This window comes from Arachis ipaensis, chromosome B5 (assembly GCF_059453495.1).
Source record: "Arachis ipaensis isolate K30076 ecotype BB chromosome B5, ASM5945349v1, whole genome shotgun sequence".
In the NCBI taxonomy this organism is placed as follows: Eukaryota; Viridiplantae; Streptophyta; class Magnoliopsida; order Fabales; family Fabaceae; genus Arachis; species Arachis ipaensis.
In genome coordinates this window covers 2,360,245-2,422,140 of record NC_142440.1, presented here as the reverse complement: position 1 = coordinate 2,422,140, position 61,896 = coordinate 2,360,245, and the positions used below count along the sequence as shown (strand labels likewise).

General features: G+C 32.0%; 8 protein-coding genes and 2 pseudogenes across 11 annotated transcripts; 2 read left to right on the top strand and 8 right to left on the bottom strand.

Moving 5' to 3' along the window:
• Nucleotides 1-5,374: 5,374 nt before the first annotated feature.
• On the bottom strand, nt 5,375-6,076 carry LOC148563206 (secreted RxLR effector protein 161 pseudogene; annotated as a pseudogene).
• A 5,153-nt stretch (nt 6,077-11,229) lies between these two features.
• On the top strand, nt 11,230-16,407 carry LOC107642434 (protein NUCLEAR FUSION DEFECTIVE 4). Its single transcript, XM_016345787.3, has 3 exons — nt 11,230-11,660; nt 14,306-15,234; nt 15,695-16,407. Exons 1-3 carry the CDS (start codon nt 11,352-11,354, stop codon nt 16,173-16,175), a joined length of 1,719 nt encoding a protein of 572 aa, XP_016201273.1. The 5' UTR covers nt 11,230-11,351; the 3' UTR covers nt 16,176-16,407.
• A 240-nt stretch (nt 16,408-16,647) lies between these two features.
• On the bottom strand, nt 16,648-18,500 carry LOC107642435 (UDP-Glycosyltransferase superfamily protein). Its single transcript, XM_016345788.3, has one exon. The coding sequence runs from the start codon at nt 18,352-18,354 to the stop codon at nt 16,894-16,896; it is 1,461 nt and encodes a 486-aa protein (XP_016201274.1). The 5' UTR covers nt 18,355-18,500; the 3' UTR covers nt 16,648-16,893.
• Nucleotides 18,501-20,517: 2,017 nt separating this feature from the next.
• On the bottom strand, nt 20,518-26,369 carry LOC107642433 (Protein kinase superfamily protein). Its single transcript, XM_016345786.3, has 5 exons — nt 25,842-26,369; nt 22,029-22,164; nt 21,805-21,938; nt 21,589-21,712; nt 20,518-21,137 (listed from the first exon to the last, which is right to left on the bottom strand). Exons 1-5 carry the CDS (start codon nt 26,253-26,255, stop codon nt 20,686-20,688), a joined length of 1,260 nt encoding a protein of 419 aa, XP_016201272.1. The 5' UTR covers nt 26,256-26,369; the 3' UTR covers nt 20,518-20,685.
• Nucleotides 26,370-32,982: 6,613 nt separating this feature from the next.
• On the bottom strand, nt 32,983-33,490 carry LOC148563205 (uncharacterized). Its single transcript, XM_088488108.1, has one exon. The coding sequence runs from the start codon at nt 33,393-33,395 to the stop codon at nt 33,105-33,107; it is 291 nt and encodes a 96-aa protein (XP_088344234.1). The 5' UTR covers nt 33,396-33,490; the 3' UTR covers nt 32,983-33,104.
• Nucleotides 33,491-34,205: 715 nt separating this feature from the next.
• On the top strand, nt 34,206-35,441 carry LOC107642432 (vitellogenin-2 protein). Its single transcript, XM_016345785.2, has one exon. The coding sequence runs from the start codon at nt 34,301-34,303 to the stop codon at nt 35,165-35,167; it is 867 nt and encodes a 288-aa protein (XP_016201271.1). The 5' UTR covers nt 34,206-34,300; the 3' UTR covers nt 35,168-35,441.
• LOC107642431 (SH3 domain-containing protein) lies at nt 34,978-40,230 on the bottom strand. Of its 2 annotated transcripts, XM_088488627.1 has the most exons (11): nt 39,827-40,208; nt 39,420-39,533; nt 39,164-39,233; nt 38,923-39,071; nt 38,608-38,709; nt 38,329-38,529; nt 37,683-37,745; nt 37,424-37,567; nt 37,189-37,263; nt 36,501-36,652; nt 34,978-35,114 (listed from the first exon to the last, which is right to left on the bottom strand). In XM_088488627.1, exons 1-10 carry the CDS (start codon nt 39,884-39,886, stop codon nt 36,536-36,538), a joined length of 1,095 nt encoding a protein of 364 aa, XP_088344753.1. In that variant the 5' UTR covers nt 39,887-40,208; the 3' UTR covers nt 34,978-35,114; nt 36,501-36,535. The 2 variants fall into 2 exon arrangements, with proteins under 2 accessions (XP_088344753.1, XP_016201269.2); XM_016345783.2 differs by lacking the exon at nt 34,978-35,114 and having other exon boundaries at nt 36,198-36,652; nt 39,827-40,230.
• A 7,621-nt stretch (nt 40,231-47,851) lies between these two features.
• LOC107639945 (uncharacterized) lies at nt 47,852-50,057 on the bottom strand. The gene is made up of 2 exons (XM_088486098.1): nt 49,959-50,057; nt 47,852-48,538 (listed from the first exon to the last, which is right to left on the bottom strand). Exons 1-2 carry the CDS (start codon nt 50,055-50,057, stop codon nt 47,852-47,854), a joined length of 786 nt encoding a protein of 261 aa, XP_088342224.1.
• Nucleotides 49,773-58,678, bottom strand: LOC107642429 (LRR receptor-like serine/threonine-protein kinase FEI 2). Of its 3 annotated transcripts, none has more exons than XM_016345780.3 (14): nt 58,398-58,678; nt 57,502-57,731; nt 57,121-57,256; nt 56,487-56,558; nt 56,329-56,400; nt 55,824-55,895; nt 55,524-55,595; nt 55,281-55,352; nt 54,529-54,623; nt 52,980-53,147; nt 52,542-52,874; nt 51,712-51,957; nt 51,260-51,393; nt 49,773-50,379 (listed from the first exon to the last, which is right to left on the bottom strand). In XM_016345780.3, the coding sequence occupies exons 2-14, from the start codon at nt 57,611-57,613 to the stop codon at nt 50,167-50,169; spliced, it is 1,797 nt and encodes a 598-aa protein (XP_016201266.1). In that variant the 5' UTR covers nt 57,614-57,731; nt 58,398-58,678; the 3' UTR covers nt 49,773-50,166. The 3 variants fall into 3 exon arrangements, with proteins under 3 accessions (XP_016201266.1, XP_016201267.1, XP_020978460.1); XM_016345781.3 differs by having other exon boundaries at nt 55,545-55,595; nt 58,398-58,634; XM_021122801.2 differs by lacking the exon at nt 51,260-51,393 and having other exon boundaries at nt 58,398-58,659.
• Nucleotides 58,679-59,571: 893 nt separating this feature from the next.
• On the bottom strand, nt 59,572-61,086 carry LOC107639944 (cytochrome P450 89A2 pseudogene; annotated as a pseudogene).
• Nucleotides 61,087-61,896: the final 810 nt, after the last annotated feature.

The window sequence follows — 61,896 nt, the reverse complement described above, 5'->3', positions numbered from 1 at the left end:
ATTTATTTCATTTGTAAATTAATTTTTAGTTTGAAATAAATAATAAATCGAAAGTCATTAGGCTTGTAAATTCAATAGATTTATTTTATGAATAATATCAGATTCTCTTTTTTTTTTTAGAGGATTTCAACAAAATAAAACATTTTGTATTCTAAAAGTGAAAAAAGTCAATTTTATTATAAAGGGAATATTAGCGGTGGAGGATTATATAATATTATTAGAGAATGAAAGATAAATTTATTCCAAACACAATATTTAATTTATAATTTAATTAATTCCCAATGCATTTATCCTATATAAGGACAAAAGTATTAAATTGGTCCCCTACGTTTGAACGTAATTATATTTTGGTCTTTAAAGTTTAAAGTGTCTTGTTTAAATTTAAAAAAGTTTCATTTAGTTTTAATGTAGCCCTATAGTGATGTCAAAGTTAAATAATTAACGGAATATCCTACATGACAGTATAAAAACAATATCGATAATATGAAAAACAAGTACAAGCTCCAGAGATACAAAATCAACAGTAAATACATTAATACATTTATTTATCATTCTTCTTACAATTTAAATGAAATATTTTCTATAGAACTAAATAGAAATATAAATAAATATATTGATGCATCTACGGTTGATTTTGTGTCTCTAGAGCTTACTTGTTTTTCAGATTATCGATCTTATTCTTATATTCTTGTTATGTAGGACATTTCATTAATAATTTAATTTTGACCTCAGGATGAAACTACATTAAAATTAAATGAAACTTTTTTAAATTCGAATAAGATACTTTAAACTTTAAAAACCAAAATAGGATTACATCCAAACGTAAGAGACTAATTTAGTACTTTCCTCTTCTATACAATATATAAGAGATTATGGTAATTTTATTTTTTCCATCCGAGTTTTTATTTTTAATGGAAGTATGAATCAAACATGCGACTTCAAGCTCCATGATATGATGAGGATTGAGGATAACTATTAGAATTCAGCTCAATTGCTATTATGCTAATTTATTTATAATCCATAATTGAAAAATTAAAATCTAATAGAAATCACATTTGATTTGATGGTTTTTGATGCATCACATGTAAAATAAGTACAACAAGCATTTCTCCAATGTCATTAAGCTCTAACTCTCTATATATGCTATATCAAAAAGTTTTGAAATTTGGAGGATCCAACAAACAGAATCTGAATAAATGAAAATTTAAGTACAGTTAACTTCATGTAAAGTTAATAGTTAAGAATTGTTAGATAATAATTTAGTCAAATATATTATTAAATCATCTTCTCAACTATCAATCTCATATAAAGTAACATGAGTTTTCATCTTTAGGGGTTCTTATAACATGACTTATTGGACTTGTATATAGTATGAGGTGCGTATTAAAATTGAAACTTCTTGTAACTTCTTTCCTTATTTATCTCCATTATAACTTGTGGTTTTATATATTGAGGAAAATACTCTAATTTTGAACACAATAAAAGAGGGTGAATTAGTATTGTTTGCAATTTGGTAGAAAATATGATCAACAAATAACTCTATTTACCACACACGTACCATCCCAAATCAATACAAATTTGTATACTGGTCCCAAATCTGGCCAGTATGCACATCCAATGAAATTAGAAGAGAATAATGTGATAGATGATGGTGATGTGTATTATATTTTCAAATAACCAGAATAAATAATTAAAAGAGAATGTGAAAAAAAATATTTTAATACACGAAATTCCATTGATATTGTAAAGTATGAGTTTAATCGGATAATAATAATGGGATAAATTTCCTCATGACTCAAATAATCGTACTTACAAATAATCTTATAATTAATATATATCATTATAACTTGCCGTTACACATTTATTTTCTTTTTGAAAAGAACAGTCCTCTCGATTTCAATAACAACATATATATAATAATAAATTAAACCGACATGGCAATATGGAGAGGTAGTGATGATGATTCTGATCTTAATTGGGATGATCAGTTGTGTCCAATGTTGGATTTTTGTGATATATATGTTATTGTTGTCTTTTAATTAATTTGTTGTGTGTTGATGATGTATGTTTGGCTACTCTTATAGGCAGTGGTATGTCTTTGCTTGCGTGCTTGCTTCCATGTGTTTCTAGTTTTGGTGTTTTATCTCACTGATGATGATGATGATGATGATGATGATGATGATGATGATGATGATGATGATGGCTACTCTTAAGGCATTGCTGTGGTTCCATAATCCATACACAATATCTTGTGTTTTAGGCGATATTTTGTTGTGATATGGGATATCATGATTTTTTTTTATATCATGATTGGAAATTCTTAATTATTAGCTTGTACTAAATAATAACGTTATTGCAATAAATATAGTATGGATAAGACATGAGTAGCTAGCAACCACAATTAAGGTGGAAACTTAGGTGCAGTTGACTTTACGTAAAGTTGATATTTAAGAGCTGTTAGATAAAAATTTAGTCAAATAAATTAAATTATCTAATGACTCTCATTTATAAACTTCACATGAAGTCAACTGCACCTGAGTTTTCACCCACAATTAATTAACAAGTGAAAATTTGGTATGCAAGAAGAAGTTGCATGCAGTATAGTCCATCCTATACTACTTGTCTTGCTGCAGCTTCTATCAATTGCTTCTTGATATTTTGCTACTTTTCTTGTTTTTTCTTTCCCTTGCTGTCCTTGTTAAGGAAGCTGCTCCACCGTTTGCTACTTTTCCATTGCTCTTAAGTATATAATATAAGTATATAAATAAGGTAAATAATATCATCATTTTTTATATAATACTATTTCACATGATTATAGATATAATTTTCTTGCATTATGTATATATTTATATGAATTTATAAAAAATAATATTATGAAAATAAAAATAAAGAAATTATAAAATCTAGCAATTTTTAGTATTTTTTGTCATTATTTAACCGATACAAATATTAAATTATTTTTAACAAATAATTTTTTTAAATTTATATGTGCAATTTCTACGTTAGAAACAAGAGACTAAACTGAAGGAATGATTTGTGTATTATTGAGTGTAATCAAGTTGTCTATCCAAATTGTCTTAGAATGATACAATATGAAAAGGTATTTATAGGTACTAAGAGAATCATAATAGTAAAGATGTAATATCATATAATAAATATTCAGATATACTAAATAATACTAATTGATCATATTTGATCCTAATTATATTCTAACATTCTAAAAAATAAGAATATAAATTGTATTAATTTATGTGTGTAAATTCTGAAAATATATAAATACAAATTATATGTTTTTTATATATAAAATTTCTATAAATATAAATAAAAATTATTATTGATCAAATACTAATAAAAACAATAATATCTACTAATCATATAACATTGTTCATAAAATAACAATATTTATCTTTTATAATATAGTGTTGCCTAGTAATATATAAGTAGTAGTTGATATCGGTGCAGCCACTGATTTTCAAGCATTAACTAAATTAAATGAACTGAAAATTGGAAAATACAGTAAAATTAAGAGTTTAATCACATTGATAAAAATATTTTACAAAATCGTATCATCTTGAATAATTATTTATACAATCAAAATAAAATACAATAAAACTAAGTATATATTAAAATTAAAATCAAAATCAACCAATAATGTAAAATATATTTTATAATAAAAAATATAATAAATAATTTTTAGTATTTATTTATATCCTGATCCATTATAAGAATCAAGACCTAAAATAATTAAAAAACTTAATCAACATTATTCTACAGGTGACCTATCCGACCTATGTACTGACCCGACTTAGCAGGATGAGCTTAACTCACCTTGTTTAAATAAAGAACTAAAAGTCCTCCTAATAATTAATCTAAAAAAACATCTTAACAAATTTTTTTAACTAAAAAGGTTTATTATCTATCATTAAAGGTGGACCATTTTATAAATAATTTCTAGTTTACCACTTACAAACTATAAATATCTTGGCAAGTATTTTTTAAATAGAAAAATGACAAATCGATCTTAACTTTTTGGTCCGCATATTTATATTTATAAGAATTTAAAAATATATTTAAGGCTTTTACTTTTTCAAAATTTGGACATTAATTCTTAAATCTAATTTGTCTAATTTTAAAAATTTTTTCATGTATATATCTGTATCAACCAAATTATGAAGGATTGATATGTCTAAATTTTAAAAAAATCAAAGACTTAAATATATTTTAAATCCTCAAAAACTGAAATGCTAGAGCTATTTGTCTTTTTCTCTTTTTAAATTTCAATCTACTTAAGCATTAGAATATTTTTTAGATATCTCCATCATTCTCATTCTAAGAAGAGATCAAGGAACATTTCATTTGAAAAGTGTTGGGTATATTAATATGAGAAGAGGACAAAATCTTATATTTGTATAGTAGTTTCAAGATACGATTAGATCGCTTTTTTTAGAGAGATATTTGTCTCCACACTTAGTTGCTATAGGGTTGATGATAATACTCTCCCAAGATACAATGAAACCTAAGAATTTCTTAATTAGCAATAGTAAGAAATTCTCAACTCTCTTATTGAACAAAAAAATCTCTTAATAGTTGATTAAAATGTACACTTAGTACTTGTATTTCTGAAATAGTAGATAAGGACTTATTTATACATATTGCACGTAGCAATTATATGATTAGTTACGTATACAAAATGGTTGTGTCTTTTCTATTGCCAATAGATACAATATTTTGAACATACACAATTCTTAAAGAGTTGTGTCCCTTTAGCCAATAGACACAATATTTTGAACATACACAATCCTTAAAAGGTTGTGTCCCTCCAACCAAATAGTACTAAATGGTTAGTAACCGTTTATTAATAATATTAATTAATCAAATTTGTAAATACCCTTCAATCCTCCACTATTTACAAAATTTAAATGTCATACAAGTATATGCATAAAGAATGTGTCACTAAGATTAAACATTCTTTTAGTGTAAATTTTAAAGTTCTAACGAAATAATAGGTATCTAATCGATTAAACCTATACTCCATATGCTAGTATCAAAAATCACACACATTACTTATACCCTCTAAGTTCAAGAGTTTACAATTTTAAGCACTTATATGGCCTTGTGCTCATCCTGGTTTCATGAATATTTATGAGAATAAAATCTCTAAAATTCTTGATTAGAGCGGCACCACTCTTATATTCATATAGGTAGAATCTTTTGATAGATAATATTATCATTCTATTAAGAGTTTAAACTCGCCCTCCTAATTTACTGTAAATAGCACTAAATCCTATACCTTAGTGCTCCAATTGCTAAATAACTTGTTATTACCCATTAAACCTTGAAACTAGTGGTCTACTAGAATAAGGTTGGGTTCCCATCATTTAGCAATAATAGGTTTTAATCCCATTTTAGCAGTAGTCTCTTTGATTTTATCCATTGACAAATCTTTAGTCAAAGGATCTGCTAAATTTCTTTGAGATCTTACATAAGTGATGGTAATTACACCATCATCTATTAGTTGCCTCACAAACTCATGTCTCAAACTTATATGTCTAGACTTTCCATTATAAACCTTATTATATGCTCGAGACATGGTTGATTCACTATCACAGAAGATTGAAATGGCTATCGTCTGTTGTGGCCACACCTTTATATCATATAACAAATTTCTTAACCATTCCGCTTCTTTACCTGTGGCTGATAAAGCTACAAATTCAGCCTCCATAGTAAAATGTGTAATACATGTTTGTTTCTTTGAGGCCCAACTTATTGCTCCACCACCTATGGTGAAAATCCATTCTAAAGTGGATTTGTTGTCACTAAGATTTGTAATCCAACTTACGTTGGAATAACCTTCTAAAACTGCGGGATAATCACTATAATGTAATCCCAAGTTTATGGTTTTCTTGAGATAACCAAGAATTCTTGTTATAGCTTTCCAATGTTGATTGCTAGGCTTTCCTGTAAACCTTGATAATTTGCACACAGCAAATGCTATATCAGGTCTAGTACAATGCATTGCATACATTAAACTTTCTATAACACTAGCATATTCTAATTGTGCTATAAGTCTTCCCATGTTTCATTCTAATTTAAGATTAGGATCATTCGGCGTATTGGATTCTTTAATTGTGAGATAATCAAACTTTTTCAATATCTTTTTGATATAATGAGATTGACTTAAAGTAAAGCCAACTTCATTCTTATGCACCTTTATGCCTAATATTGTATCAACTTTATTCAAATCCTTCATCTTGAATTTAGAAGTTAGATACTTCTTCGTTACACGAATTCCTTTTAAATTTGTTCCGATGATTAACATATCATCAACATATAAACAAATAATTATTCCATAATCTTTAGTAAATTTTGAGTAACATTTATCCGCACTATTATGTGAGAAGTCATTTGATAACACCACTGAATCAAACTTCTCATGCCATTGTTTAGGCGCTTGTTTTAACCCATACAAAGACTTAATTAATTTGTAAACTTTTTTTTTTATTTTCGGGTAGCACATAGCCTTCCGGTTGCTCCATATAAATTTTTTCATTAAGATCTCCATTTAAAAAAGTCATTTTAACATCTATTTGATATATATAAAGCTTATGTATGGATGCTAATGCTATAAGTAGGGATGAAAACAGGTCAGGTCAGGCCAGGCTTTGCTCTTAACAGGCCTGGCCTATCATGTAGTTGATTAGCTTGAGCCTGGCCTGCAGCTTGTTATAAGCTTTTTTTTTCAAAGTACTAAACCTGGCCTGTTATTCAGTCTGGCCTGGCCTGAAGCCTGTTAAAAGGTCTGCTAATTTTTTTTTTACAAAAATAAAAATATTATTTAAGAAAATATTTTTTAATAAACATATTTATATATAAAATGTCATATTTAATATTTATAAGAATTTTTAAACTTTAAAGTATTTAAAATATATAAAATTATTTATAGTTAAATATAGTAAATTTAAAATATCTCATTATTTTGTTAATAATAAAAAAATTATTTATATATATAATTATATATTAAAAGACCCAAACAGGTCTGACAGGCAGGCCAGGCTAATTAGTAAGCATGAGCCTGGCTTATTAACATAATAAGGCTTTTATAACAGCCTGAGACTGTGCCTATTTTATAACAGGCCAGGTCAGGCCAGGCCAAACACAGGCCAGGCTGCAGGCCCCTGGCAGGCCGCCTGCCTTTTTTTCACCCCTAGCTATAAGAGCCCTAATAGAAGTCATTTTTTTCACAGGTGCGTAGGTAACAAAATAGTCTAGACCTTCTTGTTGTCTAAACCCCTTGGCTACTAACCTTGCTTTAAAGGTTTGTAATGAATCATTAGTGTTATACTTTCTTCTAAATACCCACTTACATCCTATAGGCTTTGATCCTGGAAGCAAATCAACTAAGACCCAAGTATTATTAGATAATATTGAGTCCATTTCATCATTTATTGCTTCTTTCCAAAAAGCAGAATTCCTTAAAGCCATAGCCTCTTTGAATGTTTGAGGATCACCCTCTATGTTCATAACAATAGGAATCTTGTTTGTTACAGAATTTCTAGTTCCTTCTACCAAAAAGATGATAGCCTGAGAAGAAATAAAATTTGGACCCAAGTCCTTTTCTTTTCTTACTCTCAAGCTCTTTCTTAGTTCAATAAACTCTTTGTCACTTAGACGTTTATTATTTTGATTATTTATTTCTTGTGAAATATTAGTATCATTTTGGGGATACTCTGAATTAGAAGTTGAATCATTGATAAATTTATTTTCAATAAATTATACTTCTCTTGATTCAACAACTACATTAGACACTAAATCTAATATTCTATATGCTTTAGAATTTTGAGCATATCCTATTAAAGTCCCTTTTATGGCTCTTGGTCCCAATTTGGTTCTCTTTTGATCAGGAACTCGATAAAATGCTAAACACCCCCACACTTTAAGATAATTTAAATTAGGTTTTCTTTCTTTCCAAATTTCATAAGGAGAAACCTTTCTATGTCTTGATGGTATCCTATTATGATATGACATGATGTCAATAGTGCTTCATCCCACAAATTGTAAGGCAATTTTGCATTTAGTAAAATTAAATTAACCATATCCACTAAGGCACTGTTTTTCCTTTCTGCCAAACCATTTTGTTGCGGAGTATATGGAGCGGAAGATTCATGCACAATACCATGTAATTCACAAAAGTGATCAAATTCATTAGAAAATATTCTCCACCTCGATTACTACGAAGAACTTTTATTTTCTTATTATGCATATTTTCTACTTCCATTTTATATTTCTTAAACATTTCAAAAGCTTCATCTTTATTTCTAAGCAAATACACATAAGTAAATCTAGAACAATCATCAATAAAAGTTATAAAATATCTTTTTTCCTCCTCTAGTAATATTGCCATTTAGTTCACAAATATCACTATGAATCAACTCCAATAAATGTGTATTTCTTTCAACTTTAGGAAAAGGTTTCTTAGTAATTTTGGATTGTATGCAAATATTACATTTCTTATTAAAATCCTTGTTACTAAGATCAATAGAGTTATTCTTTTGCATATATTCAATTGATTTGTAATTTAAGTATGCTAATCTACTATGCCATAAATCACAAGAATCAACAACATACAATGAAACATTCACTTTATTAATACTAAGTTTAAACATGCCTTCAGTACAATATTCTTTTCCTACGAATACATCATTCTTAAGTAAGATCATTTTATCGGATTCCATTATAACTTTGAATCCTTTTTTACACAAGAGACTAATAGAAACTAATTTTTTTCTCAAATCTGGAACATGAAGTACATTTATTAAACTTAATTTTTTTCCAGATGTAAAATTCAATTCTACAGTTCCTTGACCACAAACTTTGGCTGAGTTGTCATTTTCTATTAAGACCTCTTTATTGTTCACTTCTTCATATGTTTTGAATTGGTTGTAATCATTGCAAACGTGAACAGTAGCCCCTGAATCTAACTACCATTCAGGTGATTTTCCTTGTGTTGCTATGTTAACTTCTGTAACCATGCCAATATGCATATTTTGTATTTTTTCTGCAACCATAGCAATTAGATCCTTCTCTTCCACTAAGTTGGTCTTTGGTGCTTCCTTTTTTGGAAGTTTACATTCTTTGATATAATGTTCTTTCTTGTGACAATGATAACACTCTCTTTGTCTCTTTTTATCTTGCTTTGAATCTTTAGAGAACTTTCTTTTCTTCTTATTGGTGTTGTTTTCACCAATATGATTCACTTTAGAACTTTGAGAAAGATACACAGTATCACGTTTTCGAGTTTCCTCCTCTATACGTATATGCCTTAGTAATTTCTCAATTGTGAAGTCCTCACCAAGATGTAAAAGTTTCTTCCTATGACCATTCCAAGATGAAGGCAATTTTAAAATAATTGCTCCAACTTGTAATGATTCAGGGATCACCACTTGTAGATCACGAAGTCTACTTACAAGGATTTGTAATTCATGAATTTGATCCATGACAGGTATAGTATCATTTATAATAAATTCAAAATATTTCATCATAATAAACTTATCTGTTCCTTGTTGTTCGGTATTGTACTTTTTTTCCAAAGATTTTCAAATCTCTAATGGTGATTGAATTGACATGTAGAGATCATAGAGTCGGTCGGATAAAGTATTGAGAACATGACCTCGACATGCAAAAGTATCTTTATCACGTTTCTTCTTCAATTGAACAATCTTTTCTTTCTCTTCCGGTGTGGAATTTTCAGCGGCATCGGCAATTGGTGTAATCTTTGGGTCAATTACATATGCAAGATTGAGAACTGGAAGAAGAAACATCATCTCGTCTTTTCAACGGTTGAAGTTCGTTCCATCAGAACGATCTAATTTGACGAACTCTTGATTCATGACCTTAAACGTAGTGTTTTGATCTTGTGTCATCTTCAAAAAATATTTCTCTAAAATTGTTGGGTATATTAGTATGAGAAGATGACAAAATCCTATATTTGTGTAGTGGTTTCAAGGCACAATTAGATCGCTTTCTTTAGAGAGATATTTGTCCTCACACTTAGTTGCTATAGTGTTGATGACAATACTCTCCCAGGATACAATGAAACCTAAGAATTTATTAATTAGCAATAATAAGAAATTCTCAACTCTCTTGAACAAAAAATCTCTTAAGAGTTGATTAAAATGTACACTTAGGTAGCGTTTGGTAGAGAGACAGTGACTGAAAGATTGAGATTGAGAGACAGAGACTAAGAGACAGAAACCAAAATAAATTTCAGTATTTTGTTTGGCGTAAAGTGAGAGACAGAAATTGAAACAAGAATAAAACTCTAATTTAATTTGCACAAAAGATAAAATTGGAATTAATTAATTGAAATGAGGGTATTTTAAGTATAAAATGTTATTAAAATTTCAGTCTCCATCTCTAAAAATTTCAGTCCCTTGTGTCCCTACTTTTTGGAGGTACTGAAATACTGAAATTTTAGGGACAGAGACAGAAATTTTAGTATCAGTCTCTGAACTAACAAACATGATACTGTGTCTCAGTCTCTCAGTCTCTGTCTCAGTATCTCAAAACAAACGCTACCTTAATACTTGTGTTTCTGAAACAGTGGACAATGACTTATTTATACATATTGCACGTAGCAATTATGATTAGTTACGTATACAAATAGTTGTATATTTTCTATTGCCAATAGATACAATATTTTGACTTTTAAACATATACAATTCTTAAAGAGTTGTGTCCCTTTAGCTTATAGACACAATATTTTGAACATACACAATTCTTAAAAAATTATGTCCCTTCAACCAAATGATACTAAACAGTTAGTAACCGTTTATTAATATTAATAATAATATCAATAATATTAATAATATTAATTAATCAAATTTATAAATACTATTCGAAAAGAGTAGTATTTTTAGATAAAATATAAATGTTTTTATTAAGATAAAATTATATAATTAAATACATATATAACTGTCTTAAAATTTAAAATTAATTGGAAAAAAACGATGAGGTATACATGATTTGGATGTCCCGTCATGCAATTATGTAATTAATCCTATTATGTGGGAATGGGTTGAGGAAAAAAGGGACAAAGGGGGGGTGGAAAATCAATATTTTTCAAAAAAGAACAAATTCTTAATTTTGTTGTTCAAAAATGATCAAATTCTTAATTTGTTTGTTAAAAAATGATCAAATATATGTGACTATGTGAGGGGAGAGTGGAGAGAGAAAAAGATAGCAGGGTGAAAAAGACGTGATTGAATTGCGGCAGCTGGGCCTTCAACCTTCACATATAAAAAGAAGCCACGTAGAGACTCTCCCATTCGTACATTAACAGAAAATAAAGATTCATGGCGGGGCAGTCGAGGAAATGGATGATAGTGGTGGCCACGATCTGGATTCAGGCCTTCACCGGAACCAACTTCGACTTCTCCGAGTACTCCAGCGCCATGAAATCCGCACTCAACATATCACAGGTGCAGCTCAACTACCTGGCAACCGCCAATGACATGGGCAAACTCTTTGGCTGGTCATCGGGGCTTGCTCTCATGTACCTTCCTCTCTCCCTCGTCATGTTCATCGCCGCCTTCATCGGCTTCGTCGGTTATGGCCTCCAGTGGCTTCTTCTCAACAATCTCATCGCTCTCCCTTATTTTCTGGTACATTTCTTATCAACAACTTCATCAGCTTTTTTACGCTCTCACAAGTAATTTTGTCCACACGAAATTCGCATTTAGGTTTTTTTTTCCTCCAAAATTAGTAGTGAGATTTGAGTTTGCGATCTTTAGGTGAGTATAAAGAGATTAGATTATATCATTTAAATTATAATTTGTTAGCAAAATTTGCATTTAGTTGTTGATATTTAAAAATTGATAAATAATTTAATAAAGGGTAAAATATATATATATTTTTTTTACTAAAGATAAGAGACTCGAACCCACAACTTCTTAATTAAGTATGGGGAGATTATGTTATTTGAGCTATATACCTTAAGTTTGACAAAAATTTTAAAAAGATCTTAAGTTTTATTTTGTTTCAATTTTGTCCCAAAAGTTTTGGATTTGCATCAAATATATCTCTACCGGCTAAAAGTAAGACCAATTTAACAATAATGCATGAAAATTATGCTTAATTTACTTGTGTCGATGGTTGTTCTTATGAAATTATTGTTGAATTGGTCTTAATTTTTTTGAAAAATTAGTACTTGATGCAAATCTAAAATTTTGGGATAAAATTAAAACAAAATACAACTTAGGAGTATTTTTAAAACTTTTGTCAAATTTCAAAGATAAAAAATATACTTTACCCTTTAATAAATTTAGTTAAATTATTATTCATGGATTCTTAATTATTAGCATTTGTCACAATATAGTATTTATAATTTTAATTTAATTTTTAAATTTTTTTTGTATTACAATTTTAAATAAATTTATAATTTAAATTTTATTATTTTTTTAATTTATTTTTTATTTTATATGAAATATTAATTTTTCTACTTTATTTGTGGATGTCTTTAGCAAACTAAAGGGTTTTTAATAGATTTTCTCAAAATTTTTATTAGTTATTATAAAATTTGATATTTAATTATGTAATATTTTTATGGGTTTAATTTTAATATACAGACTATTATTAATATAAAATATGATTATTTTTGTTAACCTGAGATTATATAATTTGATCTGTTAAAAAATACATTGAAATTAAATTTTATTTTTATTTATATATTTTTTATTTTACTAAAAAATTATACTTTACAGTATAAATAAAAATTAGGAGGGTTGGTAAAAGTAAAAGTAAAATTATTTTTATTTTATTTTTGAAAGAAGTAAAAGTGTTAGTTATTCACAATATTCTGAATTCAAATTTTGTCACAATGTTTTGGAGTAACTACATTCAATTTTCGCCTTCTGCACCTAAACTTCATTAATAAAAAAGTTGACCTTTTATTCTGAAATTTTCTTTTTCTACCAATCTTCCAATTCTTTTCTTCTCTCTTTTTTTGGGAGTCAGCCAATTTTCCATTTTTGCCACCATTTAATTTACATGCGTGTCATGTCAGATGTATATGGGCCAGTGTACCAATAATATCTGAAAATAAAATAATATGGGCCATGAGAGATTGAGAGGAAAAGGAAGTGTCCAACGTTCTTACGTATTCATTGTTGACCACACCCCCAAGAGATGGAAGTCTTTTTTCTTGCTAGTTTAATTTAAGTTTTTAACTATGACTTTCATTGTGAGGTGATTACTCTCTTAATTTCCTCTTATGATGTTATATCTTCTTATCTTGGGTTATGTGGTCTAGTTTTTGGTGTAAATCACTAAATCCCTTCCGAGTGTAACCAACCATTTCAACTGTCATACTCATTTTTGTACTTTCCGGTGGTTACACCGTTAGTTACACGTCTCAACTACCACTGATGCTTCCTGAACCGAGCTAAGGTGTCCCTTTCCTAGAACCTGCTAGATCACCACATCACCATATTTATTTAGAGAAGACTATTGAGTATTGACTATTCACATGACATAACGTTTTATTTGTTTACTATATGTGAGACACAAATATAAATATACAGTTTATTAGTTACTAACATACTAACAAGGAGACATAAATATATTTATCATTGAATTATAATAAAAATCTGTGCTTTTGTATTTCAATTTTCTGGCTAAAGACTAAATATATATATTTTTTGTGTATATATATAGCAACCAGCAAATAATGGACATATGATTATAGCAACCAGCAAGCACAATCTAAATGATAGCAACGTTGGCCTAAGCTAAAATATCATGTGTATTACCTCATTCGATTTAATAAGAAAACTCTAATTTAGATTTGGAGATAAAGTATATTTTGTTTTTAATATTTGTAAATTTTAAAAAATATATTTTTAATATTTTTAATATTTTTAATTTTATTCTAAATATTTTTTATTTGTGTCAAAACTATTTTTAATCGTTAACTCTATCTAAAATGTTGAAAATGTTAATAATAAAATTGAATAAATAAAAAACGTTAAAAGTAAAATTGAATGAGATTAAAGATATCTTTAAAAAAATTTGCAAATATTAGAAGAAAAAAAAGTATACTTTACCCTAAATTTGGCTATTATAGTATGTGATATTTGAACATAACACAACTCATGCCAATATGACTGTTAAGTTTAATTTGAGATTTCACTGTTATGATTATCTCTAAGATGCAAATATGCAATGCAATATTGATAAAGAATTGCTTATAGGTTTGCTTGAAGTAGTAAACTAGCTCCTAAGACTTAACTCTTGCTTTTGCATGTGGTAGGTGTTTTTCCTGAGCTTCTTAGGTGGGTGCAGCATATGCTGGTTCAACACAGTTTGCTTTGTCCTATGCATAAGGAACTTCCAAATCAACAGGCCCCTTGCACTTTCCTTAACTGTCAGCTACAATGGTGTGAGTGCAGCACTCTACACTCTTGCTGCAACCTCAATAAACCCTTCATCAGATTCAATATACCTTCTTCTCAATGCCATTGTTCCCCTCCTCATTTCCTTTGCAGCACTTGTCCCAATCCTTCGCCAACCCATTGTTGATCCTCTTCCCCCAGATGGGGTCAGAAGAAACTCAGTCATATTCTTCATACTCAACATCTTAGCAATCTTCACTGGCATCTACCTTCTCCTCTTTGGTTCATCAACTTCTGATGTAACCACTGCAAGGTTTTACCTTGGTGGAGCCCTTATACTTCTTGTATCTCCACTATGCATCCCCGGAATCATATATGCCAGAGACTGGTTTCGCCGTACCATTCATTCCACCATTAGAATTGATGGTTCTGGCTTCATTCTTGTCCATGTTAATGATCTTGAGCTCCATAAAGAACTCCTTGCTCGCCAAAACAGCACTCTCAGCAATGGAGATGGTTATACCTTGATGAATGAGAATGGATCCATGTATAGAACTCAAAGTGCTAAAAGTAGTGATGTGTGTTGTGAGCGAGTGTTTGGGCAGGATCAGTTGGCAATGCTGGGTGAAGAGCACCCAGCTGGAGTTCTTGTTAGAAGGTTGGATTTTTGGCTTTACTATGTTGCATACTTCTGTGGAGGTACAATTGGTCTTGTCTACAGCAACAATCTTGGACAGATAGCACAATCTTTAGGCATGAGCTCAACTACTTCAACACTTGTTACACTATACTCATCTTTCTCCTTTTTTGGCCGTTTGCTTTCAGCAGCACCAGACTATATTAGAAAGTAAGTACTTCCTCATCTTTTTATACTCTATACTATATCAGTGCTTTTGGGGACTAATGCAGGGGAAGGGAATTTGTTCTTGGAGCTATACTTTAGTCTCCAAAAAAGATTTGTTTTACTTAGTCTCTAAAGATTAGTCACATAAAACTTTAGTCTCTTAAGATAATTTTGTTTTAAAACAATCTCTGAACAATTATTATTTTATAATATTTTAGTTCTTAAAAAAATTAAATTTCTTGAGGACTAAAATATATGTACCATAATCTTCTAAGAACTAAAGTAGCTAAACTAAAATGTTTCAAGGATTAAACGGTAATTGATTAATAAGGACTAAAGTGTATATGTTTGAAGTCTATACTGTGGTGTATGAATTTTTCAGGAACCATTGCACTTGTGAGTCTTTCTTTTAAAACTGAATCTTGTAACATGTTATGATGGTACTATCGTTTACGTGTGGCAGTAAGTTCTACTTTGCAAGGACTGGATGGCTAACCATTGCACTTATGCCAACCCCAATCGCGTTCATCTTGCTTGCTTCATCAGACAGTGCTGCAGCACTTCATGCAGGCACTGCAATAATTGGCTTGAGCTCTGGATTCATATTTGCAGCCGCCGTGTCAGTTACATCAGAACTCTTTGGACCTAACAGTGTGAGCGTTAATCACAACATCCTCATAACAAACATCCCAATTGGGTCACTTCTCTATGGTTTTCTTGCTGCTCTGGTGTATGATTCCAATGCTTACTCAATACCAGGGAACTCATTGTCTGAAACATTGGTATGCATGGGAAGGAAATGCTATTTCTGGACATTTGTATTGTGGGGATGCTTATCTGTTGTGGGACTAGTTTCTAGTCTGCTCTTGTTCTTGAGAACCAAACATGCTTATGATCATTTTGAGAGACACCGAATTTCAACACAAACATCAATTGTTTCTTAACTCTTAGCATTTGTATTGAAATGATCACCATAGGATTGTATATAGCAATCATAGCAGAAACTTGACATATCTTATATAGGCTATGATATGAGATATTTAGATCTATTTACAAAGTCAGATGATAAGTAGAAACCAATTTTGTAATTTTTAGGGCCTATTGTTTCTTGGTAAGAGCAAAAAGACAAGCTTCATTGATTTTATGACTTTAACCAAGACCTTTTGGCTTTTACTATTTCAAGTCCTTTTGCTATTACCTCAAATTCTGGTTAATCACCTGTTGTTAGTTGCTAAGGTCGCAGCAGAAACCAGAATCATCATGACTGTCTTAGAATCCTTAGAAGCCTTATGAAGAAGTACCTCTGGCATGCGTCTTTCGCAGCAAAATGTGAAAAAAGAAAGAAAATAAAAGTTTCATTGAGTTTAATGTATCAGTGAAGGTGCCACTGTTAATGTGTATGAACTGCCAGTTCTCTTTTTGATTGCTGAAACTATTGTTGCTTCTTTTTTATTGGCTGCAAAATAATCATCATACAGAAGTTATGCATTCCAAGATGGAAGCCATAGTGTGATACAAGATGTTACAGTTATGAGAACTATATATGAATTGATACATTTTTGAATTTGTACTGTGATCATGTAATACTGAATGAAAGAAGCATTAAGAAAAAAAACAACAAAAGTAAACAAAAAAGAATAGTATCTATCAAATCTAAGTTGGTCAAGGATAGGAACAAAATGTATCCTTTTTAATGCATAGGAATAGCCTCTCATATGCTAATGCCATCTTTCTAGCTGTGAACATAGAATTTGCATATTCACGGCATGCCTTTCCCCTTCTTGCAAGCCTTTCTTTCCCTTCATTCACCACTGCCTCAAGTGCCTCTAATAGGGACTCAACATTGGGGGAAAACATAAAGCCAAATTCATCATCAACCACAATAGTACCTTTGATGCTTGGAAACCTTGATGCCAAAAGTGGCTTCCCACTCATCATTGCCTCCATTAGAGTAAGATCAAGCCCTTGGGGCCTTAATGTAGGATTAACAAATATGTCAATAGCATTGTAAAATGCTCTTAACATGGATGGATCCATAGATCCTAGAACAAGAACTTGCCTCCCTAAATCCTTGTAGCGATTCGCCCATGGTCCAGAGCCGGCGACTATCAAGTACACATTAGGGTGCTTACGAATTAGCCTTGAGTATGCTTCATAAAGCAGAGGATGGCCTTTGTCCTTAACCAATCTTCCAGCCACACCAAGAACCAAGCTCGCATTGTTTGGAATCCCAATTTGGGTTCTAAACTCTTTTCCCAGTTCCAAATCTTCTCTGAAATCATCCTCATCTACACCATTGACAATTACATGCACTCTTCTGCTTGGAATCTGGTAAACATCCCTTAGCATCTCGCCGCAACTATCACTAATAGCAACATGATGAGCATAGTTTCTGAAGAATCTTATCTCATTCAAAACCTTAGGAATAACCCCTTGAACACTGTAGTTGAAATCAGGGGACATAGGCTCATTATGCCTAAGAGCCAAATCTTGGAATATGCTTGATTGCAAGCTCTCCAATGCTATGCCATGCCAAGACACGGCAAGGTTCTGAAGGTTTCTTGCTATCCAATGAGGAAGCGCCACGCTTTCTGAGTGGACAACATCGAATGGTTCGCGCTGATTCTCTTCAAGAAACTGCTCCCATGCTTTGTTGTAGCGCCACCTGCCCGGCTCCCCTTCATGGCAATGAATGTGAGGTGAGGAAGGTGCATCTGCTTGGTGATTGTTATCATCAGATGTGACTGGAGTTCCTTCAGGAGAGGTGAACACATGAACTTGGTGGCCTCGGCGCGCTAGAGCTGTGTGAAGTGTGTGAGCATGGCGCTCCATGCCACCTGGGGTGGTGCTAATAGGCCATTTTCTAGAGAACACTGCAATCTTGAGAGATATAGGAGGTTGCTTGTGGTTCAAGAAATCCAGCTTGTTCCACGAAAACTCGGCCAAGCGAAGATCGCCGGACCAGGCCTTAGATTTAGAAAAGGTGGTGCATATGGAGGTGTTTGTTGGGGTGTGGAGGAGGAAAAGTGCTGGCAAAGTGAAGAGAACAACAAAGAAAAGGGTGATACAGAGGTTGAAGTTAAAAGGGGAATTGAGTTTTCTTTGTTTGTTGTTTAAGGCCATGTTTAAACACAAGATGGGTTCTGATGAGATGTTTTGTTAGGAACTTGAATGTTTTGTGAAGTGATGAAGAATCTATGGAGATTGGAAAGTATAGCTAGGAAGGTAAGGGTGCACTGAAACGTGTATTGGGTAGGAATTTTCTTCTTTTCAGTGCGTTTCTCACGCCCCTTTGATGGGAAAGAAAAAGTGGAGTCATGTGCCATAGCTTTCGTAAGGTTTTGAGTTTGATATTGTTTCTATTATTTATCATGCCATTATGGACTATTATTTTAATGTCCTGAATTCATGCCTAACTTGTCTTTTTTCATGCTATACACAAACTTTTTAACTTCTTCTTCTTCTTCATCTAGAGTCAAAAGTGGCTAGCCTAAGTTATTTGCTACATAAGCATATTAGCATTGAAATATGGGATCACAAGTATTCTGCTCTTCTATAAAATTTCAGTGTATATATATATATTTTTTTTAGCAAAGATAGGAGACTCGAACACGCAACCTCTTAATTGAGTATGGGGAGACTATATTTGAGCTATAACTCATTGACAAATTTCAGTGTATATTATTGGTATTGTTATGGTGTATATGGATGAAAATTTGTCATTTTTATTTTAAAATTAAAAAATAAACCCTAAATCATTAATTATACATCTCGAAAGTATATATATCCTTTCTACAAAGAAGGATGAATTTAACTTTGATACTATAAGTTTCCAATGCATCTATGTCACATAAAAATATCTATTTTTATATTTATTATTGAATAATTATCTAAAAAAACTGATATTAATAGATAATTATATTAAATATTATATTTTAGGGCTGTTATTTATTATATTCACTAATATAAAAACTATATGAAAAAGGTAAGATAAGGAATTTTTCCCCCTAACATGGCCCAAATTTAATATCCAGCTACTTTGTTACATTAAAATTTAATAAACCACCTTTTTTATTATAATAGAAGTCAACGGTTTGACTCGGAGAACGGGTATTGCAATTTGCGTACATGGTTTGAAAGCCTAAAGATTTGGTATCTCACCACTTTTGGAGTATATATAAACCATAGTCAAAACCATATGACATTGTATAAAACTGAGTACATAGCGTTTGCATGAGAATACAATTGCTCTTATAATTTGCCAATCACATGGAAAAGGATTAAACTTGAAGCAATGAGCGTCACCATACTAAAGTTAACTAAAATTAATTATTAATATCAAATATATATTAAAATATAAAATATACATTAAAAATAAATTAAATTATATATATTTTATATTAAAATAATAATAATTAATTTTTATGTATATTTAACATTTTGTTTTTCAAAATGTATCTATATTCTATTTTATTGTATAATTACTTTAAATTTAAATGGTCATTTTTGTTATGATTATATTATGTATACACTAAAATTAGTCATAAAAATTAGTTACCAGTATAAAATATATATTAAAATATAAATATAAATTAAGTCACATATGTATTTATACAAAAATATATTAGTGGCTAATTTTAGTAACTGATTTTAGTGTATGATAATATTTTTGTTTTCGTTATTAGCCTGATCTACATAAGATTGAAACTAAATAAAACCATAATACTTGATAATTATAAAAAAATACTTAAGTAAAAATATTATATTCTAGTAAATAAATGTGATTTTTAAATTAATAATAAATGCTCGATCGAATAATAAAAAGAAGAAGTATAGGGAGTCAATACATGTTCCTTACAATACATACAATAAAGGTTAATTTTAAATTAAAATTAAAGTATCGGATGTTTATTTAAAAGTGATTCAGTAGGATATTATCCCTAGTATCCGGATGGTTATTTTGGATAATATGGATGTATTGAGGTTATTCTAGATAATATGGATGTATTGTGTTTGATAAATTAGTAGTATTTTACCCTAGATATTCGAACCTGTATGACAACGGATGGTTACTTCTTCTTATTGGGTCAAAGAATTAATCCATTATACACATTGTATACTTATTTCATTAGCTCCCTAGTGGATTCTAATAAGAAAGAGGCATAAACTATACATGCAAATTTTTAATACAATATATATATATTTTGCTCTTGATATACAAAAAAATAATGTATATAACATAACTAATTTAATACATAAACCAAGGAAAAATATTTTTTATAAAGCAAGATTTATTATACACTCAATAGTTTATCTATATTGCATACACATATTTTATACATTTACATAAGTATATATAGGGTGGCCAACAATCATAATGTAGCCATACCACATGTGGTACCTTACACTTTACCTTAAAAACCACTTTTCTAATTGTAATTGATAGTGTACAAATCAAGTCTTTTTGGTTGGGACTATAGGAGAGGGTTTCTTTTGGTTAGCACCACCTCTGCCCTTCACATTCTTGGAAGCTCCATTATTACTATTTCTAGTGGACTTACTCGCCGCCGGCCAGTGTCCGCTAGTAACCGCCATGTCCTTGAACTGTTGTAGGCCCTCAAGAGTGTCAACAACTGTTGCCATTCTTGGCCTGTCTTTAGGATTCATGCTTACACAATGCAATGCCAAAACAGCCATTTCCTTTGCACCCTTCACAGAGTATTGCCCTAAAAGCCTTGGATCCATTATGTACCTCAACCTTCTACTGCTCCTTAAGTACGGCTTTGACCAATCCACAAGGTTTTGCTCTGTCTTTGGTCTTGTCTTCTCCATTGCTCTCCTTCCTGTAAGGAGTTCTAGCAAGACTACTCCGAAACTGTACACATCACTTTTTGTGGTCAAATGCCCTGCAAGAATTAAGATATTTTATTTTTTATAGATTTTTTCGTGTGAAAATTTTATATAAGAGAAAAGGATAAATAGGTCCTAACCTTTTGTTTCGCGGACATTTTCGTCCTTGACTATTGAAAAATACTTTTAAGTCTCTCACTTTCACAAAATTTGGACGGATCAGTTCCTGACGGAGACATTTGGAAGGAGGGACTGATCTGTCCAAATTTTGTGAAGATCAGGACTTAAAAGTATTTTTCAATGGTTAGGAACAAAAATGTCTGCAGCATAAAAGGTCAGGGACCTATTTATCCTTTTCTCTTTATATAATATATAACAACAGCAACAAAGTTTTATCCTACTAGGTGAGTCAACTATATGAATCAAATCATATTATTAAACTCTATCATGTGTCATTTGACGCATAATTTTGTATTGATGACAAAGAAAGGACAATTAGGTAATTACCTGTTGAGATGTATTCCGGGGCAGCATATCCATAGGTACCCATAACTCTGGTGGAAACATGAGTGTTTGATCCCTCTGGTCCCATTTTGGCTAATCCAAAGTCTGAGAGTTTTGCTGTGAAATCCTAATATGATTCATAATAAATAATACTTTAGAACTCAATGAAAATAGTAATGAAATAATTAAGAAGACATAATGAATGAGTTAAATACGCACGGAATCAAGCAAGACATTGGAAGTCTTAAAATCCCTGTAAATGACAGGTTTGTCAGCTCCATGCAAGAAAGAAAGACCTTTAGCAGCACCTATGGCAATTTTTAATCTTGTTCCCCATGGAAGTGATGTTAGCCCTGAATGAAATCACATTATATAAGTATAAGTAGGTTCTAAATATGAGAAATTCTTATATATAATGTGATGCATATATATTATATATATACTTCTGAACAAGTGATTCTCCAAGCTTCCACGTGGCATGAATTCGTAGACGAGTAAGCGGTCTTCATCCTCGCAACAGTAACCAATCAACTTAACCAAATTGGGGTGCCTTAGCTGCCCAAGGAATATCACTTCTGCCTGCAAACCCAATGTTAACACATTCACAATTACATTTTTTATTAACACTCATTGGATAAAGAAGGATTATGCTACGTGTACACCAAAATTAATCATTAAAATCAGTTACCAGTATAAAATATATATTAAAATATAAATACATATTAAAAATAAATTAAACTACACATATATTTATATATAAACATATTAATAGCTGATTTTAATAACTAAAAACAAATAATATTTTCTGATAAAGAATGAGAACTTTGACTTTGACCAAAAAATATGAAGTAATTTTCTATTGCATGTATCATAAATATTTTGTATCAAAATAAGTTATGAACCTCCTCAATTATTTAGGCAAATTGTTAATCACAAATTTTCCAATACGTATGACATTTTTTATTGATTGTATAAATTAATATTTGTCTTAAGTAGATCATTGGATCTCTTACATTCAAATGGAAAATAGATAGACATTTGATATTAATATTTAAGAAAAAAAAAAACTATACAAAGTGTAACTTCTTATTGATTTATTTTTTCGTTCATTATATGATCAGTAGTTGTGTTATTTATATTGATTTTTGTGTATACCTTCTATCAGTGACCGAACCAAAAATTATATAAGGGAGTCCAAAAATTAAATATAAAATAAACTAAAATATAATATAATAAAAACTAACAAAAATAATTTTAAAAAATTTAGATATTTTTAAAATATTAGTATTTTAGTTATTTTAACTGTTGATTTCAATTATAAAAAAATATATAATTAAAATTAATAGTTAAAATTACTGATTTAAAAATATTTAAAAAGTTTCCTACAATTTATAATATATATGTCAAATTAATAATTACATTATATAAAAGTTAACATTCACAACATATACCTTAAAATTTTAATATTTTTAGATCTCTTTAAAGTAAATTTTGAAACAATTGTCTTTTCAATATACATAATCATATAATTTGATAAAAAAAAATTATCTTTCATCTCATTTTCAAATCTTATTTTAACAATATTTATAGTTTAAAAAGTTCATTCAATTATTATTATTGTTACAAAAAATTAAAAATTTTAAATCTTTCTTTACGAAAAGTACATGGTAAAACATGAAAGAAATTTTATTCAAATATTATAATTTTATTTTATTTAGATCAAGTTAATTTTTAAATGAGATAGCTTATTATTTTTATGTTAACCTATATTTATTATAAATTTATCACATATTTATATATAATATATTTATACTCCTTTTTATTATTATTATTATTATTATTATTATTATTATTATTATTATTATTATTATTATTATTATTATTAACACTACTTTCTATTGATATATTGTAATACACATTATACATATTGAATTGTTTATATGTAACTTTTTATTTCTAATATATTAACATATAATGAATTAATAATATAATATTACATATACTAATAGTACTGCTAAATTTTTTGAAAAAAATTGGAGAGGCCATGGCCAAAGACTTCCTTGAATCTGCCACTGCCTTCTATTTTAAGATATAAAAGTAAAAATTTAGTTAAAGAGTGTCTTAAAAGACATTAGTTAAAAGAATAAAAGTGGAAGATTTTGGTTTTTAAATGATTTAATGTAGAAAAATTAAAAGAATTACATTTAACTTATTTTTCTATATAAATTTTAAATTATAATATTTTTAATCCTAAAATTAAATATAATGAAAAGATTTAAAAACATATACTTTAAGATATATTAAAAAATAGCAAGATGTCATTTTTTATTATTAAACATCTTTTAACTTTTTATACATGGACCAACACATGTGTCTTTTTTATATATGAAAGTGTGCCAATATTATTAAAGTCTCATAAGATACTCAATTCCTTGACTTTTTTTTTTCTCTAAGACAATGCCAATTGCCGGAGGATGATTGGGGCTGGGGGCTCTAATTAGGCACTGAATGTGAATGTACATGTGAAGACTCATCTCTTCCTTTCAACATCTTGAATTCTTGATCATCATAGTATTATAAAATTGTGATTTGTGAATGTACAACCCTAACTACTACATACAGGGAAAAACAATGGTGAAGACTTCACAATTATATATGACAAAAGTAATGTGAGTTTGACTAATGAATTCAAAACCTACTTCGGTACCGATGAACTCGCTAGTGGTGGATGCCTTTTCTAATCAAGAAGAATGGTACGGCGATTAAAATTTATTATTTTTTTTTGTCATCAGTTAGAATAGTTATTAATGTTTAAAATTAAAATATATGATAAAATATATGGTTAGATTACTAAATTAAATTAAAAAAATGAGTTAATTACTAAATAATAATAAAAAATAATAAATTCTAATTGTTTTTTAGTTGTTTACTGTATCTTTCAATCCGATAAACTAAAGAGTCGTAGATCTGAGCTACAGATTGAACTGACCACTCGATGAACCCAAATTTGTTATATTAAGTTACTAACTCATCACCGAATGTATTACATATATAATTCATTTTTTCCATGTTCATTTATTTGACCTGTATTTATTGATAAATTAATTTTTATGTATTAATCATAGAAACATATTTTACACTAGTGACTAGCCGTTAATAAAAAATTATTTTTTAAAAAATAGAAAAACAATGGTGTGTACGTAGTTATTTACAATAATACCTATAGCCAGTCATCTATATTAATTTACATAAAAAAATGTTACGAGATTAACATTTTAGGTGGAAAAAAAAAAGCGAATTACCTAATCTTAGCTGCTCAAATGGCAAAACAAATATTTTGTATCTGACACTTTTCTTCAATTTTATTGGCTACTATTAATTCCTTCAACCTTATACCAAGCATTAGAAAATGAGTGATATAATAACTATGTTGTCTAGTCCAATTTATAATTTTCATCAAAATTCTAAATTTTGTTCTTATAATTAAAACTACAACTATATAAATATCAAGGTGTTAAAAAAAAGGAGCATATGCCATATATATATACTTAATTATTACTACTAATCAAAGAATTAAATTTTTAGTTTTTAGTGAATTTTTTATTTAAATAATATTTTTAAATTAATTTAAATATTATTTTTATAAAAAATTATTTATTTTGTAGTTTCTTTCTCTTCTATACACTGAATTATAATGCACGGACACTGACACGAACACAGGACAATACGACACGAGACAACACGACACGAGACACACGGACACACGAATTTTAAAATCTTATAAGATACGGGAGCACGGCATATATATAGAATATAAAGTATTTTTTAGATAAATTACAATGAACTTTTGATATTTTATTGCTGTTAAAATATAAAATAAATTTTTAACTGTTTTTAATGTCTATTTTAACTATATAAAAGTATCTACAATATTTTTTGTTTTAATAAATAATAATATATATTATTTCTAAACACATTTCAACGATATATGTTAAGAATAAGGTTGGATACGCACACAGTTATGGTATTTAGGTGTGTCCAAATATGTTCGAAGAAAATTTTTTTATTTTTTATTAAGATACGGTTGGACACGGCAGACATGCGTGTCGGACGAGTGTGACGAGTGTCGTGTCCAAAATGTGTTCGAACACGGCAACTCAACAAAGTGTCGTACTTTGTAGACACTGAATAATGAATAATTTTAAAAAAATACCTAATTTGCACTGCTAATAAAAAATAATCTAGGTAACACTTACAAGCCATTCACGGTGTCCTTGTAATCCTTCAATGTCAAGAAGCTTAACAGCAACAGGTTGAGCCTTCAAACCCTGCCTCAAATTATCATCAACATACCCTTTATGCACGGTTCCGAATCCACCCTCACCAAGCAAGAAATTGCTCGAGAAATTTTGAGTTATGGCGCGCAATTCACTCAGCTCAAAATCATACAAATCCGGACCAAACGACAGCGAAAGCTCCTCATTGATCCTTATGGACGATGAACGGCTAAGCTCCGAGAATGATAACCTCCTAAAAGACGGTAACGGCGCCACGTCCTTCGATAAATCGGAGCGTGACGGCTTGCATTTGCTGAACCCTGTGAATATGGTTTGGTCCTCTGTTGAGCAACAATTTGTTGTGAATGGCCTCCATGATGATGGTTGCTTCATGTTTTTTGAAAATGTGTTATGTGTGAGGTGCTACCATAGATCATATAATATAAGATTGCATAAGGTTTCATTTTCATTTTCATTTTCATGTGTGATGGAGACATACCAAAAGTGGAGGTGGCATGAGATTCTTTCTTCAACTGCTCTAACCACTCCTAGTCATGTATATTGTCTTCTTTATTTTAAAGATTTATTAAATCCTACGTTAATTATTAACTGTTAATTAATAAAAGGTGAAAATTTAGGTACAGTTGACTTGACGTGAAGTTGAAGTTAAAAACTGAAAGTTATATGAAAATTTAGTCAATTCAGTCAAATCATGTAACGACTTTCAACTATTAATTTCATGTGAAGTCCTGCGTACATAATTATATATTTGGTATTTTATTAATTTTTTGTGTTATTATTTTGATTATATTATTTTGACATATTTAATTATTTTCGTGACTAATTATTTAAGTAAAAAAATTATGTAAATACATAATGATAAATATAGTGGCTAATTTTTTATACCCTCAATATTTTGTTTTAAATAATACTACTTAACAATATACATTGTATATAATTGAATTTCATAATTTCTCATGCATTTTTCTGAATTTGTATGGACTAATAGTGCATGTATGTAAAACTATTTTACATTATTGGTGCATAAAAAATACTTTCTTATTTTAACACTTTAATCACATACTATATATTTTTGGTTCTTGATTAAAATAGTGCCTTCATGCGGAAGAGAAGATTAGAAGAACACACTATATTTATATTTTACTTTAAGTGTTGACCGTCCGATCCATTGCAAGTGGAGAGAGTAATTAAACATAAACAAATTCTATGATGCCTAATATATAAATGCTTAATTTATCTAAAAATTCAGAGGAGCAAAGGTGAATCCTACTTTTATTTTTGTATCAAATAGTTAAAAAAATTAGGTATCATATAATACATCTTAAACATATATAAGAGAATTATCTAGAAAATGAATGTACTATATATTTGATATAGTTTCCATTTCTAATTTGTATGATTAATTATTTGTACTTTAATAAAAATTAAATAAAATTTTTTGTTCTTATAAAATATTTGTTTTTTAGTTTTATTTTCTATAAAAAATTTTTAAAGCCAACGAGCTATACTTCAAATTGTATAATATTTCCATACTCATCTAAATATCGCGAGTTCGAATCTCATTCTTAACTTTAGAAAAAAAAATTTCTTAAAAAATTTTAGTTCAATACAATTTAAGGAAATGAGCATTCTAGAAATAACATTACAAAATTATGTATATAAACAAACTTTGATGAGAAGCTATCTACTAGTTCCAATTGCTTGGAAGATAATTACAATATTGTCTAGATATATAGTAGTATATCTTATTTATGCCAGCTCGCCTAATATAATGATACGATTAATTAATTTAAATTTTTAAACTCTTAGCTTTGTGGTTGTTTAGAAGTTAGAACCTTATTATCTGATCCATGATACGAATGTTGCCAATTATATATATTTATTTTAAACTTAACTTCCACTCATATTGTATAATTGATTACATATATGCCAATAAGAAAACTTAATTAATCTTATCTCTCTCACATTTCACAATGAATATTAAGTATAAAAAGAAAAAATTGTCTGCTAATATATACTTTAATTCAGTACCTAATTAAGTACCGTATAAGCCACAGGTTGTGACGAAGGGAATGAGTGCATCAATTTCTGTCTCTATTCAGAAATACAAATACTGACGAGTAACAAATGGTCCCAACCAAAAGAGGAGCAGTTACAAACTTGGAGTGCTTCATCAGGTTATATTTGTAATTGCCTTAACTTTGTGAAAATTATAATTAAGTTAAAAAGAATAAATATTAGAAATCAAATTTTAATTAATTAATATTAATTATTTTTTATTATAAAATTATTTTTTATTCTTATATTTTTGGAGATTCAGAGTCTAGAGTTAAGTTTTAGATTTTAGGGATTAAAATTTAAAATAAAAATAATTTTGAAAAGTTGAGTAATATTAAATAAAAAAATTAACGTTGAACTCTAAATTAAATAATTTTGAAAAGTTTGTATTCGTGATTGTCCAAAAGCTCAGCTTGTATGGTATAGGTTGGATATTTCTTGTCATCCTTTGTATTTGAAGAACTTCTTGTATCATAGCAGAGAGCATCCGTTCAAGTTCTTTTCCGGACTTTGGTGGATATGGCGGGTAAGGAATAATGACATCTTTAATCCTTATGAAACTTGCCTCCGAAAAAAGTGATTTATCTGGTATTAACTTCAGAAAAGGAGTTTAGGAATATTTTTGAATTACAACGTATGTCCCTTCCTTCTACTCTAAATGGTTTTTAGAATCCCCCATCCATAGGTACTTTCAAGATTAATTGTGATGTTAGTTATCTTGGTTCGGGTGATAGTGTTAGTTTTACTTGTGTTATTAGAGATTGTAATGGGAGTTGGCAAAGGGGGTGTTGGGAGAGTAATAGTATTCTTCAAGGGAAATTGTTTGCTATTTAGAGAGGATATCTCTTAGATTGGGATGTGGGTCAACGAGATATTATTTGTGAGACGGATTGTGTGGAAGCTTTTAATCTTATTACTAATCACCAAGATGGTTTTGGGTTTATTTATCCACTAGTGCTCAAAATAAGAGATATCATACATTGAAATTGGCGTGTTGACTTTCGTTTGATTATGAGAGATGCAAACACAGTGGCAAATACTATGGCAAAGATGGCGATGAAGTTACAACTTTCTCATATGGAGCTTCCTTTACCTTGGGAGAAGTTTAAGAGTAGTCTTAAACAGATCTGTCCCTCTATTTAAACAAATCCTTTATTTTGTTTATTTTGTTTGTTTTATTTTTCTTTATTTAATTTATTTCGGTCAAAAAAATTCTTTACCAAAAGTAGTTTACAGACAGAGAGCAAGTTAAAATGAGTTTGATCATTAGGAATTTAAATTAAACATGGTTAACTCGTTAGAATTATTTTACTGAGCTTTTATTGATTGTTGGCTTTTTTTTTTTTAAATGAAAATAATTGAATGTTTAAGTCTGAAATTTTCATTAAGTCTATAAAGTAATTGAACGATTCATTTTTGGTTTTTGATGTCATATGTATTATTGGGCCTTGAAGACTAATAATTCGTGCACATAACAAGATAAAATAAAATAATAATAATATAGAACTCTTTGTAATCTACGTTTTTAATAGTTAAGACTTGATTTGGTTATTATATATACATATACACTTTTATTTAATTTTTTTACTTATAACAGATTCATCACGTGTCATTTCTAAAGAGATTAGATAAAATATATGTTCTTCAATACTAAACTCTCTAAAAATATTATCTTCCAACACTTAGCTCATGCGATAATAATGAACTCTAAAAAGGTATATATATATATATATATATATATTATTTGTTATTCTAACTCTTGATATAAATTGAACAAAATCTAACATAATTGCTCCATCTTTTTTATTTTATTCTCGATTTAATAGAGTTATTTTACTGAAGCGCCAAAATGTAACACAATTAACGAAGAACAAAGTGCTAGAAGTAAGAAAGAAGTGTAAGCAACAAATGTGTAAATTAAACTACTTTTCTGGCTCCAATTTCAACTACAAAATAGAAAGCATCCATCAATTTGCTTAGAAAATGCTGATCATGTGACCATATCATTTTTGTTAGTCAACCCTAGTGTAATGTTGTTCATTCGACCTTTGACTAATTTTCTTCCAAAATCTCAACCATGTGATCTTTGACGACATTTAATTTCTGCTTTTGTGAAAAGAGCTAGCACTATATCATCAAATAGAAATTTAATTACTTTCATGTAAAATCTTCAACATCAAAAGTCAAAACCAAAATACTCTGGACCAATAGTATATATAGGACAAAAAATGTATGTAAATAATTTATCTTAAATCAAGCCTACTACGTATATATAAAAGGGGAGTAGTGGTGGGTTTGTTAGTATTACTTATCATCCTTCTTATAATAAAATTTGGTAATAAACTAGAACCATTTGCTTTTGCTTGTAAATGCAGTACTGTTGTATTAAATTAGGTAATTAAAGTTCTTTTTATATTTAGATTTGAATTAATATTAATCCAACTCTTTACTCTTTTTTTTTAATTAAAAGTATTAGTTTCTTAGTATTCTCCTAATTATCTACTTAATTACTCGTACTTTTTAGCAACTATATGTTTTTCTCTTATTTTAATTGAAACACAACCATTATTTACATTTTTCATCTATAAACATATTTAGATTAATTTATATTTTTAGCATATATGCTCTGCTATGCAATGAATGCATAATTAGTAAATCACTTGATTAAGAATTTATGCAACAAAAAAATTACCCTACGTAAATAGGTGCATTAGAATAATACCAACGTTGTTATATATATAAAAATATATTTTTTTTCTGAAAAACTCTTTTGGATAAGTAATTTTTAATATTTTTTGTTATTATTTAATTAGTATAAATATTAAATTATATTTAACAAATAAATTTTACTGATTAATGTGTGTCAATTCTAAAAAAATGTGAATGCAAATTGTATTAATTTATTTATGTAAAATTCTGATAAATATATGTATAAATTATATGTTTTTTGTGTGTAAAATTTTTGTAGATATAGGTGCAAATTATTGCTGGTCAAGTGCTAGTAAAATATAATAATATTTGTTGTTCATATAATATTTTTTTTTTTTTTACAGTATCTCCTATTCTGACAAGCTAAATACTAATCTATCGTAAATTAAAGTTTTATTTAAAAATTTGTCATTAGCCAATAAATTATTAGCGAATTCTAACTTCAAACACCTGTTTAAGGTGCATTATAGATATATGACTCCGCTTATAATAGGTTTACTTTAAGAGATATTTTTTGTTTTTAATTATTTATTTAGTTAGGTGGGAATGATATAATAAAACTCGAGCTACACTTTTATTTTTTAACATAAAAAATATTCTATAACAAATCATCATTTATTCCAAAATGAATAGTTAGAATTTAGAAATAAAGAAATTAATTATTGTATCTGATAATAATAAATATTCTGAGTAAGAAAATGCTCAAACTCACCCACTCAAATAGTCAAACTACTACCACCTGAACTCAATTTTATCTTTTTTATTGTGGTTGAATTTCTGGATTTTTATTTGTGTTGAAGTAGTTGATTGTTTATCTCATAATAACTTTTAGTTTTCTTTCTATAATTCTAAGATTTTCACAGGATTTATCCTTCTTCTCTATCAATAAATACATTAATTAATAATTAAAAGCAAGGCATGTTAAAAGAGTTTCAGTTCTTTCATTTTTTTTCCGAAAGAAGTTGCTGTAATCCTTCTCATTGTACAATCTTTTTCTAATTTCTTAATCCACTGTGATTTTGTGTCAAGCAAAGAAGTGTTGAAAGAGATTAAAACTTGAATAGACTTTATAACAATCAAATTAACTAGCTGTTTATTACACACAGCTACACACATGAGACAATTATGTTATATACTTATATGTATATTAAAATCAGATATAAAAAATTAGTTATTAATATAAAATATATGTTAAATTTTAAATACATATTGAAAATAGAATTGCTACTTACTCTCTAAGTTATATTTCCTAATGTAGCCTTATACTCAATACGAAAAATGTATATTTTTGCTTATTTTACTAAGAATTGAACTAAATATTGAAGGTTTTTTTTATGAATACACTAAACTGTTAATTAATGAAAATTAATATGTCTAACAAATAAAAAACCAATACTGATTTAGTGATTAAAATTAAAAAATTTTATGAGTAAATGGTTAAATTTATTTCTAAAAAATTATTTATTCTTTAAATTGATATTTAAAAAAAATTTTTAAATTAAATTCATCCTACACAGATTTTAATTTAGTCATATTAATTCTTTCATTATTTTCGTTGTTGATAGCGACAAAATTTGCTGACTTGACATGTTAAGTGATATTATAGTACATATCTAACAATTTTAATTGATTGTTGATAAGTTTATGAAATTAAATCAAATTAATTTCAAATTGAAAGATTTTCACGTCAGACACAATCGATAATAAAAAGACTAATGTGATTAATTTATAATTTAAAAAAAAAACTAATTTAAGAAATCAGTAATCTTTTATAGAACACTACTATACATATTAAAGTTGTATAGAAAGTATAATTTTTTTTTTTAATTTTTTTTATTATTTTATTATTATTTAAAATGTAGATCCTAACTTTCTCAATTTTTTTTATCTCATAAAAAAAATTATAAATTTACATCTTTACCATATAATTTACCATCTTTTATATATGAATTTGACCATTTATTATTTTTTGATGTTGATATATATATATATATATATATATATATATATATTTTTTTTTTTTTTTTCTCTTCCATGTACATGTCATAGGTGAGTCATTTATTGGTGAAGGCGAAGAAGAGCACATTTGGTGATGGAAAAAGAGGAATTTTATGTGAAGAAACGGAATGGAGCAAAAGTCCAACACAACTTCCTCTGTGGACATGGTCAACTAAAATATCTTTCTTCCTTTCTACCACAATTTCATCCTACTTAACGTGAATCCAAAGCTATCCAAATTTGTTTCAATGATTCTAGCTAGATTGCTAATTACATTCTTAACCTCATTTTATCTTTAATCAAATAATATATCAAAATTTTCTAAGAGATGCTTCTACACAGCATTAATTATTTCTGAATTTCATAGATACACACACAACTCTACAAAAGATGAAGAAAAGGGCAGAAAATCAATGAAGTAAATTAAATTACAATTTGTATTCCTTAATTAATTAATTAATTAATTTGAGCAGATTGATGCTTCACCCAAAGAACAACTCTGTCTGCTTCCATGCTAACCTTCTCTTCATCTTGCAACGCTTTCTTGAGCCTCTTTTCTTGCTCTTTCACAGAGAAGGTGCTCATGTCAGACAGCATTCCATCCTTCTCTCCCCACAATTTCACCTGCTCTGAACTCGACTCAACTCCACCATTTTTTTCATTCTTCCTAGCGCTGCTCTTCTTGCCGGTGACGGAGAAGCAAAAGCAACAACCTGATCCTCCTGCTGAGTATTCTGCCTCCATCATGCATGCAAACAAATTTTATTTCCTCTCATCTAAGTGCGAAAATCAATCACACAATGTATATGGAGCTGTTGAGATGAGGTCTTTATAATAATGTATTGGATCATGATATAATAATATAATATATTGCCATTTTCCATTTCCTTTTAGAAACAAATAATTTAGATTTTTTTTAAAGTTAGGATTTAATTTAGTCTCCTAGTTTTTCACCTCATGGTCAATATAGTCATAAATTTTAATCATATTCAGTTTTAATCATAGCATTACCAATTTAGTTAACAGAATATTCATGTTTATATGTCTAGTAATTAAATTTTTTTTTTTTTACCAAAGATAAGAGACTCGAACCCGCAACCTCTTAATTGAGTATCGGGAGACTATGCTATTTGAATTATTACTCATTGACTGTCTAGTAATTAAATTGCCAATTAACTAAATATCCAATATTATATTAATTAAATTAATTCATTATTATAAAAATTCAAAAGTCTTAGTCCAGTGATAATGATCTATGTCTTTTAATAGATGTATCTAGATTCAAAATTTGGCTAGAATTCTAAACTCTCAATCTGACCGTGTAAGTGTAGAGTATATGCGAATATTGTAATTTTGTAAGACCTAAAGTTGGCTGAACATTTTATATGTTAAATAATAAAAAATTATTTAATAATAATTTAATTAAATATATTAAATTATTTAATTTTTAAAATTATTAGAGGTTCATGCGAATAGGATTCCAGAAGTTGTGGGTCCTTGAGAATGCGCGATTGGATCTCATCCGTTGGATTGAAAAGCTGAGAGTTAGCCGTTGCAGGCATCAGAGTTGACAGTTGACACACTGACTTCACTCCACCACCCCCAAAATCACGCTCCCACTTTCTCACTTCACTCTTCACTCCCAAACAAAAATGGTGGGCTTCTTCTCTGACCTCTCTGACACAGACGATTCCGCCATCGACGACATCATATCACAAGCAAACGACGCATGCCTTCTCGACCAAATTTCCGCCATCAACTGTTCTTCCTTCACAGACTCTTCCATTCTCCCCACCCACCTCGAATCTCGCTTCCGCAAGCTCAAGTCTTTTCCGGCCACCACCCACCGCGCTGCTGCCGGAAAATCAACAACCCCACCGCCCGACCATTCCAAAGATGAAAACTTTCCCATATCCGATTCTTCTAGAAGCTTCCATCATTCCGCCAAGGCTCCCGTTTCTTCGCCTTCTGGAGAGAACCCGAATGGGAAAATGGCTTTGGACCCCAAATTGCAACAGGGGTGTGTCTCTTCACCTTCCGATTCTTCGTATGGGAGAAATGGGTTGAAGTCAAAATCCAAACTTGGCTCCGTTTCATCTGGTTCTGGTTCTTCCGATGGGTCTGAAGAGAGTTCATTGTCTTCAATGTTCAAACCAGCGGAAAAGGGTAACAATAATAATAACAACAACAAAGTGAAAGTGAAGAATTCTGGTTCGGTGTCTTCACCTTCTCCTTCGCCACCTCGAAGAACGGGGTGTTTCTGGTGCTCTCCCAAGAAGGATTCGAGGAAGAAGAGCAAGGAGGTTGATTGGAGTGTTCTTGGTTGGGACAAGGATGATGAGTTGCTTTCCGATTTGGGAAGCTTCTCGAGCAAGAAGCAGCAGAAGATTCTTAAGAAGGCATTGAAGGAGGAACAGAAGATTAGCCGCGAGGCTGAGAAGATTGTGGAGTGGGCTAAACAGGAATCTGCAAGGATGAATGTTAGTGTCATTGATCATGAACTCAGTGATACAGATTAGGAGACAATGCAAAGGATATCACTGCATTTGGCATTTATGTCAAGAATTTTCCCTACCAATAGAGTAGTAGTTATTAATTACTATAAGAATGTTATCTTCTTGGGTTCGAGGGTCATAATGACTACTTGTTCTTATATGAAGGCTATAGTTGCTGCATCTATACAAATTTATACATATTAGACATTGTCTATATTACAGCCATTTTATTTTCGTTGGGATGATTTTCAAGGTTTCTTCATATTGTTGCAGTAAATTGAGAAATTACCTTGGATAACATCCCTTATGACCAGACAAGTCTTGGGCATCTAAATCTTTTGTTCAGAGCATCACTTGTTGATATGCTTAAAATTTTAAGAGTTATAAAATGACTTCATATGGCCAAACTAGTAGTAATTGTTGTAGTAACTGTAAATTCCACTTGCAGTGTAGATTTTGTACCAGGAGAAAGGTTATGTGAATTGGCCAAGAACACCTCAATATATTACTAATTTGGTTCTTAAAATTAGTATTAGTGGCAAAATGAATCTCCCTACCTACACAGAATATTTCAAAGGATAATTTGGTATTTTCACAATGACTTATTCATTGTCTGATTTTGCTATATATGCAACAACCCAGCTTAAATGAACTTCTTAGTAGGACAACAAAAGCTTTTAAGGCAAGTTCAGGTGACAAATCCTAAGCTATAACAAAGTAGTAGCGTGGGGGCAGGGAGGAATTATGATGCCTTTCCTTTTTCTTAAGATACAACATAATGAAATGATTAATAAAGCAATGGAAGGAATTTGTAGTAAACAGGGTGCGAGGCTGGCATGCAACTTTGTATGGCTGTACACATCTGATGGAATCCAATCCAGTTTATTCAATTCAATTTATGATCTGAGAGTCCTTTTTAAGCATTCATTTATGCTTTCATATGAATATATGATCTACCGAATACCAACATTTCAAATTATTGGGACCCAGTAACAAAAACAGAAACAATAGCTATAGTGTGTTTTTGCTAAGTCCACCATCAAGCAACTAACAATTTAAAAAATACAAATTACTTCTTTTCATATTGATACATTTGAAGATTCTTAATACAACCATATTTTCATCCTATAGAAAAAGGTCAAGGTGATTTAAAATTTATCCACCCCTAAGAAAATACCAAAGATACATCAATATACATATTAAAATTGCTATTTCCTATCATAATTTATATGCCCACTTATACATCATACTGCACAAATTACAAAATCACCCAAAAATACTTGCAAACACATGCTATATGGCTTTCCAAATAGACCTATTCCGTGATTAAAAAAGAAATATACAATTTTTGCCTCACCTAATCAAAAGACCAAAGGTTGCACTGACTTGATGTTATTCTACTTCCGCTATCTTGCTGGCTGGTATTATGTCTTGTCTCTGTACATAGGCAGAGGGAAACCATCCAGCATTGCCCTTGCATTCTCCTTCAGACCATCCATTCCGATCAACCTAGAAATGCAGCGGATGGTGAGTATGAATACAAGTCAAACCAGTAACAAGCTGATTTCGTTGGGAATAAAGAATATAGCTTATATCTCTATTAATAAATCAAACAGTGGTAGTAGTTGCAAAATGCAAATTAACCAAGTGATAATACAAAAGAAGCATAATATGCTACGGTGTAAAGATGTGGCCAATAACATGCTATCAAGATGGCAACATCAAAATTATCTGTTTTTGATGTACAAAAAACAGTGAAAAGCTATGAGAGTAGGGGAAGGTATGGGAACCAAATCACAAGAAACAACCTGTGAAAGATGATTCATTTGTTGCCATTCAAGATAGAGTTCAAGCCAAATGTTATGTTTGGATGAATTTTTTATACAAGTGAAATGTGATTTAATTTGAATTTCACTACTACTTCCTGCCTTGGATTCTAAATTGCAAGAAGAAATACAAATGGCTTTTAGGACCCAGCCAATGACACATAATTATGAACGAAGAAAAGTCCATGATAAATAGCTGAAAAGTTCTTAAGGAAGTACCTGACGAACTACAACATAATCATCAACTGATAGGCTCAATTCTCCCTCGGCTTGAGCATCAAAAGGATGTATGACCTACGAAGTAATAGAGAAATTATTTACTTTTAAGCTATGAACAAAAATTAAAAATTACACATCAGTTCTTGCAAATTTGAAAATATATCAGATAACAGGACTTTAATTTTATGTAAATCAAAGGATTCCAGATCTGTTCGTTTGTTTATACACAACATACCTTAGCAAAAAAGAATGTTCCTGTTTGATTGTTGTGTTTATGATCAACGCCATTTGAATTAGCATTCTCATTCGTAGGTTGATTATGCCCAACTCTTGGTAGTGGAAATGAAGAAGACTCTTTTGGATGTCTCTCATCAATCATCTGAGTAGCACCCGATACAATGAATTTGATAAGTAAAACTAAAATTGTTTGCAATATCATTCCAGAGGCAAACATGTAGAATAGGCACAGGAAGAGTCAGGTTACAAGGGATAACCTCAGTATATAGTTTCTCTAGAATAACAAGGGCATTTCGATGATAAGCTCTCTCAGCATCAACCTACCAAATGGGAAAACAAATGAGAAAGGAAACACAAGACTTAGGATAGGAAAATACATGAAAATAATTTTTCTCAACTATAAAATAGTGTAACCAATCTATAAATTACAGCTAACATCATATAAGAAACACTAATTATATGATGAGAAATTTCACCATTATGAATTTAGATTCTCATAAAGGTTTTAACCCACGGCGGGATAGAAACCACAATTGATCACTAATTCACTATCATAGTATCATGTCAAGTATACATAATAAGGGAAGAATGGACTACGGATATTTTGCTGTTGTACCTTCACTCACACAGAGAGAGACAGAAGTACGGGAAGCAAATTGGTCAATAATTAAGGGGGAATATATAACATGATCAACAACTTAGTGAACGTATTAACGTAAACATCCTCTTGTGTAACCAAGAATCTGATATTCTAAAGTTTCTTTATGTTTAAATCCCATTCAGCTGATACCAGCAATACGTTTTTACTATAATAGGCCATGATGATCAGCATAACTCAGGCACATAAAAGTCAAATCAACAATCAGATAGCAAGAAATGCCTTGCACATAGAATTTAGCTTACCATTGTACAAAGGCTCTGGAGGGTTACTTGTTGCTGTTGTTCTTCAACTGACAACATAGCAGTGGTTGCTTCCCTACCAAGTGCCGTCAAGGCAGATTTAAGCTCTTTCAGCCTTGTTTCTGCAGTTTGAAGCCTCATGGAATTCTCTGCAGACACAGAAGTATCCCTCAACTTTGATCGACGCCTCAAAACTTCAGCAGCCTGAAGAGAAGACAACTGTGATAAATACCTTGCACTGAACACCATCATATACATGCCACTGTGGCAGTAAATTATTACCTGGGCTTCTACTTCTTGACGAAGTTTGTCATAGCGATGCGTGAGGTGGCGAGCATCCTCCAAAGGAGCGCCAGTTATTTGTGCTCGCAGTGGCTCAGAGATCTACAAAATAAACCTGAGGCAGGATTAGGAGCATAAAATTTGAGAGCAAGGTGGGACGAGGGAAAGCAATTGTTGGATATCTCCATTTTCTTCTTATTCTTCTTGGTTTTTGCATAAAATTGAGGAATCAATATGAGTACATGAGATATAATTGAAGGAAAAAGACAAAAACTTGCAACAATGATAATTTAGTAATAGTTCCCAAAAGATTACCTGATCACCTAGGATCCCAAGCAAAGTCTCTCTCTCATTTTCCAATGTTTCGTATGAGTTACCGAATTGAAGAGAAGGCCCTGCCAGAGGGTAATCACCCCCTTGATTCTCAGTGCCATACTTACAGCAATCCTTAGCCAACTTCCTCACTGAAGTATACATAGAACACAACGTCAATTATCATCCTTGAGGCAGAAACTAATTAAACAGAGACAAACAAGAAATAAAAATGCAAACTCACCTATCTCCATTTGCTTGGAACTAACAGAGATCAAACCTTCAATACCACGAACAATATGCCGCTGAAAATGCTGCAAGCGTCACACAGACTAAAAGATTAAAAGCACAAACAAATTAGGCATTCTTAAATCATTAAATTCCAGCCATTAGCGAATGAAAAGGAGGAATTAATGTAATAAGTTTTACACTATCAACAAATGAATGGTTGACACATTAAACCACAGGTGCATAGAAATTAATCTTAAATGAATATACACCTTAGCTGTCTTTGTTGAATTGTATAACTTTCTAAGTTTTTCATGACATTCAAGTTCGGATTCATCTGTCATGAGCGGTTCATTGCTGATTTGGCCTAGTTGTCTAAGTATAGCCTGCAAAAGTTAAAAAAAAAACAAATAAATAAATCATGATCTCGAACAAGGACACAAAAACAAAATTGAACAGTGACAACCAGCGATTCTAGTCATTCTACACTTTCCAGTTTCCATTATTAAAAAAAATGAGCTTTTGCACAAAACCTAACTTGAAAATTTTCAAGGTAAACTCATAATCACATGCTACAGTAGAAATTAACCTAAAACAGTGAACACAGCCAGTAAGCAGAACCCGAATTGGCAACTACACCAAAAGAAGTTCCACGAGAAGGAGAACAAGGAAGCATCACCTGTTGCTGCCTTGCAACTTGTTCCCTTAATTTGCTAGCTTGCTTCCTTATAGCGTCCATCTTTCTCCTTTCTTCAATAACAGAAACAGTTAACTTTGTCCTGAAGTCCAATCACGAAATGATCAATAAAAAAAGAAAAGCTTTGCCTTTTGAATTGCAACAGTTCGTTGAAGAAATAGAGGGGAAAAAACAACGCATGGATCGAAAGGGAGTTAGTTGCCTAGAGAGAAGTTAGAACTTAGAAGAGAAGAGAAAGGAAGAGAAGAAAGGTTTAGACAGTGGAAACGGGTGAAAAAGTGCAATGAAGATTGAAGAGAGAATCTTGGTCTTCGCGGAGAAAAGTGTCTTTTCATAAAAGAATTTCCTAAACCAGGACACGCACATGTGAAATTTTCACCGTATTCACTATTCAGAATTTCTTAGGAAGTAAAGGCCAATTCTTAAACGAGGAGGTTTTGTCACATTTTTTTTTTAATATTGGGTTAACGATGGTGTCTTTATAAATTGTGATCTAGTATTTTTTTAAAATGCCGGATGATTTAATTTACGGAATATTTTTTTTTTGGTGAACAACCAAGAGAAAAAACAAAAGAGTAGAAAAGAAAAAGAAAAGAAATCAGGTTCTTAACAGTAAGAGAGGACAAACCACCTCTGGTGGCTGGTGCCAAAGGTGAACCTCATCAGTTCTGCTACCTCCAGATCCCATCTTTGCCAACCGATCTGCCACGACATTAGCTTTTCTCGGGATAAGCTCAAAACGAATATCACAATCCCTTCTTAACTTCAAGTCAAAGATCAGTTGTATTACTTCTTTTTCAAGATGCCAAAGTGGAACTTGCCAACCAGTCACTAGCTCAAAAGCTGCTGCGCAATCTGTCTCACAGACAACAAGCTTAAGACCCGCCTCCCAAGCCCAAGCCAAACCTTTCCATATACTCCACAACTCCATCTTGATGACACTAGATCCAAAGGAATTTCCTGAGCATCCCATTACCCATTGACTGGAGCTATCGCGAATTACCCACCCAAAACCAGCACAATTATCCCCCAAGTTCACACTCCCATCACAATTTAACTTCCAAGCACCAGGTTCTGGCGGAGACCAAGATAGAGGTTTTAATCCCTGGATGCAACACACTCGATTCTGAGTTGTATATTCAAAATCCACCATGCACCTGCGAGCCTTGTATGCAATTGACCCAGCAGATCCGAAAACTCCCTGAAAATTACCCATATTTCTGTCTTGCCAAATTGACCATATTATAGCTGCAAATTTGGAACAACCTTCTTTGAGGAGGCCATGCTTGAACCAATCATGCACCTCGTGAAAGCCAAAGAAACACACATCAGAAAAACCTAGAGAAACCCAAACTGATCGCACCACTTCACAATCCCGAAAACAATGAAGAATTGTCTCCGGAAGTTGATTGCAACGTGTACATAAGGATGAGGAGGAGAGATGTCGCCGAAAACGCAGATATTGAGTTGGTACAGCATCATGAAGGCAAAGCCACACTAGGAGCCTCAACTTTTCAGGGACCCGCGCCTTCCAAAGCCAAAGCCAATTAATATTCCTATCCCAATTCAACTTATTCTGAATTAACCATAAATATCCTTGTTTAGCAGAGTAAAGAGTGTGCTCCCAACTCCAACCCAAATCACGACCAGAAGCCGAAATATGTACTAAATTAAGAATGTCTTCCCTTAAGTCCCTAGGAATAAAAGAGTAAATCCTCTCCAAATGCCAAACTCCATCACGGTAAACATCTTCAATGGTCAAAGCAGCCTCACAGATATCAAGAAATTCAACCCTCGCTCCTACTGGCCCAGAGTGCAACCAAGAGTCAAACCAGAAATTCTTAGAAAGAGCTCCCACTTCCCAAACAAACCCTTCCTTTAATACGGAAGCTGAGTGCACAATAGACTTCCATATATACGATGAAGAACCCATTGCTTTAACTGCAAATAGGTTTCTATTCTGGAGGTATTTCTGAAGCATAATCTTGACCCACAGTTTCTCTTGATTCATCAAAATTTGCCAAACTAGCTTTCCTAATAAAGAAAAATTGACCAACCGCGACTCCCGCAAAGCAAGACCTCCAAACTTTTTCGGAGTCGTCAAAACTCTCCAAGATGCTAAATGAAGACCACGGTGATTATGACTACCACACCAAATGAAACTTCTAGTAATCTTATCAATGTTAGAGCACACACCTGATGGAAAAAGGCTTACTTGCATCCTATAAATAGGTATAGAAGATAAAACTGATTTAGCAAGGCAAATCCAACCAGCTTTATTAAGGAAGCGACCTTTCCAAGATGCTAGCCTATTAGTAAGCTTATCAACCACATCATTAAAATCAGCTTTAGTAACTCTGCCATGCTTGAGGGGGACACCAAGGTATTTTCCCAGAGAATTAGCAAATCGGATAGAAGAAATACCAGTGAAGAGATCCTTGCGTTGTCTAGAAACATTCATAGAACAGATAGCACGAGATTTGTCAAAATTCACCTTCATACCAGATGCTCTGCAAAAGGTGGCCATAATGTCTAAAACATGAAGCACTTGAGATTTCTTCGCTTTGCAGAAAAGGATAAGGTCGTCTGCAAAAAGGAGATGGGAGATTACAGGACCTCCCCTAGACACGGTCACTGGTTTCCATCTACCAACCTCCACTTGCCTAGCAATGAGGCAACTCAACCTCTCCATACAAATAACAAATAAATAAGGAGACATCGGGTCTCCTTGCCTCAAACCCCTCTTTGGCTGAAAACCATCCAACCGGTTACCATTCCACATTAGAGAAAGGGAGGAAGACTTTACACATTTCATAATAAGAGAAACAATAGTACCTGGAAAGCCAAACATTAGGAGAGATTGCTCCAAAAACTCCCAGCTCACCCTGTCATAAGCCTTTTCTAGGTCAATTTTAAAAGCAAGAACACCTTTCTTTGATTTGGTTTTCTTCATAAAATGGAAAACTTCCTGGGCTACAATGATATTGTCTGGGGCACCCCTTCCAGGAATAAACCCTCCCTGTAGAGGGCCAATGATATCTTGTAGAAAAGGTCGTAACCTCTCCACAATCACCTTAGTTATAATCTTGTATATGACGTTACAGAGGCTGATAGGACGAAACTCTTTCATGCGAGGTGGGTTATCAACTTTAGGAATCAGCACCACCAAAGTGTCAAACAGAGCACTATCCAGATCAAACCCAGCGAAAGCCTTCTTAACAAGTTCTCATACCTCTGTACCAACCACTTCCCAATATTCCTTGAAGAAAAAAGCCTGAAAACCATCGGCACCTGGGGCCTTAAAAGAGTTCATGCCCATAACCACCTTCCTAACCTCTTCTTTAGAAACATTTCTTGTGAGACTTTCAATAGCTTCACGAGATAAAGAAGGTAATTCCTGATCCCCCATCACATCAAGATCTACCTGTTCCACATTACAAAAAAGATCTCTATAAAATCCAATTGCACATTCTTCAAGTTCTTGCAGATCAGTACTCCATCTTCCATCCTCCAAAAACAACCCCTGAACTTTGTTACGCTTCCTCCGCATAATGGTTTGCATATGAAAGAACTTAGTATTCCTATCTCCAAATCTGACCCAGTGCTCTCGGGATTTTTGATACCAAAACAACTCCTCTTGCATAAGCAGATTACTATATTCAGCCTGTAACTCCCTTTCTTCCTGTATAAGGGATAAAGCATCAACTCTCTCCATTCTCTGTTGGATACTGGTCACACGCCTCTCCAATTCCCTCTTTATTTTAAAAATATTCCCAAAGACATCTCGGTTAAAGTCCAAAGCATCATCTCTGACATGAGAAAGGCAACGAATAGGATTGGGTCTACCCTTGTCCCAAGCACCCCTGACCATCGACGAAAAACTTGGGTGATAAGACCAAGCTACTTGAAAACGAAAATGTTTTACCCCGACTCTTCTATCATTACCTTGACATCGCACCATAATGGGACAGTGGTCAGAATGCATCCTTGCCAAATTCTCCACATAGCTTTCCGGAAAACAAAAACACCAAGCATCAGTAGCCACAGCCCTATCCAGCCTCTTTGAGATGAACCGATTACCCTGCATATGTCTGAACCAAGTGTACAAAGATCCATGAGCTCCCAAATCAATCAAACCACACTCATCTAGGAGAGCTCCAAACCGCACTGCCCTTCGAGAGACAAAGTTCCCACCTTTAACCTCAGATGAAAGAAGGATCTCATTAAAATCTCCAATAGCTAATAAAGGACCTGAATAATTTCTGGAAAAATCTGTCAAAACCCTCCAAGCTTCTTCCCTTATGCTAGGAACGGGACTTGCATAAATTGCTGCACAGACCCAAGAGAAACCGCCATTCGAAAACTCAACACACACCACTTGCGAACTCGCTGCCACGACATTGCAAGATACTCCAGGCCATGCAGAGAGCACCCAAATACCACCACTATGCCCCTGAGCTTCTTCAATATGAATAGGAGTATAACCTAATCTGTTCCAAAAGACAGCCACCTTTTGGAAAGCACAATGAGTCTCTAAAATGATAAAAACGTACGGATGAAAATTCTTTACCAATTGTTTCAGATGCACCCGAGCCAGCTTATTACTAGCTCCTCTCACATTCCAAGCTATAATGTTTGCACAATCCATATTAATATTACTTGGAGTGAGACCCACACCTCAAATTATTTGAGGGTAGTGAGTGGGGTCTCCACTGTAACCACACTGTGCCCATTCTCAACCGGGGAATTCTGAAGAGAATTAGGCCTTAATCTCTTTAAATTGCTTCTGAATGGCGTTTTAGAAGTCCCCGCGCCTTGCAAATAAGCCCCTACCCGTTCTGAACCAGGTCCTTGCTTGCCACTCGTCACACCTTGAGCAGAGGTAAAACCTGACGAAGCTAATTTAAAGTTCCTCGCTTGTTTTAGCACTTGATTACCCTTACTTATGTGTAAAGATGATTCAACCCCATTGATGCCTTTCATAGCAGGTTCTCCTTTAGCAACATAATTAGAAGATTTATCCACATAAACTTTTTTGGACTTATCCTGGTCATGCCTACCCAAAAAGACCTTCTTGCCCTTTGCCTTTCTTTCCACCTTGGTCCACGTTGTATCCCCTGCATGTGCCCCTTCCATTACATGCACTTCCTTATCCTTATTCTTCTCTATCCCAATTGTAGCACTACCAAAAACAAAAGGCTTCTCAATATTAGAAGAAAATGGTACCTGATCCATCTTCTCATGATCTTGTTCCTTGTCTTCATTCACCCCTGTTTCATCAATGTTCGTCGAAATTGAACTAATCAATTTACAGTCCACGCCAACATGCCCATAACAACCACACGTATTGCAGACCAACTCAAGGCTTTCATATTCAACATCCAAAACCCTCCCATCCACCTCAACACTACGAGTAATGGGAACGCCTAAATCAATCTCCACACAAGCCCTCGCATACTTCCCTCTTGCTGCCATCTTAGTTGCTACATCAACTTTCACTGGCTTTCCCACCGCAGCGGCAATCCTCAACATAGCCTTCTCATGGTAGTAACGAATCCCTAAGCCGTAAAAGCGTACCCATGCCATGGTGGATCCAAAAACCTCCTCCTCTGAATAGAACTCAGGTGACCATGGCTTTACAGCAAGATAGAACCCAGATATCATCCAAGGACCACCAAGTAATACCCTCTCCCGATCTTCGAAAGCATCGAACTTCACCAGAAAATAACCATTTCCTACATCCAGAACTTGAAACCCACCCTTCAATCTCCACACCATACTCAACTTATGCACCATCGCTGTGTAACTCATATGCTTGCCCAAGACTTTGACGACGATCGCTTCCTTATATGGTACAGATAACGCCGCCAACCCTTCTTCTGAGAAGATGACCCGAGGAGGATGCGAATCCCCGTGGTTCCCTTTGATCACCTTGGCTAGCCTCTCTCCATCTAAAGCCTCATTCCAAAGCATAGGAGACGGAGACTTCTGTCCAGTCACCATGTCGCGAAAGAAAACCTTTTGAAAGCCATGTTTTTCCTTAGAAACCCTAGTACCCTCCTCCTTCTCACCAGATACAAACCCCCCGGCGCTCTCCCCCTTAGTTCTACCGCCGGCATTACCGGTTACCTCACTATGTGTCACCCTCATCGTGAACCCCCCGCTCACTCCGTCACTCATACCTAAACCCTAGCAGAGAAAAGAAAACTATTCAATTTTTTGCACAAAATAATATGCCATATAAATCATTAATTTACGGAGTATAAATTAAACAGTTCGATTTTTAAGAAGTATAAAAATTAGATTTTCCAATTTTTTAGGTATAAAAATCGGATCTGATTTTTGTATTTGGACCGTTCGATTTGTGTTTAAAAAATTAAAAAAATTTAGAGTACACCAAATTTTTAAATTCAAATCGGTGGATCGATTTGTGTATTCTAAATTTTTAAAATTTTTTAAACAAAAATCGAAAGAGGATCTATACCTTCTATAATTTTAGAAAACACCAAAAATTATTACATTAAAATATAACATTTATTCTACTTCTATATTCGAATTTTTTAGCCAAATTTTGTCTCTCATTTTTGAAGATATTGATTATACCAAATTTTAATGTAATATTTAATAATTATTGAATTTTATGGTATTTTTTAAAAATTAATTTTAATAAATTATTTTAAAAAAAAATACTAAACCAAACCTAACTACTCAAAATAATTTTAATTTTAAGTTCCTTCAGTTATTTCTTGATTAATAAATTAGATACTTTGAAGTATGACGGTTTATTATCCAGCTTTAAGTTAGGTTTCTCAGTACTTTTCTATCTATATAGTAGTAGACTAGTAGTATTTGACTATTTGTCAATTTTAACTTTTAAGGCTCAAATTTTATAGATGAGTGGTTACTAACTTGCTTGGTGATGGTGATGACCGTGGATAAACTGATATTTTATTATATAAAAAAAATATTTATAGAAAACCAAATGATAGTTAAAAATTTAAAAAATAAACTAAGTATCCTCTATGATGCAAAGAAGCATCATATTCGATTATAAAAAAATTCAAAGAATAAAAACAAAAACAATTCTAATTTTTTTTTTTAAATCTACACGGAAATAATCTACACGGAAATACACATTCCACTATAATATTTATAAGAATTTGTTTTTTTTATTATCAACCTAAAAACAAATGTGATAAAGATACTATAAATAAGAAATCCAAATAAATTATACAAACTTTTTAAAATTTCAATACATTTAAAAAAAAATTGGATCCTCTAAAATTTGAATTTTACTTTAGAAAATAAAGTGTGATCTTATACTTTTGAATAATTTTTCTTTCATATTTATTTTTGGTTCCACCTATGAAATCAATGGTGAGAGATAACACTTTCCTCTTTAAAGTGAAATTCAAACTTGAGAAAATCCAAATCCATTTAAAAAAATCCTAAACTTTCTATTTTAACTACTTTTAGCTAAATCCTATGAAGTAGAAGACTAAGAAATAACTTTATAAGTTCAAGAAAAAACACTAAAAAACTGTGGTAGATAATAAGTAAATAAATAAAGGAGTCCTCCATTAGAGTAACAACCAAGTTGGAGGACACACCCATTCCACATTTGGTAGTATTTTGTTGGTCTTTGTATCTTCCAAGTTTAAGATGCCCATATCTTGCAGGCTGGGTTTGCCATGAGTGTGCAACTCCTCTTGGTTATCTGTGTAGTATATATGATTTTCCTTGCAATATGGGGATTTGCCAGGAAACATTTGAACAGAGGAATTATATCCAATCATTACTGCAAAATCTTCTAAACTATGGATTCTTGACCATTCCTTTGAATTCTTGTTCAACTTGAACACATCAAATTTACTGCAGATCTGTAGCATTTCCATAGCCCAAGAATCATGTTTAACTATCATTAACAAACTGCCGTCAACACAACCAATCACATACTTGTTCATGCTGCAATTGTAGTACGTGGCCAATTTGGCAGGAGGCGCGGCTTCACATATTCCTCCAATGGAGGACAGTAGCGGCCAGAGTTGAGGCTGGGGCTTCTTCCCTTTCGTCCATAATGACCTTCTTATCAAACTCATACAGATTTGTATCAAAGTCTACAGCGTATATCTTGTCTTGGAAAAATATGACATCTTGAAAGAATGGCGATATCTCTTCCATTGGAATTTCTGTCCATCTCTTGTCATTCAGCTTACAAACGGCCAACTTGCCGCACTCTCCATATATAGCCACTGCCATGAAATCGTCATTCTCAGGAGGGGAGGATATCACAATCTTCCAAATCTCATTCTTATGAAAAGTAATGGCGTCAATAGTATATATCCAACCGTCACTAAGTTCCACCAGAATATATTCACCCCCGCGCCACCGCCACCAGTCACGTTGATAACGAACCACATCTGGAAAAGTTGAAATTGGAGGAAGATCAAGATGAGATTTAGTAAAAGGATTCAACATTCGTATTGCTCCTCCGGATATAACAACAGTAATCAACCATCCATAGCCAGAACCATAAATTAAGTTGTCTTTAACATCAAAATCGGAGAACATAACATGGTAGATCTGCTCCTTTTCAAGAATATGGCTCAAAGAAGAGCCGTGAGTAGTGCCGGGTAACAACAGCCACGGATATCTTTTATGATTTGGAATGCTTGAAAGTTTAGAGTTCCATTGCTTACAAACCAATCGAAGTCAGAATGTAATCATCGTAGGAATACAGATGCTCCGTAATTTGATACAGAAGATCAGGATGAAGGTTCAACCATCGATTAATTTGGGCCATATAAGTCACAAGAGGAAATTCAAACAACAAAAAGAAAAGAATGAGGTTAACCCTAAACTTCAAGCTGATTATATATAGTATTTAAATATCTTTGATCGATTTTTAACTTTTTTATTTTGGTAGATATATCTTTGCTCAGTTTAAATTTAAAATCGTTTTATGTATGAAGTGTTTAAATTCAAATCAATTTAATAAAAAATTGTCATCCAGATCTTATCCAATTTAAACTAGAACTAATCAAAATCTGAATTATTTATATTTTATATCGAACTAGATTCTATTTCTAACTAACATCACTTTTAACTTTTTATTTTGGTAGATATATGTTTGCTCAGTTTAAATTTAAAATCGTTTTATGTATGGAGTGTTTAAATTCAAATCAATTTAATAAAAAATTGTCATCCAATCTTATCCAATTTAAACTAGAACTAATCAAAATCTGAATTATTTATATTTTATATTGAACTAGATTCTATTTCTAACCAACATCACGCATTATATCAAATCTAGAATAAAAAAATTGTTGGTGGAAAAAAATGAGTAAAATTTTCAGCAAAACCGTTTCTTTGAACAGAGTTTTTTTTTTTAGAACAATTTAAAAATAAAAATAAACAACTATTAAATAAATTATATCTGTTATTAATAATTACTATTATTATTAAACGATAAATAATGTATTCTCATATCAGATTATTTTGGGGTATGTTTATTTTTGTACAGAAATATATTCTCAAGAATTTCAATGCGTTGTTATTTAAAATACGAATATTTTTCACCAAATACATAAAACACTTGACTGTTAAACTTTAGGCTCAACTACTGAAAATCAGAAATGTTCACCAATGAAAACTAAACTTTGGACTCTGAAAACACACTTAACAAATGCATTGTCCAAATTTGGACTCGTTGCCATCATATTCTCTCTTTTTAGTCCTCCTTTTCCCCGGCCCCGGCACCTCTTACTGCCCTTACAGCATTTAATAACTTCAGGGTATTTATAAAAAACAAAATTCTAATTACATACAAGTCAAAATTCAACAATTTAATTTTATATTTTTTTATAATTCATTTCAGACCATTTCAAACCCTTTATATATATATTCATTCAAAAGACACTATAGACGATTTTTCTTTATGCAAACATATATTACAAAAATAAATCACAAGAATTGCTTGCAAAAGGGTGGCGTACTGAATTTATACATATACACTTAAATTGGAGGTGAACAAATGTGACCGAGATTACAAATCCAAGGAGGGGTGAAAAAATAACAAGAGAGACCCAAGTGGGAAGGTGGAACAACCACGAACTAGTGGCAATTTCAACTGCAACTCCATTTGTGAAGACAGAAATGCACGGGCATCCGAGGATGATATCTTTCTTGTTATGTAGTGCTGCAAGAAGGGCATCTTTCAAGACAAATTTCGTTTTAATATGCGACCATAGCTTGTGAATTGTAAGTGACTTGCGATGACAGAGGCAAACACAACAGGCAGTTAGTTTGTCTTCGCAAGAATTCTACTCGGAGTCATAGAAATCACTTGGGCATGGAGTCAAGACCTCCGATTCAAGCAACTGTACAACTCGGTGCATCGTTGGTCGATCCTCTGGACTGGATGAAATGCATTGAATAGCCACAGAGAGCAAGGCGTCAAGGCTCTCAACCTGTATCCCTTCGCAATGCGGATCGACTATTTCCCTCCGCCTATTTTCAGTAATAAGAAAATTCAGCTGCACAATTGCAAATACATGGAATTAGAATAGCAAACAAGAAAAAAAAAAACTGGATAAGCATAACTTTTTTTTTTTTTGAAACACATTACAATCTACACAGCTCATGAATAATAATGTACTAAAATAAAAGGAGAACTAATTTCAATTATTTTACCAAATTCGTTTACAGAAGAAACCTTCCAACCTAGTCACACACGTTGCTTGTTATGGTTAATCATGAGGAAAGCCCATTTGTTAGCATATGCCAACAAATACTTAAATAAGCATCAATATTTTTTAAGTATAAAACGGGTTAATAGTCAAATTAGTCCATGAAAAATTGGACATTCTTCAAATTCATCCTGAAAAGAATTTTTCAATCAAATTGGTCTTTCAAAGATTACAAATTAATCATATTTGTCCTTCAGTGACTCCATTAACAATTTTTGTCAACAATTGATTATAAGAAACGTTAATTGACTATATACATAATACTTGACATGTCTAATTGGACGTTAACTAGATATATTCATCAAAATCTATTAATTTAATCCCATTTCCCCAATTACATAATCTATATTCCTAATATGACTTGACGACTAAATTGATAGATTTTCATAAGCATATATGGTTGCTATCAGTTAATATATTGTTCATGGAGTCACTAAAGGACAAATATGATTAATTCGTTATTTTCGAAGAACTAATTTGATTGAAAAAATCTTTTAGAGGCGAATTTGAAGAATGTTTTATCTTTCAGAGACTAATTTGCCTATTATCCCAGTATAAAACCGTATAATTTTTTTTTGGGGGGGGGGGGGGGGGGGGGAGGGGAATAGTAGAAAGAGATAAATTGCACTAAAATGTAAACCATTTAGGAGCATGCATAATTGCATACCCAGCCAACAATATTGAGACCCTTTTCAATGAATGAAGCGTCTGTCGGCCGCTTTCCACTTAGCACTTCAAGTGTCAACACACCAAAACTATAGACATCAGTCTTCTCAGTTGCTCTACCACTTTGCATATACTCTGCCATTAAGTAACAGTGGGTTACTCAGGCACCCATGGAATTACAATGTGCAACATTAATAATCTAACAATTAAGAATTATCAACTATGACAAATCAAGTTCACCACCACTTATTATAGGAAGACATTTTTTGTAAGTTGATGTTTTATGTGTTGCTAACTATCTTCACAGTTCACAAACATTTAGAAACAAGAGAGACACCGCCTAGTAGCTAATGTTACAGATGCCACAAGAAACAGCTCAAATGCCAAATATCATCATTCATGCTTAAGCCAAGTATCTATCTAAGCCAAAAGCAATCGTTCTAAATTGCTTACCAGGAGCTAGATAACCAAACGTTCCAGCAACAATCGTGGTGATGTGGGATTCTTCATCCTCCAAAAGTTTGGCTAGTCCAAAATCAGAGACTCGGGCATCCAAATTTCCATCAAGCAAAATGTTACTTGATTTTATGTCTCGATGTATGATCCTAGGTGAACAATCATGATGCAAGTAGGCAAGCCCTTTTGCAGCTCCCATAATTATATTCAAGCGTGAATCCCAGTCTAGTTGCTCGGATCTTTCTGTGCAATGCATCGCAAACATCACTCTCCCCAATCCATTTAAGCAAATATACAATGCAAACGCATAATTTAAAAAGGAAAACTCATAATATTGTATTGAACAAGACTGGAGACCTTCAAGAAGCAACAGAGAGAGAGAGAGAGAGAGAGAGAGAGAGAGAGAGAGAGAGAGAGAGATTTATAGAAAATAAGTCTTCTGAACCAAAATAATTTCTCTATCGTTAACTCCTCCCCAAACTGTTGGAAGAGATCAAACAACTTTGAGGAATAGGAACAATGAGTAGCAAAGAGAGTAGGCAAGGTGTTATTTCAACAGTTTTGTAACAGACACTCAGACAGCTAGTAGATGGAATACTCGAATTCATATCAAACAGCACATAATGAATTCAAAACGCCTATTTAACAATAATGTCCTATCACAAGCAGATACAAATATTAACTGCCCCTTATTTAACGATTAGGTTGGTTAAAGAATCAAATGATGATTACCACATGTAAGCATTTGTATTGTATTTACTATATGACCACCTTAAGATGATGCATTATATGACATGAAAATACAGTATTAAACAGGGAGATCTTACCATGAAGAGCTTCGTCAAGACTACCACCAGGTAGGTAGTCATATATTAACAACTTTGATGTAGGTGAATTGCAATATCCACGTAAGTTCACTAGATGACGGTGTTTGATGCTACCAAGAATTTCAAGCTCCCTCTCAAAAAACCGGTCAAAGCCCTCATTCAACTTTACTATTCTTTTCAAGGCAAATACATTCCCATCATCCATTGCAAGCTTGTAAACAGTTCCAAACCCCCCTATCCCTATTATGTGTTCCTCATTTAAAGTTTCAAGTTTCTTAATAATGTCTTTCGAAGAATACGGTAGGTCACCATGGAACATGACAATTGATGCACCTGACATTATTTGGAGATAATTTTTCAAGGATTTTCCAATGCATAAAGTACAAAAGCAGGCTCGGATAGGTAGATATCCAAGATATAGAAAGAAAAGAAGCAAACCTCCACTAACATCCATTGCAAGACTTATTTTGTCAGTTTTACCAAATTTCTTATAAAGAAAACAACCCCAGAAGCACATAAGTGCCACCAAAAGTAGTGCACCCACAGTTGCTGATGCACTGATGAGCAGCCTGCCAGAATATTTCTTCTTTCCATTTTGATTTTGGTCTAAAAGAGAAACAAAATGGTAAATAAAAGTCAAAATTCCAAAACTGTGATCCAAATGACTGTATAAAAACTGCCACCATAAAAAGAAAAACTAAATATGTCCAATCAGCACGGTCATAATGTCAAAAAGCAGATAAATAGATCTTTTGGTTTTCTTGTATTTTTAAGAAATATAAAAAGAAAAAGGTAAACAGATCTTGGGGATAGTGCTCTTATTATATTTATTTCTATGAAAGCAAAGAAATAACTAGTTAACATTTATAATTTTATCATGGATTGGTGTGCAATTATTTTCTTTTAAGGGATCGGTGTGCAATTATTGTGTATACTAGTTAGGATGCTCTTAGATTCTTTTAGGAAATTTCCTGTTCGGGTGAATGAGAATTTTTTACTTCTAGATCTAGGTTTCTAAATTCTACGGGTCTGTTTGGTTTGTGTTCTCATTTTCAATATTTCCTGTGTTTAGTATTGTGAGGGGAAAAAGTGAACAGAAAGCAGATATTATTTTTACTATTTTTTTCCCCTTTATGAATCCTTGAAAAACAGAAAACACTGAAAACATAAATAAAAAATGTTAATCTCAAACCAAACAGTCCCTACACTTTCGATTTTCAGTTGAAAATTTTATAAGGATATCTGACCCTACTTTGTTCTTCAAACACTGGAATTAAAATCTTTTTTATCAAATCACAAGATCCAAATTTAAATGAAAACTTGAAACACTTAACACAATCGTGTAGTTATGGTGAACGATTAAGTCCACCATTTTAAGTTAACACACGTGTTAAGTACTGCTGCAAATTCAATTGATTGTTTTTATAATACAGCAGGGGAGTTAATTCTCATAGCTTTTGTTGCCACTTGAAACATCAATCAGAATGCCCCTTGTCTTCTCTTCCTAGCTCACTTAATATCCAAACAAAAACATGGCCCAACATTCCAAGTTACTCACCACCCAAAAAGCATGAAGTCAAGCAAAGTCAGGTTGTACAAAAATCAATTTGACAGCTCTCACATCCACAGTGAAGATAATAGTATAGGAAAGTTTTCAAATGTACCTGGAACACCGGTGTTCCACTAATCTTAACCGTTGATTTTACTTAATATATATTATATATATTTTTTATAATTGAGATCAACGAGACACCAGTATACCTGGTACACTTGAAATTCTTCCAATAGTATAATACAATAAGCTAATAACAAAATCTTAAAACTTAGCCTTTTATGGTTTTATTATCATCCTTTTTTTTTCCTTTCATATATGCTTCCTTTCCAATGTGTTCATTCATTCATCTACTGAACAAATAAAAAAGAATTACAGCTTTGCTCTGAACAGAATGAAGGATTAAGCATGTGATTCAAAAGCATGCGGCTTTACCTGAAGAATTAGATTGAATATTTGTCCCAGGCGAACCATCAGCTTTACATGTTGAATTGAGTTGAACCCCACACAAACCACGATTTCCAACAAAGCTGCAAAAAGATATGTGTTAATAATGGCAAGTTTAATTCCTTCTATATAGACTACTATGTTAAAACAGTCTAATCTAAGTAGAAACAAATTATCATTGAACACATTTATATAATAACTAATATTGCTATAAAAATATCACCCAGCATGACATAATAATATATTAATTAAAATTATCGTAAGACCAGACAATGCTAATAATTAATAAATAGTCATGTTCAACATTAATTTATGTCCACGTATATTAACAGGTACTGACTACAAAGAAGACTCTTAATGAGCTGGCCAGAAGATATTACTCATAAACGGGTTAAGACATGATTCATGACAGAGTGAACAATGATCCATGTAGCTGGCCTCACCTAGTGGAACAAAGCTTTTTATTTGTTGACCATAATAAAGAAGACAACTTGAAACTAGATATTCATGATCCAAATCAAATAATGATATTTTCTTCATCAAAATCTTACTTCTCATATATAAAGTAACTTCTATGCATTACATGCCTTTCACATGTAAACCATATCTTACCAAAATCAGAAACAATAAGATGTAAACATTATTACACAAATTAGTTATAAAACTTATGCCAATGGACAATGGTGATAATACCGCACTTAGCCTACAGAACATTTTAGAACAGAAAAAGCTGCACTTACGAGCTTCCAGTAAAATTGGCAAGGACACCGTCAGCAGGTATTGGCCCAACCAGAAAATTGGTAGATACATTACTTCAGAGTACAAGACATGAAACAGCAAAAATATTCAGTTTTTAGGGAGAAAATGTGAGTTTTAAAAAAATGAAGAAACTAAAAATTGACCCCCACCCCCTCCCCCAAAAACACTCCCCTCTGCAGCCCATCAAAAGAAGGAAAACCATATTAGAAAAGAAATTTACATACAAATATTTGAGATTATACAACCTCCCAAGCGATGCTGGGATATTCCCACTAAGCGAGTTGCTTGATATGTCCCTGTAGAATAGGGGGATGTGTTAGTCAATATGATCTCTATAATATCAGAAGTCAGAACTCAAGTGTTGCACACTCATCTCAAAAATAGCAAACAAATGTTTGTGCACAAAGATACTCAGTAACCAACTATTCATGCATGATGTATCTCAAATCCTAGATAATTATTGTCCATAGACCTTAATCCCAAATATTCAAATGGAGAGAAGCATAAACTAGAAGCGAACTCACAAATTTTGGAGCTGTGAGAGATTTCCTATTTCACTTGGAATCACTCCACTAAGGTAATTACCCTGTAAAAAGCTGTAACACCGAATTGACAGTTATTACCAGCACAGAACAATCAGATTTTTCGCAAAACCCAACATAGAAAACAATATCAAATAGTATAGTTGAGAAATTTTCTATCTAGAAGTGAAGTTAATGAGATACTAAATGCAGAATGCTATGCTATAAAGTCAACACAAAGAAAGAATATAAGATGCTATATTCTCCATCGCTATCATGCGCAAGCATGCACAAAGCCACAAATACATATACAAGTAATGAAAACTACACCACGGTCCATCCATTTTTTCTCCACATCACAATGCCACTGATGTATTAATAATTTAATATTATAAAATAAGCAAATAAAACTATCAACAAGGATGATGTTACTTTGCTAAATGGCATTACCCTAATACCAACAACAGCTAAGAGAAAGAGATGGAAATTAACCAAAGTAAATACATACATTCCCTGCAATTCAGTGCAGTTTCCCAATTCTGATGGAATTGTCCCATAGAAGTTGTTGCTGTGAAGAGCGCTACAAGACACATCATCATTGCATAAGCAATAAAGCAATAATATAGGGGAAAAGGGTACAATCAAAAGTTAATTGAAAATACATACAGAACCCTTAAATGCTCTAGCTTCCCAAGGTCAGGAGATATAGACCCACTCAACTTATGGCGAGATAGAATCCTAGAATTTCACCAACAAGAGCAAAGTCAGATATAGAAATATCTCAGACAAAATTGCCAGAGACTCCATGATTTATGGATAACATAATGTTAGTTTCTAAATTGAGAAGTTCCAATACAGAACCCATAAAAGAAAAAGGGAGGGGGGGGGGGAGGGAGGTAGAATAAAAAACAAAAAAGGTGGTGGACATTACGTCGGAAGAAATTAAAGTTATTAACTTCATACAACTATACAAGCAGTGAGAACTAAAAAGACCAAGTGTTTTGAGATAATATAAGCATAACACTGCCTGAAAGATTAGGCAATTCAACATGTCCACTTTACAGAAATTACAATCTAACCAAAACTAGAGTACAAACATCCCATGATGCTTGAGAAGTCTGGTTTGGTGTACCAGTAATACACAACCAACATGGCAAATTACTGCCTAAAACTTGATGTGATGGATTAAATCAGTCAATTAAACCAAGATTATGCATGGAAACGTTCGTATCTAAAACGTGTTTCCCCATAGCAAGTGCAAGACAAGATCACAAGAATGTCAATAATTACAGCAACTTACAGATGTGTAACTCTTTTGGTCTTGGGATCGCACTTCACTCCATTCCATTTACATGGATCAGGATCCTCGGGTCTCCATTGTAACAGGACGCCATCTGAGCTAGCAACTGATAGCCTGAAGTTGTTAAGAACCTCACCTAGATAAGAGAATACATATGCAAGTAAGAATACTGCATTAATCTAATTTAAACAATATTTTAAGCTAAACTGAAGGGTACACAAATAAACGTGTGCTTCAAACAAAGATGTTCCTAATATAGCAGCCCAAACTTTAATGTGTGAAACGTGATCATATCAGAAGCACTGAATTAGACTTCTGTCTCAACTAAAGTAACAAATCATGGAGATAAGAAAGGAGATACATCCATATAATATAAAATACCATCAGGACTGATTGCTTCGTATTTTTTCATCGTAATGTGTAGCAGCAGAACACAAAGAAGCCATGGCCATTGCCGTTTCATCAGACAAATGCCCATAGCAATGCTGTTCATGCATAATAGAGCAACTAAAAGTCATCTGAGACAGCAGTATCCAAAATGCCTATCTCCACCATGTAGTTATTAACTAGTTGATACGGACATAACCAATGCAGAAGAGCACAGACACTGCCTGCAACAAATAACCTCAAATTAGCAAATTACAGGATCACACAAATTCATTCAAGAAAAATACTGCATACAAGCAGATAAGTAGATAACTTTATTTTGGCAGTAGAAAGAAGTCAGAAACAAAAAATGCTAATCTAATTTAGCCATCTAAGTTCTTAGTTTACCGAAACCACTGAACCACCAGCTTTTCACACGACAAACGAACCACAAAAGCATAACCAAATCGACTATCGAGTAATTCCTACTGAAAGATTGAACATGCTACTCTCTCAAATATGAGGATCACAACCGCTAATTCCTTGTAACAATTCCATAAAACGGAAATAGAAATAGAACTAAGAACAAGATATCAAAGCTCGGAGTAGAGACAATTTTAAGAGTCCTAAGCTGTAGCATCGAAGTCCAAAGAAGGTCAAATAGCTTTCAGAAAATTCCACGGCAAATCAAAATTGAAAGCAGAAATGCAAAAACTAGAAGAGCTTCATATGCATTAAGTACACAGTAAGCAGAAAATCGAGCATTTCAAAATCACAAGCAACAAATCAAGGACAGTTGCCGCCTTAATTGCACTAGAATCGGCGGTGAGGACTGGCATTTTTGTTTGAAAATCAAAGACGCAGCTCGAAAATGCACACAGAGCACGAACCACTGACACACTCGCTCTCACCTCAATTTCGATCTGAGATGCAAGGAGAGCCGCGAAAAGGAACAGCAACAAACTAAAGAAACGTCAACACACTTCCACTCTCGAAGATTTGTGTGGATTCGAGGATGAGAGTGTGTGAGTATGTGAGAAGTGCGTGTGAGAGAGTGAGAGAGAGAGAGAGAGGAAGAGAATTGATGCTTGGGAATCAAATGGGAAAAGCAAGGCTGTTCAGCATGATAGGACACGAACACATCGCACGTGCCACCGACGCCTTCACTCTCCATCTATATCAGGAAATAAGAGATTTAACAAAAAATTATGACCGAAATGATAAAATTTTATATTATTTTTTATAGAGAAATGCTAGGGACCAGCAACTTTTGTGATTTGTAGCCATCAAAGATGATTTTAATGGTGTGAGATTTTATCCAATGACTCACTTTTCTTTGCTGATTACATGTTGGCCAAAATTTAACAAAGTTGCTGACCCTCTAGACTTTTCCTTTTTTATATGGGATAAGTATTGTTTTGGTCCCTCACATTGAGGGTCGGAATCGAATCCGTCCCCGATCTAATTTTCGATTTAGAATCATCCTTAACGTTTTTTTTTCGTATTAAAATCGTCCTTTTTAATTTTTATTCCTCTTTAAATAAAAACAACACTTTTATAAATATTAAAATCTAACCACACAATCCATCATCCAAGGGTCAAAAAGCAATATATTCATATGAAGACAATTATAACATCTTCATTGTAGTATCCACCATAAAATTATTGTTTGTCAATTCCCTTTCTATACACAACCATCTCTCTCCTTTGTAACAATTACTCAACCTAAGCATTATAACATCCCACATTATTAATAATTAATTTATATATATAAATTTGGATAAATATAAATATAAGATAACTTGATTTATGTATATAAATGATAGTAAATATAGATATAAATTATACATTTTATGTGTATAAACTCATGTAAATATATCATATGTATAAATTATTAAAAATTAAATATTAATTTAAAATAATAATATGTATGCACAAATATTCATATTGAATTGTTTAGATTTATACATTCATGAACGTAATATTATTTACAAATAACCCAACAAAATTAGGTAGGAGAAAAGAAAACCTTTTATGTTTCTCCGTATGATTTTGATGAGATCAGAATTGGAAAATATACATAGATTAAGCGAATCTTAGAGACACACATGGCCTCAATGGGTTCTTCATCACAACAGTAAAGGTCTGTTTTTCACTCATGTCAACTTCACACCCATCTTCAAGTGTCCATTTAAAATCCCTTACCAAATTTGCCACAAAGTACTTAAGGTGAAGTATTGCCATATCAATGGCAGGACAAATTCTTCTGCCAGCACCAAAAGGCATCATCTTAATCTCTCTAAACCCTTTTATGTCAAATTTATCATACCTCAAAAACCTTTCAGGCTTAAACTCCATTGGATCTTCCCACACATTTGGATCCCACCCTATTTCAGCAACAAGAAAGTTAATAATTGCATCTTTGGGTATCACATAACCATCCATAATAGTGTCATGTATCACTGCCCTTGGCAATATAAAATGACCCGGTGGATGTCTTCTCAATGTCTCTAACACCACAGCCTCTAAATAAGGCATCCTTTTAAGATGTTCCTCTTCAATATCTTCCTCAGACTTGACAACTTTCTTAACCTCATCAAACAACTTCTCTTGTATGTCTTGGCACTTGATTATGTTGGCCATTGCCCATAACCATGTTGTAGCCGTTGTGTCGGTGCCGCCAAGTATAAACTCAGAGCACAAACTCACCAACTCTTCATCAGTTAACATGTTCCCACTTTCTGGGATTTTCATATCAAAGAGAGTATCAACATAAGCCTCAAATTGTGATGATTCACCACCAACCTTATTGGCTTTGATTTTCTCATAGCGTGCCTTTATGATTGGGAGCAACATGCATGTTCTATCGTGACGAATTTCCATGACTTCATTCCATAGTCCTCTAAACACAATCTTGTTCAACATTGGTACAAAATTCAGAACATTAAACCTAATGAAATTATGAATGACATTGTATTGCACTCTTTGAATATTCTTGATGGTTTCCTCATCAAATCTCTCTCCAAAACACATATACGATAGCAGAACATATATTGTATAGTTAATATAATCCTGAATTGGCACCATTTTGTTACCAACTTTAATATCATTTAAAACATGTTTCTTGAATTCACTTAGTGCACACTTACGACAAATAGAGTATGATTTCAAGCGAGAAGGTTGAACCACTTGCATGAAATTCTGGCGCAACATTCTCCAAATTGGACCATAAGGGGAAGTGGTAACACTATATTGGTTTGGGAAGAAGATTTGAATGGTTTCAAGAGCCATGGGACGACTTGCAAAGACATTGCCGGATTTAACAAGTGCTCGATGAGCAGCTTCATGGGATGTTATGAAAATGGAAGGTTTTGAACCAATGTAAATGGTGACAATGTCACCATACTTGGAACGCAAGGAACGAAGAACAGGTTCAAGATCAGCAAAGTTCCTTGATGATTTGATAAGCCAAAAAATGTTACCCAAGAAAGGTATGGTTGGAGGGCTTGGTGGAAGTCTTTTGTTTCGAATGATACTGAGAAATGCTTGGAAAATAATGTAGATACAAATTGAAGCTAGGAGATAGAAACAAAATCCCATTTTTTCTTTATCAATTTTATGACAACACGATGTGCATGTAGCAATCTGTTGGCGCCATCTGTTGACCCTTAAACGAAGCTCCTATTCGCGACGGATTAGTTTTTGGCCTGTTGGGTTAGGAATACCGTGGACAACAAAAAAAATTATTTACTTTTAATATATATATATTTTTTTTAACCAAACATAGGAGACTCAAATCCGCAACCTCTTATTTGAGTATGGGAAGACTATGTCATTTAAACTATAACTCATTTGTTTACTTTTAATATACTTGAGTTAAAGCTAATTAGGCATTTATATATTATGGGATGTTATCAGAAATGTTATTAACATAATCATTATTGCAATCACCGTTTAATTTGATGAAGTATTGGTTTGATTTTTTTCTGATCTTTACAATAGACGTTACTTTAAATGTAGTTACGAATTTAAGATTGTGAATTTATGTTCAATTATGTTTGATTATACGTTTATAAAATAAAACCTGTATGTTAAAGAAGTTAATTAAAATCATATTAATGTTATAACTTATAACCCAAAATTTATCATAGTAAAAAATATATATATTTATATTATAGATTTAGTTAATATATTCTTTGAGCACATATTAAAATTATTAATTAAAAAAATTATAACAAATATGCAGAGTTTAAATTTTTTACGTATTATACATTTACTAAAATTAAAAATATAATTTTTTTTATTAATAATGTGTGTTTTTAAATCACGTGATAACTAATTTCTTGTATTATTTATATCAATTATTCTATATATACGTTAAAATTAATTGTCAAAATCAACTGTTAATAT

Coding starts and splice junctions, on each gene's coding strand:
- LOC107642434 (XM_016345787.3), top strand. CDS start 11,352: ATGGCGGGGCAGTCGAGGAAATGGATGATAGTGGTGGCCACGATCTGG. Junction 11,661..14,305: donor TCGCTCTCCCTTATTTTCTG/GTACATTTCTTA, acceptor TGCATGTGGTAG/GTGTTTTTCCTGAGCTTCTT. Junction 15,235..15,694: donor GCACCAGACTATATTAGAAA/GTAAGTACTTCC, acceptor TACGTGTGGCAG/TAAGTTCTACTTTGCAAGGA.
- LOC107642435 (XM_016345788.3), bottom strand. CDS start 18,354: ATGGCCTTAAACAACAAACAAAGAAAACTCAATTCCCCTTTTAACTTC.
- LOC107642433 (XM_016345786.3), bottom strand. CDS start 26,255: ATGAAGCAACCATCATCATGGAGGCCATTCACAACAAATTGTTGCTCA. Junction 22,165..25,841: donor AAGGACACCGTGAATGGCTT/GTAAGTGTTACC, acceptor TTGGGTTTGCAG/GCAGAAGTGATATTCCTTGG. Junction 21,138..21,588: donor CCCGGAATACATCTCAACAG/GTAATTACCTAA, acceptor TAATTCTTGCAG/GGCATTTGACCACAAAAAGT.
- LOC148563205 (XM_088488108.1), bottom strand. CDS start 33,395: ATGATGGAGGCAGAATACTCAGCAGGAGGATCAGGTTGTTGCTTTTGC.
- LOC107642432 (XM_016345785.2), top strand. CDS start 34,301: ATGGTGGGCTTCTTCTCTGACCTCTCTGACACAGACGATTCCGCCATC.
- LOC107642431 (XM_016345783.2), bottom strand. CDS start 39,886: ATGGACGCTATAAGGAAGCAAGCTAGCAAATTAAGGGAACAAGTTGCA. Junction 38,710..38,922: donor TTGGGATCCTAGGTGATCAG/GTAATCTTTTGG, acceptor TTTATTTTGTAG/ATCTCTGAGCCACTGCGAGC. Junction 37,568..37,682: donor TAGAGAAACTATATACTGAG/GTTATCCCTTGT, acceptor GGTGCTACTCAG/ATGATTGATGAGAGACATCC.
- LOC107639945 (XM_088486098.1), bottom strand. CDS start 50,057: ATGCCCTTCTTGCAGCACTACATAACAAGAAAGATATCATCCTCGGAT. Junction 48,539..49,958: donor TGCAGTTGAAATTGCCACTA/GTTCGTGGTTGT, acceptor TTGGTTTGTAAG/CAATGGAACTCTAAACTTTC.
- LOC107642429 (XM_016345780.3), bottom strand. CDS start 57,613: ATGAACAGCATTGCTATGGGCATTTGTCTGATGAAACGGCAATGGCCA. Junction 57,257..57,501: donor CGAAGCAATCAGTCCTGATG/GTATTTTATATT, acceptor TCTCTTATCTAG/GTGAGGTTCTTAACAACTTC. Junction 55,353..55,523: donor TTGTATAATCTCAAATATTT/GTATGTAAATTT, acceptor TGTACTCTGAAG/TAATGTATCTACCAATTTTC.